Genomic DNA, 51,350 nt, shown 5'->3' on the forward strand with positions numbered 1-51,350 from the left:
CCCTTTTTGTGAATGAGGGGTTTTTTTTTCAACCAAAATAATGATCTAGTAGTTGGAGCCTGATTTTCCCCCATCACAGTTCCTCCCACTGAACTCGCTCACAAAGAGCATCTCATGGATCAATGAGCAGGTCAGCATTAAGTGAACAACATGACTGGTCCTGAACTCATGGTGGGAAAATAATCTCTTCTTGGAAAAGAGATTAGAAATTACACTTGAGAGCAGAAAGACCCAGAAATCAACAGAAAGGAGAGAAGGTGACACGATTTTCTTTCTGTTATTGAGGTTTCTTTCTGTTCAACCTGCTGTGAAACCAAATGTCTCCATTCAACACTTCAGTAAGTCCTTGAAGAATGAAGAAGGCTGGGATCATTCATTTTCTGGATCATGTTTCTATCTGGTTTCTTCTTTAGAGAGTTTTAACAGCATTTGTGGACGCAGCGATGAACTGTGTTCACAGACGATGGTTTTCACAAGTGTTCCTGAGCCCATGCAGTGATTTCCACTCCAGAATAATGTGTTTTTAATGCAGTGCTGCCTGAGGGCCCGAAGATCACCACCATCCAATATTGGTTTCCAGCCTTGTCCCTTGTGTTCAGAGATTTCTCCAGATTCTCTGAATCTTTTAATGATATTATGAACCGTAGACGATGAAATCCACTAATTCTTTGTAGTTTTACGTTGAGGAACATTATTCTTAGATTGTTGAACTATTTTCCCAAACAGTCTTTCACAGAGTGGTGAACCTCTCCCCATCTTCACTGCTGAGAGACTCTGCCTCTCTGAAATCATCGTTTATACCCAATAATGTTACTGATCTGTTGCCATGGTAACCTGATTAGTTGTCAGATGTCAACCAGGTCTTCTATTTTTGGTTACTTTTTTGTTGACCCTGTCCCAACTTTTTTGAGATGTGTTGCTGCCATCAAATTCATATATTTTACATAAAACAATTAAAATGTCTCCGTTTCAACATTTGATATGTTGTCTTTGTTCTATTTTCAGTTTAATATTGGTTTATGTGATTTCTAAATCATCACATTCTGCTGTTGCAACTTTTTTGAAACGGGGTTGTACAAGTTGTAGTTATGACAGTTGAATAAATACCAGCTATATTCGTGCATATACACGTCTGGTTGTGTTTTGCTGCAGGATTTTCAGGTTGACTGCACAACAACTTTTTAAAGCTGTAGCTGCCTTTTTCCAGGCTTTTGCTCCACATATAAGATCTGTGTGAATATACGGGTCTGGCTGTCCTCCACAGGGAATCGTTTCCAGTTGTTGCATCCTACTGGGCGCAGACCCGCAGCATCGAGCTCAACCTCTAATCTCCCAGAATGTAAAATGGAAGTATTTGTTTATTAATCATGACATCTTCTCCTCATCATGAACCACGAGGCTTCACACATCAAACTCTCGTACACGTTTAATTTTCTCACAAGAACAGTTGATACAAAATAAATACTACGCACACGCATTCAACAACATGCAGTATATATCAGTGACTCACACATGCACCATCGAGTCCTAAACATGGACACAAGACAGGCTCAGGATCATCTCCACCTGCTTTGTGACCATCTTCAAGCGAGGTTTTGGTCTTTGGGGAGCAGAAGTCCAAAATAATCTGGCAGACACACATGCTTGCAATATTATTACTTTCACAGTTGCTCTTCCTAATGTACTTGCGTGAATACAACATGTCCTCCTGCTGAAGGGTTTTCCCTGTTGGAGACGACACTGATGAGACGAGAGCCCCGAGAGTGAACCGTAGAAAATGTTCCATAAAACCACAACGATGAGCTCTACAAGGCCAACATGTTCAGAGGAGTTGAAGGGAACTACAGACTTGGAGGATAATTCATCACAGCAGGGAAACATTTCAGCCCGACAAACATTTATCTCCTCGATTCAGACTCAACTTCGATTTATTTCTTTACGTTACTGTCGAGTACTTTTAATGTTGTATTTTCTACCCTTTGCTGATCAGATGTATGAATATTTATACTTGCGATGTCCCTGGTGGAACTGCAGCCCTCGAAGTTCAGTCCAAAACGATGTGTAGTCAAACAAAGGAAGAGGCTTCCTTAATAAGTACTTTAAAAATACTGTTTTTTAACCAGAAAAGTTCTGTTTCTAGAACACCATCACTATAAAAATGGACTTGTTTTCTTTCTTGAAAAACCAAGCAAGATCCTTCTCATCCATTTTCTTCTGCTCATTCGTGATCGGGTCTCAGTGGTCCAGCAGGTCCAGCAGGTCCAGCAGGTTGGCCCAGACTTCCCTCTTCCCGGAACATTTCCCAGCTCATCCTCGGGGATCCCGAGTTGTTCCCAGGTCATCTGGGATATATCTGGGTTGGCCCAGGGTCTCCTGCCAGCTGCCAGGAGGATCCTGATCAGATGCTGAACCACCTCAGCTGACGAAGGAGTAATGTTTCTACTCCGAGCTTCCTCCTGATGTCCGAGCTCTTTACCCTTCAAGCACTCCGAGAATCGCCACCTCAACGTGGTGGAGGGGTTTGTGTGGCTCAGTGATCCGGGAGCTATGTTGTCCGGGGCATCAGCCCCTGGTCGGGTGTCCCAAGGCAAACTGGTCTCAGGGGAGAGTCCAGACTAAGAGCGGTTCAAAAGTCCCCGATGAACAGCAACACACAGAGTTCAGGGAAACCGGGGAACCCTACCGGAGCCAGACCCAGGAGGGGAGCTCGCCGGAGGGCGCCTGGTGGCCGGGCCCTCGCCCGTGGGGCCCGGTCGGGCTCAACTGAAGAAACAACATGGAGCAGCCACCCTGTGGACCCACCACCCTGTGGACAAGCATCGGGGTCGGGTGCAATGCGAGCCGATCGCCGGCGACAGACCAAGCAAGATGACAAAATAAAATAAATCTAAATTATGTTTAACAGAACAAAACAACTTTTCTCCATCTGATAACAGCTGCAGCTGTCAGATTGTCTTTGCATGTGAAACTCCTGTTTAGTTTTTGAACTTTCTAAAAATGAGTTTTGTAAGATTAAGGCTCTGAGTTGTGCTTTAGATGGACTGAACGGAGTGATATGACGTGAACAATATGAATGTTTAAATATAAAGAAATGATCCAGTGGTTAAGTGCTCCTTCTTCTGATAATGAACTGCTTCATGTCACAGTAGACTCCAACTAGCAGAGGTCATGGAGGTCAGGAACCTGACAGGTTCAGTTCACGTCCACGGACTGTGGGTCTCTACTTTTCAAACAGCTCTTGAGATAATGAAGGCAGGAATGAGGACTGAGAGAGTCAGAGTATGGCTTTGTGAAAGTGCCTCGGTGCTGCTGAGTGGTGAGGAGCTCGTAAAGATGGTGCCCGTTTGGTTCCAGGGCACTGACAAGTTACAGATGTTTCCCTCACAGCAGGCTGTGCACACCTGGATGGGAACAAAACAATGTTGAGTCCCCCGGCGAGGGGTTGGGGGGCAGCGTGACACCACAGCAGAGGAATAAAAGCACTTCAGTTTAATTTTAGTTCTTTCTGCACAACATTATTCTGCACCTACTGAGTCGATATGTAGCACAATGTAAGACATGATTTTACACACGAAGGTATTGATCCATAAATAAATAGTCTAAAATTACACTAAACTTCATTCATTAATATTTAAATGAACAATACAATACAGAATTATGAATATTAAGTCGGCCAGATTAAAAAGGGGTTATAAAAATAACATAAAACATCATTAATAAAAACCTAAATTAATTAAAAAAAATATAAAATCAGTTTGAGAATACAATTATATAAAAATATAAATAAATAAATGAATTCACAAATTAAATGTTTAAACGACAAATACTTTTTGTAATTGTTTTCAATCAGTTTTCAATTTTTAAAATGAGATAAAATGAGGAGAAATTAGGTGAAATGAGGTAAAAGGAGGTAAAATGACATAAAAGCAGGTAAAAGGAGGTTAAAACGGTGGTTATGCAGGCCGGTCATCTGCTGCAGCACTCTGCCACTCTGCTTCTTTATCAAACAGCCTGTGTGTCTTTGCATTCATTGGCTGGTTCAGATGAATCTGCTATTTGAGCTGTAAAGAGAACTGATGTGGGCCCTAATCTGACGGCATTTTCATTAGTGATTTCTGAAGCCGGTGACTCCAATAAAATATATTCTGCGGCAGGTACGTATCTCTTGAAAAAGATTTCTAACTTGTGGTGGATGTGTGTGATGATAAAAAAGAATGTAGCCCTGAGGTCGTATTCACAAAAACTCCTCAGACTAAAAGTTCCTCCGAGTGACGAAATTCTAAGAAAGTTCTTAAAATTGTGACGTTTTCTAAGAGTTTCCTCTTAAAGTTCAGAGTAGGTTCTTGTAAAGATGAAAGTTATTCATAAAGATGCTCAGTGAGCTGCTCAGGAGATCAGCTGTCTGGATCAGGGAGGAGGACTTTGAGAGGATGAAGAGTTTCTTCATCAGAGGAGAAAAGTGATGAAGTCCAGCGAGCTCAGAGAAATATTCTTCAAACACTGAATGACTTGATGAAAGTGTCCAGATTGTCTGCAGGAGGATGTTTGAGGTGGATCTCATCAGAGACGTCACTTCTCCCACCAACACAACAACAGACGTGGAAGTGATGAAGATGTTTGAGTGTAGAAATGACTGGAGTCTGTTCAACCTTCATCAGCAGTCATTACACAAACACGCATTTCATTATACAAAGATGTATCAATAAAAATGTAATAAAAATTGATCCTACCAAATTAATGGATCGAAAAAAATCAGACAATTAAAAGCAGACTATTAAATATCAGATCTCTCTGGTCTAAATCTCTGTTAGTAAATGACTTGATAACTGATCATCAGATTGATTTACTCTGTCTCACAGAGACCTGGCTGCAACAGGAAGAATATGTTAGGATTAATGAAGCAACTCCTCCCAGTCATATTAATTATCATATTCCTAGAGATTCAGGAGGAGGAGGAGGAAGAGGAGGAGGGGGAGGAGGAGTGGCAGCAATCTTCCACTCAAGTTTATCAATTAATCCAAAGCCGAAACTTAGTTATAAATCATTTGAGAGTCTGACTCTTAGTCTCTCACCCAAACTGGAAAGCAGAGAAACGGATTGTATTGTTGTTGTTTATCTCCCACCTGGTCCTTATTCAGAGTTTCTAACTGAATTCTGACTTTTGATCAGATTTAGTGCTGAGTTCAGATAAAGTGATGATAGTGGGAGACTTTAACATTCATGTTGACGTGGACAACGACAGCCTCAGTTCTACTTTCAGATCATTATTAGATTCTATTGGCTTTTATCAGGATGTAAATAAACCCCGTCACCGTGGTAACCACACCCTCCATCTGGTTCTGTCACATGGAAACTGAAAATGTAATAGTATTTCCTCCAAACCCTGTTTTGTCGAACCACTTCTCATTAACATCTGAAGTTACAATAATGGACGACACAGCATGTGGGAATAAATCCCACTACAGTAGATGTCTGTCAGATGATGCCGTGGCCAAGTTTAAGGAAGCAGTTACATGTTTATCCTCTTCGATGCCGTGTGTTAAAGCAGTGGAAGACATCTACGTTGATCTTAGTCCCACACAAGTGGATCATCTGGTAGAAAACACTGCAGTATCTCTGCTACAACTCTAGATGATGTCGCCCCTCTGAAGAAGAGAGTAATGAACCAGAGGAAGTTGTCTCCATGGTACAACTCAGAACTACGCTCTGCTAGGCAGCGACTAGAAAGATGGAAAGGAAATGGAGTTCCACTAATTTAGAAGAGTTTCACCTGTCTGGAAGGATAGTCTAATATTATATAAGAAAGCTCTTCGTAAGGCCAGGACTTTATATTATTCATCATTAATAGAGGACAACAAGAACAACCCCAGGTTTCTTTTCATCACTGTAGCAGGCTGACAAAGAGTCCCAGTTCTGTTGAGCCCTCTGTTCCTTCAGCTCTCAGCATTAATGACTTCATTAACTTCTTTACTAATACAATTCTTACTATTAGGGAGAGAATCGTGCCGACCCTTCCTGACACCATCACTGATGTGATGTTAAACACAGCAGCCCTGAAAGCAACTGTAGGACCAGATGTATACTTGGAACATTTCTCTCCTGTTGAGCTCTCTGAGTTAACTAGAATTATTTCTTCATCTGGATCCTCTAGCTGTCTGTTAGATCTCATCCCAACTAAACTTTTTAAGGAAGTCTTCCCTTTAATTAATACTTCCATATTAGATCAGATCAACCTATCTATTGTAACTGGTTATGTACCGCAGGCTTTTAAAGTGGCTGTAATTAAACCTTTACTTAAAAAGTTGACTCTTGAACAGCTGTTTTCAGAAACTACAGACCAATTTACAACCTGATGTTTATTTTTAAAATCCTTGAAAAAGTTGTTGCAAATCAACTTTGTGATCATTTACAAAGGAATGATCTGTTTGAAGATGTTCAGTCTTTAGAGTTCATCATAGCACAGAAACAGCTCTGGTGAAAGTTACTAAGGACCTTTTATTAGCCTCAGATAATGGACTCGTCTCTGTACTTGTTCTTCTGGACCTCAGTGCTGCTTTTGATACGATTGATCATACGATCTTATTACAGAGATTAGAAGATGTTACGAGGATTAAAGGAACTGCATTAGACTGGTTCAAATCCTACTTATCAGATAGATTCCAGTTTGTCCATGTCAACAATGAGTCTTCCAGACAAACAAGAGTTAGTTATGGAGTTCCACAAGGCTCAGTGTTAGGCCCAATACTTTTTACTTTGTACATGCTTCCATTAGGAGATGCCATCAGGAAGCACTGCATCAACTTCCATTGTTATGCAGATGACACTCAGCTATATCTTTCTATAAAACCAGATAAAACTAATCAGTTAGTAAAACTTGAAGCCTGTCTAAAAGACATAAAGGCCTGGATGACCAAAAACTTCCTGCTTCTAAATTCAGACAAAACAGAAGTTCTTGTACTTGGTCCTAAACACCTCAGAAACTCTTTCTGTAATCACTTAGTTACTCTAGATGACGTTGTCTTGGCCTCCAGCACCACTGTGAGGAACCTTGGAGTCATCTTTGATGAGGATTTGTCCTTTAGACACCATATAAAGCAAATCTCCAGAACTGCCTTCTTTCATCTACGTAAAATTAATAAAATCAGGAAAATCCTTCCTCAGCGTGACGCAGAAAAACTCATTCATGTGTTTGTTACTTCTAGACTAGATTATTGTAATTCCTTGTTGTCAGGATGTCCAAATTACTCATTAAAAACCTGCAGCTGATCCAAAATGCTGCAGCAAGAGTACTGACGGGATTTAGCAAGAGAGATCATATTTCTCCAGTTTTAGCTTCTCTTCACTGGCTTCCTGTTAAATCAAGAATAGAATTTAAAATGATCTTGATGACTTACAAAGCTCTACATGACCAGGCTCCATCATATCTTAGAGATCTTATAGAACCATATAATCCTAGCAGAGCACTTCTCTCTCAGTACGCTGGTCTACTTGTGGTTCCTAGAGTTTACAGAAGTAGAATGGGAGGCGGAGCTTCAGTTTTCAGGCTCCTCCCCTGTGGAACCAGCTCCCAGTTTGTGTTGGAGGGTCAGAAACCCTCTCTAGCTTTAAGATTAGACTCAAAACGTTCCTTCTTGATAAAGCCTATAGTTAGGGCTGGCTCAGGTAGACCTGAACCAACCCTTAGTTATGCTGTTATAGGCCGAGGCTGCTGGAGGACCTCGTTACATGCTGAGCTTCTTTTCTTTCCTCCTACTCTTTAACTGACTCATACCTCACCATCTTCTCTCCCATAGTTTCTTATTATTATCTGTTGTCTCCATTCAGTTCCTTCACTCGTGTAGTTTCTCTTCTTTCTTTTCCAGATGTCCCGTCATGGAGCTGCATGTCTCTGCTCTGTGATTGTCGTCTCCATCAACAATTCTTCTCTTCTATCTCTATGCTGTCCTTTTCTCTCTCTGCTCTCCTCTCACCCCAACCGGTCGAGGCAGATGGCCACCCACCTCTGAGCCTGGTTCTGTTAACAGATGTTCTCCACCTCTGAGCCTGGTTCTGTCGGAGGTTTCTTCCTGTTAAAGGGAGTTTTTCTTCCCTCTGTTGGAGGTTTTTCTCCCTTAAAGAGGAATTTTTTTCCCTCCTAGCTTATGTGGGAATTGTTCGATTGTTGGGTTTCTCTGTATAATATTGTAAAATCTTGCTGTAAAGACTTTAATGTGCTAAGTGCCATGAAATAACCTATGTTGTGATTTGGCGCTATATAAATGAAGTTGAGTTGAATTGAATTGAATTTAACTTCCACTGGAGGTTGCTGTCCGTTCTGTCCCTTTATCACCAAGAGGGCATTGTTTAGATCAGCCAATCACATCTTTTGAAATGATGTTGTCATCTTTCATCTGGAAAAACTTGTCCATGCATTTATCTTCATTAGACTCGACTACTGTAACGGCGTGTTTACAGTCTCTGTAAAAAGTCAGACAGATAGCTGCTGCTCGAGTCCTCAATGAGACCAAGAAACTGGACCACATCCCTCCAGTTCTGAGGTCTTTACACCGGCTTCCTGTCCAACACAGAATCCACTTCAACATCCTGCTGCTGGTTTATGAAGCACTGAACCGTTCATTTGTTATCTGCTGCGACCTTCTGAACCATCCCGACCCCTCAGGTCATCTGCTGCTCTCCTTCCTGTTCCCAGAGTCACAACTAAACATGGAGAAGTAGCGTTCAGTTTCTATGCTCCATATATCTGGAACAAACTCCCAGAAAGCTGCAGGTCTGCTGAGACTCTCAGATCCTTTAAATCAGGACTGAAGACTTCTCTGGTTGCTGCTTTGCACTCAACCAGATTTGAGGATCTTGATTAACTTCTGTATTTTATTTCTGTATTTTCTGTCTCACATTTTCTGTTTTAATCACAGTTTTTTTTAAATTGTATTTAAATGTCCTTTTCTTTTGCCTGATGTTTTGATGCTTTTAAAGGTTTTATGTGAAGCACATATATTATGTCCCAAAACCCTTAAATCTACCTTCAGATGATACTACCTAATAAAGGTTTTACTGAATTCACATTTCATTTATGACCAAAGATCAAATCTCAGTCCCATAAACCTTCTTTGTATTTAGGTGGAGGAACCTGAGCCTTGCAATAAGGAATGTTCCCTGGCAGTGCAGGTTTTCCTTGACGCCCACCTCGTGTCCTCCGTGATCCCCCTCGATGCATCCAGTGGAGCGGCAGTCCTCTGGGGCCACGCAGCGTTTGGTCACCGACACACTGCCTCCCTCCACGTCTATTGTGTGGCTCACGTAGCAGTATTTAGCCTCTGATGAAAAAAGAAAGATACATTCAAGCACAGTCACTGTTGGAAACAATCAGCAAGTGTAAATGTGGCTACAGTATCCATGGAAACCAAAGCTCTGCGATTATGTCTCCGCTTCACTGAAACCACAAACAACTGTGGGAAACAGCAAAGTGTTCCCACAAACAATGTTTAATGAGACCAGGAGATACTCAGGGGCCACCGGGGGTTACCGGGGGTTACCAGGGGCTACCAGGGGCCACCGGGGCTACCGGGGGTTACCGGGGGCTACCGGGGGCCACAACACACACACAGACCAACAAAGACGTGAAAAGACGTGTCATTCAGAGAGTTAAGCATGGCTTTATGGAGGTAAAACAACAAACAAACAAACAAACAAACAAAGACAAATTCTGAGTGGAAGAAAGAAAAGTTTTAGATTGGGCTGATTTTAATGAGCACAAACCGAAACTCCTCATTGAATTACAGTAATGAGACCGTAAAAAGCCTTTTGTGTCTCATAAGCTTGATTTTAGTTGTGTACAAGCTTTTAGTTCATGATCTTTTTTTTTTTTTTTTTTTTTTTTTGGTCTGTTAACCCTTTGAACCCCACAATCTCCCAGCCGGTCTGAAAAGCATGTTTTTTGTGTTTCTTTTCAATTGCTAAAATTAACATTTTTGTTTTAATTATGGTCAGGATGACACATTTCTGGAGGTTCTTGAACAAGTCCTTTTTGCTGGATCTGGATTTTGTGGAAAACTTCAAACTTCTGCGCTCTTCAGCCTCGAATGACTCCGACATGAGACCGACAGTCATGAGACAGAAATTAAAAAATGTGTCAGGAGCAGAGAAACTGCTGTGAGTTCAAAGGGTTAATCCGATGGGAGCTGTTTTTCATCTCAAATGAACCTTAGTGAACCCAACAGAATACACCACCACCCCCCGCTGATGCATTTCTCTCGGCACTCTGTCTTTTTTATCAACTATCTTTTATTTTTCAAGTTAATTTTTTTCATTTGTTTCTCATTCATTATCAGTACCTGTGGCGTTTGTGACTATTAGTGGTTGTAGATGTTTCTATGAGCAGTTTTATTTGTATCTTGCAGAAACACACGTACATATGACTCACACATTACTGCGAACAACTTCCCACCGACACATGCAGGAATGGAAGTAATGTGTCAGAAAAATGCAGCGAGAACGACGCCAGCTCGCCCTTAAACAATGCAGATTTTCAAAAGGGAAGAAATGCCTTCAGAGAATTTGTCCCTCAGTGCCAAGCTTGTGATAAAACACGATATTGCAGAAACTCACCTCGTGGGCAGAAGACGTCTGGTGCCCAGCGATTACACTCAAAGTTGTCTTGTGCGTTTTCACAGGTGAAGCACTTGAACCCTCCAGGAAATGGAGTCGCTGTGAAAAGACAAAAATCTATCCAATGAACAAAACCTGACACTCAGCACTCGCTGTTACTTCTCTGACCGCATCATGACAGTTCTGTAGAGTCACACGGTGACGCAGTGTTTGGCAACATCGTCTGTAACCTTCGGGGGAAGTCGTTTTAAGTTCAGAATAGGTCCCGATTCATGAAGTATTAGAAAATGAAGAACGCCTGGCAGTGAAGTTTCAGAGGATGCAGCGGCGGATCGTGTGTGTTCTGGACGTAATAATGTGTTTTGGACTCGACACTTGCTGTCTGAGTTATATCAGTAGTGCACTCGTCGGTCTGATGGAGCTGTTCACTGAACCTGCTGAGGTGATTGGACCTCGTCTCATCTTTCCTCTGACCTCTCACACATGTATTTTAGCTCTGTAAAATAGTTAAAAAGAGTTAAAACTCAGATGGCCCGCAAGTGGACCATCCAAGCAATCTCTGGATTCATGAGATTATTCAAGAGAAGATCGCTTTGAATTGGAAAAAAAGTTTTATGTGAACCCCCCTTTTGAAAACAAATGAAAATAGTTATTAGCCATGATAGTCTTGTCATCTATGAAGGTCCTTCTGATCCCACCTTATCTCAGAGTCTCTGGTGCACCTGGCCACGACATTAATACCACAAATACTGCCTTTAGAAAGCTTATTGGTGACATGTGTTCTTTTAACTGTGTGTACTTGTCTTGTTAAGTAGTAGAAAGGAAAAAAAACGCCTCCGTCGTCCCGTGTCAGCGTAGTAAGGTGGAACTAACAGACTATAATGCAGGGGTGGGCAAACTACGGCCCGCGGGCCACATCCGGCCCGTTGGTCTTTTTAATCCGGCCCGCCGAAGATTGGTACAGAATTGCCCAAATCAAATCATATCATAATTATGACCGCATTCATTTGACCTTGTCCTGTAATACCTGGCAGTCCACCAGGTGGCGCACTAGGCGCAGTGACACATTGACTTGATTTTGCAGAGGCCGGGCTGCTCTCTGTTGTTACTCTGCTGCTGCTCTGAACACATCTGCAACAATGAACGGGCCAAAGAAAAGAAAAGTCGACAGCGAGTCCCGAGTGTTTCATAAGGAACGGACGACTAAATACTTTTTCACTGAAGTCCGGTCGAAGGTTGTGTGTCTGATTTACCAAGAAACCATTACGGTTTTAAAGGAATACAACATCAGCCGTCACTTTTCCACCAAGCATGCTAATTGCTCTAACAACCAGTCAACGCAGGAACGGACGGCGACCGCTCGGAGGTCGGCAGATCGTTTGCAGCAAAACACCTTCATCTGACAAACTGCCATCCAAGAATCAAGCACGAAGGCAAGATGTTTGCTGGCATTCAAATGATCAAAGACCAGCAAGCCTTTCTCCGAAGGGGAGTTTGTCAAAGAGTGCTGGTAGAGACAGCAGGTATCTTGTGTCCTGAGAGAAAAACAAATTAGAAAACATGAGCTCATTACGCAGGACGGTGACTCGCCATGTTGAGATGATTGACGAAGACTTGGCTAGCAAGCTAAACAAAAAAGCGGAGTCATTTACATGATATTTCTTGGCACTGGACGAAAGTAACGACATAAAGGACACCGCTCAGCTTTTAATGTTTATCAGAGGGATTAATGACAAGTTTGAGATAACAGGAGTTTTTGGCCGTGGAATCCCTGAAGGAGAAAACACGGGGAGAGGACTCGTATGACGGCGTGTCGGGGTCATCGAGAGGCTCCAGCTACCTCGGAGTAGTTCGCCAACGTTACCACAGACGGATCGACAAATCTGACTGGAAAAAACGTCGGGTTGCTCAAAAGAATCCAGGAGAGGGTGAAAGAGGACAACCCTGAGCAGGAGGACATTTTCTTACACTGTGTAAATCCGTCCTGCAGCTCGACCACGTAGTGAAGCCGGTTGTAGAAGTGGTGAACTTTGTTGGAGCGAGAGGACTTCACCATCCTCAGTTTATTAAGTTTCTTGAAGAAACTGACTCTGATCACCAGGACTTGCTTCACCACTCCAACGTCCGCTGGTTGAGTTTGGGGAAAGTATGTCAACGAGTGTTGGAGCTCAAACAGGAGATTATCTCATTGTTGGAGCTACTTGAGAAAGCTGACGATGTTCCTGAGCTGAGTGACACAGATTGTCTTTGTGATTTATCTTTTGCTGTGGACGTACTGACACACATGAATGAGCTGAACGTGAAGCTACGAGGAAAAGACCAGTTTATTCATGAAATGTACACAAACGTCAGAGCCTTCAAAACCAAGCTAGCTTTATTCTCAAAGCAAATGTCAAACAAGTCATTTGCTCATTTAACCCACACGCTACGCTGAAAGACGTCCTGGACATGTGAAAAAATACAGGAAATCACTGGACAACCTGCACGGAGAATTCTGCCATCGGTTCTCTGATTTTGGAAAAATTTACAAGTCACTTCAGCTGGTGTCATGTCCCTTCAGCTGGTGTCGTGTCCCTTCAGCTGGTGTCGTGTACCTCCAGCTGGTGTCGTGTACCTCCAGCTGGTGTCATGTCCCTTCAGCTGGTGTCGTGTCCCTTCAGCTGGTCTCATGTCCCTTCACACGAGACCCTGAAACGGCGCCACAGGAGTTTCAGTGTGAACTGATTGATCTCCAATGTGACACCGTCTTCAAGGAGAAGTTCAACTCTCTTAAACTGGATGTTTATGCTTCATTAAGCGCAGCCAAATGTCCAAACATCCAGAAGATGTCCCAGAAGATGCTGGTGTTATTTGTCTCTACGTACGTGTGTGAACAGACTTTTAGTGTGATGAACACCAACAAAGCACCTCACAGATCCCAGTTGAGTGATGAACACCTCAGATCTGTTCTGAGAACACAACAAAACTAACAGCAGACTTCGATGCTCTGACAGAGAAGGTGATCAACAACACTGTTCCCACTAAAAGTGAATGTACGTATTAACACTGTGATGCCTTTTTTATGTTTATGTTTGATATGTATGCATCTGGTGCTGGCCCGGCCCGTCTGTCAAATTTTAAAAGTCAATGTGGCTCCTGAGCCAAAAAGTTTGCCCACCCCTGCTATAATGCTGTCTGAGAGTGAACACCTACTGGAGGGGTGGAGGCTGATGATGTCCTGATCAGTAAAGTCTCTGGACTGCAGGCTTTTCAGAAGATCCAGGATGATGGTGAGCAGTAAGAGCCAGGCCACTGCTGGCCAGGGCTCCATCACAGGTTACCGTGGTTACGCACATGCAGCTGTCTGGAAAACAAAGAGACAGAGGTCTTCAGCTTACAGCTGCATGAATGTGGGCTGAATGTACAGCATCAGTGTACCGATGCTCGTGTATAATTTCGTAATTTTCTACGTTGGTAGCTGGTGATTATTTACTGTGTTGACGTGTCTAACTGTACAGCGATGACTCCCAGACTCCGAGTACGTCAGTGTGAGCATACTGTGTGCTGTTGACCCGCTCTAACTTGTGTTGGGTCAGTCTGCTGCTGGGAGGAAACAGTATGTGCAGCTGGAACCTCGTCAGCTTCACCAAACTTATTTCTAATTGGATGTCATCGTGTTACACATGCGTAGCTCCCCTTCACAGAGTCACGTCTCTAACAATGCATTTGAAACGTCAGCGCACAGAGGGGTTAATGTCAAAAAATATAAATAATAGAAACCATTACAATGTGAAAATCGTGCTGTTATATATAAACAAAATTCAATGAAAATGAACAATGTCATGTTAACTGCCCTCCATGTAGTTTAATACATAGTGCTGTCGACTGTTTACAGTGGGAGAAGGTGTGTTTATGTGTGTGTGTGTGTGTGTGTGTGTGTGTGTGTGTGTGTGTGTGTGTGTGTGTGTGTGTGTGTGTGTGTGTGTGTGTGTGTGTGTGTGTGTGTACATCCAACTCAATTCAATAACATAATAAAGATGCTTCATAAGCAAAATTCTCAAGTCTATGACCAAAACCAACAGAGAAGTAAATGATCATTTATTTGCAACGCAAAAAACTTTATTCTCAGTTCTTTTACTTACAAACTTGATTGTTGATTAAAGTTTGAGAACACCTGTTTCTTGGCTAACGTTGGCACTTTCACAGCAATGTTTTAATAATGTTCACTGTCCCTATAAAATAGACTAATAAATGAAAGGAAGTTGATGTATTCCTGTGGAGAGTTGAGGTTGTTTTGTCATCTGTGCCGATGTTGTTCTGATTCACTTGCAAGACTGCAAAAATAATTCATGTCAGCCTCTTAGTTGCAATTGACTGACTGACGATGGCAGTTACAACCCTGTTTCCAAAGAAGTTTGGTGTTTAAAATGTAAATAAAAAAAACAGAACGCAATGATTTGCAAATCACGTAAACTCATATTTAACTGAAAATAGACCAAAGAAAACGTATCAAATGTTGAAACTGAGTAATTTTATTGTTTTATCAAAAATATCTGCTCTTTTTGAATTTGATGGCAGCAACACGTCTCAAAAAAGTTGTGATAGGTTCAACAAATGACTGGAAAAGTTGTGTAACGCAAAAAACCCCCACCTGACTGAACATCTGACAACTAAGCAGGTTACCATGGCAACAGATCAGTAACATGATTGGGTATAAACGATGATTTCAGAGAGGCAGAGTCTCTCAGCAGTGAAGACGGGGAGAGGTTCACCACTCTGTGAAAGACTGTTTGGGAAAATAGTTCAACAATCTAAGAATAATGTTCCTCAACGTAAAACTACAAAGAATTAGTGGATTTCATCGTCTACGGTTCATAATATCATTAAAAGATTCAGAGAATCTGGAGAAATCTCTGAACACAAGGGACAAGGCTGGAAACCAATATTGGATGGTGGTGATCTTCAGGCCCTCAGGCAGCACTGCATTAAAAACACACTATTCTGGAGTGGAAATCACTGCATGGGCTCAGGAACACTTGTGAAAACCATCGTCTGTGAACACAGTTCATCGCTGCGTCCACAAATGCAGTTTCAACATTTGTTGTCTTTGTTCTATTTTCAATTAAATACAGGTTTATATGATTTGAAAATCATTGCATTCTGTTTTTATTTACATTTTACACAGCTTTTAAACTTTTTGGGATCTAACATTATAATAAATATAATAGATTAAATCAAGTAAAAATACGTTACACAAAGTCAGTTTTTCTTTGGGTTCACTTGTTGGTAAAGTGGTGTCAATACAAAATACACAATAAACAGAGATTAGTTGTACAGTAAGCACAAAGCCAGCATTAGAGAGTACTTCATGAACTCTGTCTCAATAACAGGAGGTTTTCCTGTTCTTCCCCTTCTGCAGACATTGCATGAATGCACAGGATGATCGCAACGTAAAGACCAGCATTTAGTACACATGAAGTCATCACACTTTGTCGTGACAGGACATGATCTGATACATGCAGGAAATCATACATAATACACACAACCTAACTGTTACCAGATTAACATGGCAAAGAGTAGGGCCCCTATGAACCTCACTCCCCACTTCCTGTGTACTGGTCACCTGTTGGAGCACTACCCGGCCTGGGATTGTGGTGTTTGCTTAAATGCAAAATATAGTTATAAGTACAAAACTGACAAAAACAACACAAAGAACTGCAAAGGCCTCGATTCGGTTGCTCTCATTTCTCACACAAACAGTGGAGCTGCTGCTCGTGGTGTTCTGTGTTGAAATAATAAGAGAACGGAGGATGAATGAAGTAGTAAGGATGTTCCCAGGGTAGAAGGGGGCTTCGTGTTTAAAACTAAAGGATGATCGACTGTAGAGCCAACAGAGCAGCGACTGAGAGCATTTTCATCGATCATCCTGCAGGCAGGTTGAGTAAAGCAACACCATGAGCACTGGCTCATTCAACAACCGACAGAAAACACACGGAGGAAAGAAATGAGCATCTGAACATTTGTCACGTGCACGTGACTCTGGTTCTTTGTGCACTTTTGTGTGGCACAGCCGGACGCTTTGAATGCCCTGCTGAAGTCTGGACCGGCTCATTAACTACAGTTACCTCAGCGAGCGGTTCTCACAGGCTCGGTGGAAAGACCTCCCGCTCACAGCCAAACCGACACATTCATCTAAACACTGTGGAGAAGATGAGCTCCATATTCCTGCATGTTTCCACCTCAGGAACAGAACTGTCCAGATCTGCCCTGGTGACGAACACCTGTTTCCTCTTACGGCCCTCTTGTGCCGAAGAGGCTGATAAATCCACCGTTCCCTCGGTCTACGGAGACGACGTGGAAAGAGTGCAAGTCTTCAAGTTCCCGGAGGTTCCACGAAAAACGGGAAAACCTCTGAAGGAGCTGAAACAGGAACGACCTCATCAGCTGTTACCAACCAGAACCAGTTATACAGAACAACTGAGAGAGAGACCGAGCAGCAGGTCACCTGCTTGATCCGACAGCTCCACCTCTCCTCCACCACTGGACCCCACCTCTCCTCCACCTCTCCACCACTGGACCCCACCTCTCCTCCACCACTGGACCCCACCTCTCCTCAACCTCTCCTCCACCTCTCCACCACTGGACCCGCGTTGAGCGTCTTGTCATGAAACTAAAAGTTGCTGTAATTTTTATGTACATTGTCTGATTTTCCTCAAACTTGACATGTTTGATAAAAGTCCCCCCTGAAGACATCTGCATGGTGATATTCCGTTCTCGTTATAGCGCCACCTACTGGCAACAGAAAAAGTAATTTTTCATACTCTCACATGCTTCTTCAAGCTGGTTGATCACATAAATATTAAATCGGATCAGAATAGCGTCAAGACGTTGGTGATGATTGTGGTGGCGGGGTGTGGTTAGCTCAGCTGCAGGGGGTAGAGAGTGGGAGAACAGGACAGCGGCATGGGTCCGCTGCCACCGTCCGGTGACACTAGAGGCTGCCATGCCTTGCCGAGGACCACCTCGCGGTTCATCCCCACGGGCAGGGGGATGGCGGTCGGCTGCCGGCTACAGCCCGACCGATTCGTGCGCCGCGGAGGAGGACCCAGCAACCGGGGGTGGCTCGGGTCCTGCCAGCTCCGCGGGCACTAACAACCCCCAGGTTCACCGATCCCACAGGCACCCTTCCCAACCTGCAGGGGGTTCCTCAACCACCAGGGCAGGAGTGTTGGAGGTGTGGGCAGCCCGGACACTGCCGGAGGGAATGTCCATTAATGGAAGCGGGACAGACGGTTTGGGTTGCCGGCCCTCCAACATCCTCCCCCGGTCCAGGAGCGATGTATCGCGTTCCGTTAAGGATCCAGGGGGGTACACAGCAGGCGATGGTGGATTCGGGCTGTATGCAGTCGCTGATCCACCAGAGCCTGGTTCGGCCCGGGGCATTGGTGGAGGCATCGTGGGTGAGAATTAAGTGTGTGCATGGGGATGTTCACGATTATCCGGTGGTGGCTGTAGAAATTAGATATGGAGAAAAAAACATAAAGTGAAGGCTGCGGTTAGCTCCCGCCTTACGCACCCCCTAATCTTGGGGACAGATTGGCCCGGGTTTCATAAATTAATGGGGCGGTGTACGGGGGTGCGTTCACGACCGGCAGGGACATGTGGGATGTGTGCTGTGCTCAGCGGTGACGCGAGGTTGTCCAATGCTGCAGAGAGGGAGGGGGAACCGGCAGAGACTCCGGTGGAGACTCCGCCGGTTCCCGAATTATGCTCCATGGAGGATTTTCCACTTGAGCAGTCTCGGGACGATACTCTACGCTTCACCTTTGACCAAGTGATAAGAATTGATGGTCAGCTGGTGCGCCCTGACGCAGCGCCATCATACCCGCACTTTTCATTGATTAGGGACAGACTGTGAGTCGTGACACTCAAACAGGTCAAGAAAACACCCAGTTGTTGGTGCCGAAAAGCTGTCGGGAAATGATTTTCCAGGCGGCTCACTATAACCCGATGGCGGGCCACATGGGATATGAGAAAACTCTGGACCGGATAATGGCCCGGTTTTACTGGCCGGGCATCCGGAGGGATGTGCGCCGTTGGTGTGCATCTTGCCCGGAGTGTCAGCTGGTAAACCAGCCGGCCATTCCAAGGGCGCCTTTACATCCGCTACCCTTGATGGAGGTCCCATTTGACCGTATGGGCATGGACTTCATCGGGCCATTTCACCGGAGTGCACATGGATATTGCTTTGTGTTAGTCCTAGTGGATTACACAACATGATATCCCGAGGCAGTGCCATTGCGCAGCATTTCGGCAAAGAGTGTTGCGCAGGCTCTGTTTCAAGTCATCTCCCGAGTCGGAATCCTGAAAGAGATTCTGACTGACCAGGGCACCCAGTTCATGTCACGAACACTGAGGGAGCTTTATGGATTACTGGGCATAAAGTCTATTCGGACCAGTGTTTACCACCCACAGACTGACGGTCTTGTGGAGCGTCTGAATAAGACTTTAAAGTTGATGATCTGTAAATTTATTCACGAAGATGAACGCAATTGGGATAAATGGCTTGATCCTCTGTTGTTTCCAGTGCAGGAGGTTCCCCAGGCCTCGACGGGATTTTCTCCCTTTGAACTGCTGTTTGGCAGGAAACCACGGGGGGTGCTCGACCTGCTTAAGGAAAACTGGGAGGAAGGTCCGAGCCCCGGCAAAAGTGAAATTCAGTACGTCCTGGACTTGTGAGCAAAACTCCACACACTGGGTCGGCTGTCACGGGAGAATTTGCTCCAGGCCCAGGAACATCCACAACAGAGGGGCCAAGCTGAGGCAATTCACACCGGGAGAAAAGGTACTTGTATTGCTTCCATCTTCCAGCTCAAAACTCCTCGCCAAGTGGCAAGGGCCCTTTGTGGTCACACGGCGAGTAGGTGTCGTCGACTATGAGGTGGTGCATTCTGACAGGGGCGGAGCTACACAGCTCTACCATCTCAACCTCTTAAAAGCATGGAGAGAGGTGGAGTCTGTTTCTCTGGTGTCCGCAGTATCTGAGAGAGAGGAGCTGGGGCCAGAGGTTCCAAAATCTACCAATCCTGCCTCGCTCCCTTATGACGCCCAGAACAGACGTTGCCCAGTTGCAGAAGCAGTTTGCTGACGTGTTCTCCCTCCTGCCAGGACGCACAAACCTCTTGGCACACCACATTGAGACTTCTCCAGGTGTGACGGTGCAGTTGTGGCCCTACAGGTTACCTGAACACAAAAGAAAAGTGGTTCAGAGGGAATTGGCTGCTATGTTGGAGATGGGAGTAATAGAAGAGTCCAACAGTGTCTGGTGTAGCCCCATTGTCCTTATTGTCAAGAAGGATGGATCTATACGGTTCTGTGTGGACTATTGCAGGGTGAATGATGTGTCACGATTTGATGCGTACCCAATGCCTCGGGTCGACAAACTCCTGGACCGACTGGGCACTGCGCGTTTCTTCATGACACTGGATTTAACCAAGAGCTACTGGTAGATTCCTCTCTCGCCAGAGTCCAAGGAAAAAACGGCCTTCTCCACTCCGTTTGGACTGTACCAATACACCACACTTCCCTCTGGGTTGTTCGGTGCCCCGGCCACTTTCCAACGCCTCATGGACCGGGTGCTGCGGCCGCATGCTGCATATGCTGCCGCCTGCCTGGATGATGTCATCATCCACAGCACCACCTGGGCGGAGCATGTGCAGCGGGTGGGCGCAGTGCTGGAGTCCCTGAGGCAGGCTGGGCTCACCGCCAACCCAGGGAAGTGTGCAGTTGGACGGAGGGAGGTACGATATCTGGGGTACCACTTGGGCGGCGGGCAGGTGAGCCCTCAGGTGGACAAGACTGCTGCTATCGCGGCCTGTCCGCAGCACAAGATAAAAAAAGAGGTGAGGCGGTTTTTGGGGCTGACGGGGTATTACAGACGGTTCATCCCAGGCTTCGCGGAGCTGACCAGTCCCTTGACCGACCTGACCCGGAAAGGTGCCTCAGATCCGGTCCAGTGGACGGAGCAGTGCCAGCGGGCGGTTGAGAGGGTAAAACAGGCTCTCTGTGGGGAACCACTTCTCTACACCCCTAACTTCTCTCTCCTCTTTACTCTGCAGACTGATGCGTTGAACAGAGGGCTGGGGGCCGTTTTGTCCCAGCAGGTGCAGGGGGTGGACCGCCCTGTTCTGTACATCAGCCGGAAGTTATCGGAGAGGGAGGCCAGGTACAGCACAGTGGAGAAAGAGTGCCTGGCCATCCGGTGGGCGGTCGACTCCCTGCGGTACTACCTGCTGGGACGCTCATTCACCCTCTGTTCGGACCACGCTCCGCTCCAGTGGCTCCACCGCATGAAGGATACCAACGCCCGCCCGGATCACTCGGTGGTATCTGGTGTTACAGCCTTTCAACTTTAAGGTGGTCCATAGGCTGGGGGCGCAGATGACTGTGGCCGACTTCCTCTCCTGCTCTCAGGTGGGGAAGGGGAGTGGGTTAGGCCGGATGGCTCCCCGCCCTAAGTCGGGCGGTGGGGGTATGTGGTGGCGGGGTGTGGTTAGCTCGGCTGCAGGGGGTAGAGAGTGGGAGGAGTGGTTCAGGGAACGGTGCCGGGCAGGTGTAATGAGCACAGCTGAGCCAAATAGGGACTGATGAGTTCTCCCCTATAAAGGGAGCAGGGAGAAGGAGGAAGGAGAGAAGCGGTTGCACAGAGACATTGGTGTATGGACCGGGCAAATAAAAACATTTTACACCCGAAGGTACGACTGAGCGTGTCATCTGTGTCCAGGAGAGACCCCGGTAGCACCAACCTTGCTACAATGATATATTGAGAAGGCTGTGTTTTTGTCAAAGATGTTTCGCCACGACACAGGAAGTTGATGCTTAAAACCTGTCGAAGCGTGGCACATACATGAAGCATGGTAAACTCCACGGCTGCATCAACCCCCGTCACGCCTGCTTCCCGACGGCCACAGGTGCTCGAGCCCACATATCACTGCTTACAGTTTTACTTTCTATTTGTGACATTGAAATTTCATTGTATCACTAACAATGAAACTACTGTCTGACATACGTCCAACTTCACACAGCTTCCCCTGAGGACACCGTAACACCTTTGAAACACACGGTGTATCGCACTGAGCTCTACACACCACAGACTGCTTTATTTCTCCTTTCAGAAGTTAAAGAGACTCACTTTAAGACAGTAAATGTGTCTGCTCATGAGGACAGGATGCTGAGATGAGACCTGAAGTGAATTCCCGCTGCAGCTGGGTCTTCACTGGTTTCTAATCAGAGACAGCATGTTGTCAGACAGGAGGAGTCGTGTTGCACTCTCACCTGTGTAGAACCATCTTGTCTTTGGCTTCCAACCTCTTCAGGCAGTTTCTGCCCTCTGCTGATGAGACACACTGCTCACTGACACAATGTCACGAACGTTGATGCCAAAATCCGATTGTAGTGAAAGGCGATGTCACAAAAACAGAGTAACAAAGCTCTGAGCTGCAGAGTCACAGCCTCTTGTAACACGCAACCTTTTGACCTCTACACAAAGCAGCTGGACTCTCCGCAGCTACTCTGGACCGCATCGAGTTTCCTCCCTCAGATTCTTATCACACCTGAGCTCTACACCTCACTCCAAGACCAGGAGTCCAGGGATCCATAGCAACGGCTCCGAGTGACTGATTGAAAGAGAGAGTGAGTTGGCTTTCACTTTATGACACTGTAATTAACAAATGCTGTAACATGCTGAAACAAGACGAACAAGCTTTAATACAACGTTTTTAATCAGTGGATTAATCCAGTCGAGTGCACTTTTTTTTTTTATGAATCACAAAACCATTTTCCCAAAATCATATGAAAATTTTAGCTGTGATTGTTCAGTCAATACATAAAAGTGAATGAAATAGAACCTGTTTCCAAAACAGTTGGGACACTGCGTAAAATGTACATAAAAACTAAATACAATGATTGGCAAATTGCATGAACCCATATTTAAATAAAAATAGACCAAATACAACATATAAAATGTTGAAATGGAGAAATGTTATTGTTTTATAAAAATGTTTGCTCATTTTGAATTTGATGGCAGCAACACGCCTCTAATAAGTTGTTCCAGGTTCATGTTCACCACTGAGCTGCATCACCTCTTCTTGTAACAACACTCTGTAAACTTTTGGGAACTGAGGAGACCAGTTGGCTTTTTAACTGAGCTGATAACAAGCTGGATGGTCCCTCTCCTCTTTAACCTGGAGGATGCAACGTCCATGATTTCCAAAAAGAATTTCAGATTTTGATTCATCAGACCACAGGACAGTTTTCCACTTCACCTCAGTCCATCTTAAATGAGCTTAAATTAGATGTTATACCAGGTTTGTTTTTTTTCATTTTTACACAACTTTTCCAGTCTTTTGTTGATCCTGTTCCAACTTTTTTGAGACATGTTGCTGCCATCAAATTCAAAATGAGCACATCTTTTTATACAACAATAAAATGTGATATGCAAATCATCGCATTCTGTTGTTATTTACATTTTACACAGCGTCCCAACTCTTTTGGAAACGGTGTTGAATGACACAGACAGTGTGGGTTGTTATCTTAAGATGTAAATGATCATGTGTCTTTGTGATGGCTGATTTCACACTCCACCTTCCAGTGAGGTCATGCGGATGTACTGAGCATTAACTACTTCTCTCCAAGTATAACTCAACTCTCACTTTCCAGGCGTGGCTACACAAGAGCCCCAAGCCCTAGCGGCACAATGTGAACACAATAGTAATGTACCGCAATGCAAAAAAGTGAACGATAACTGCACTGTGGGGAATTATAAGGGTTAACAACACTACATCTCAGCATCATCAATCAATTACATCAAACTTTACTTATTTAATGCTCCACATGGCAAGCACACTAAATCAAACACACCCACAGCCAATACACAACTAATGGGTGCATTCTGGGTCTGGTGACGATATTCATGTAGAATCACCAGCGGTGACCTGCACCTTTAATGAGGTATACACTTCTGCTGTTTCTCACAGTCTGTCATGTTTGAGAATGCAGAGTGCTCAAATAGAAGAAAATGCCATTCATCAACTGCAAAAACAATGATGGCTCTATTTTTGCTATTTTTGATGGTGTTTGTGGGCTTTAGCTGTGTTGTTTGTTGTATATTGTTTATGTGATGGTAAATAGTCAGTACTTATATCAGGCTTTATCACCTTAGCGATCTCAAAGTGCCATGAACTGCCATGTAAGGTGATCAGCTGCCATCAGGAGCAGCTTGGGGTTCAGTGTCTTCCCCAAAGACATTTCTGTTATGAAGTCACAAGGTTTGGACCACAGACTGGATATAAAAGTGTTCGTAGCTTCAGGTCTGAAAAATGGTTCCAATGCAGAAGTGTCTTCAGCTGCAATACCACCGAGTGCCACTAGAGGTCGGCTCCAAAAAGCCTCCGGCTCCATAGACTCCCATTCAACTTCTCTCATCAAATCCAAAGTGAATAAAATGTGTCCATCAGTTATCTCGGTGTTGTTAGCTAAAGTCACTCCTTCTTATTAGTTTTCTGGAGGTCCATCTGAAAATAATCCCTCATTCATTAGAAAAGAAGATTCAAGAAGACCTGTTTTTGGGGGCGTGTCTGTTTGATTGACAGGTGGAGTCAGGTTACAGCTATCGGTGGGCGGGATGTAGTATCATCAGGTTTCCAATCAGATCGGTCAGATCCACCGCTGGCTCCTCCCCCAGCTCGTCCAAATATGGTCACTTCCTGCTCCAAACCGCTCCGAACTAGCAAGATGGTGACGGACAGAATCTGAACTGGAGGATTCATAACGTTCACAAACCAACAATGACCTCACTGATGGTTGATGACATCACTGATGGTTGATGATTGGTCTAGACCGAAAAGCACAACTAGAAACATAGGTGTAAAAGTTCAAGTACTTCACTCGAGATCACAGGTGTAAAACAAAGCAAACATACCATCACGGAAATCCAGAGCCAAAGCACAGAAATCCAGTCTGAAGGGCAAAATACCAGGTGAAGCGGCAAAATCAGTGGCAGTACAAAAGGGTAAAGCAAAAAGACTTGGTCACAAAGAAACCTAGACAGGACACAAAATCACTCACAAACACGAGGAAAACGCTGGCACGAAGGACAATAACGATGCGGCACAGGAGGTAAGGCAGCTGGTGACTTTACAGACACGAGGATGGGGAAGACAATTATAACAGTGGGACAACACGGGGAAGTGAAAAGACAAGGTGAGTTTCAAAATAAAAGAATGAAATGAACACGAAAACTCAAAATAACAGAAATACAGACTTTACTACAATTTCAGCTTGTGAACAGGAAGCAGCGGTGATCGAACCACCAACCACTCGACCATCCGAGCCGTCTGTCACTGAGTTATTCGCTCAGGGCATCGTGCACGTTTCACCCTACACACTGTCTTCATGCCGGTAGTCTTTGAGCGGGGGGGGTTCGTGCTGTTGATGTTGTCATCATGTTACTTCAGACTATAGTTTCACACTGAGGCCACATGATGACGTTTGACAAAAGTCCTATAAGCTGAATAAGGTCATGAAATACGGTCAAAAAGTCTGCTAACTTTGATTCATTCATGTTTACATGCGTTAACTGTGTGACACTATGTTTTGAGAGTTATATATCAAACACGTTCTCCTCTATAGTTAACGACATGAAATTGTTGTGAGCTACAGCGCAAGGATCTACAGAGAGAAGCAGCTCTGACAGCTGTTGAAGCTCTCTGTAAGAGAAGAAAAAGAGACACAGACATCCCATTGATGTGGCCACAGATCAGGTTTCACTGCTACAGGTGTCCAAACACAGGACGACCGACCCGACTGGACTCTACAGGAACACTTCTGATGCTAATTTCTTTTAGCACATTTAACCACGCCGCAAACTTCAAAGCTCTGTTTTGGAACATTTCATGTATTTTTCTCTCATAATTGACAGCAATCATTTGATTTCTATTTATCACCATTCTTTCCATTACACAACAGCCATTTGTGGACATCGCAGCACAAATATCTCAACACATCCTTTTTGTGTCTTGTCAGCAAACCTCCACTGGACACATGTTGTTCCTGCGCTCTCAAATCCAAACACCCTGAACAGCACTAAAAGTGCTGCTTGAAGGTTGGGAACTCCAGAATTTTCTATATTTCTGCATAAATATCACCTAAAACATCAATATATGTTTACACAAGTCATGAAAGCAGAGAAAGAGAACCCAATTAAACAAATAAGATAACAAAAATATGACTTCGTTGTTTATTTATTGAAGGGAAATGATCCAATTTCAGATATGAGTGGCATGCAAGCCTCTATGATCAGCAGCAAATCTGAAGGTGAAATTATCTCTGAACTTTTTGATCCACCCTCGTATGCAGAAATGTTAAAGGGTTCACAAACTTTCAAGCACCACTGTAGTACAATCATTATGAGCTATTTATGTTTTCTAAGGAAAAAAGAAAGTGAGAAAGTGTGATGTTTAATGAAAAGAGCGTTGAGTTTGAGGAAACATGGTTGATGCAAAGACAGAAAAAAAGAGCGGCACGTTTGTTCTGAGAAGGAGAAATCAGGCTGACGGCACAAGAAACAGCTGAGTTTGACTTGTTCTGGGTTTAAACACCTGACCGTCACTGTGTTGGGACGAAAGTGCATAAAAAACAGTTTCCAAAAAAGTTGAGATGCCGTGAATTGTCGAGGGAGATTGTAAAACTGAATTGCCCTTTTGGCATAAATAAAGTTGTCTGACTCTGAATCTAAAATGTAAATAAAACCATAATATGATGATTTGTAAATCACATAAACACATATTTAATTGAAAATAGACCAAAAACAACACATCAGATGTTGAAACTGAGAAATATTATTGTTATTTGAAAAATATATGCTTATTTTAAATTTGATGGCAGCAACACATTTCCAAACAGAATCTCAGATTGTGATCCATCAGACCTCAGGACAGTTGTCCACTTCACCTCAGTCCATCTTCAATGATCTCGGTCCAGAGAAGGTTTCTGGATCATGTTTCTATCTGGTTTCTTCTTTGGAGAGTTTTAACATCATTTGTGGACGCAGCGATGAACTGTGTTCACAGACGATGGTTTTCACAAGTGTTCCTGAGCCCATGCAGTGATTTCCACTCCAGAATAGTGTGTTTTTAATGCAGTGCTGCCTGAGGGCCCGAAGATCACCACCATCCAATATTGGTTTCCATCCTTGTTCCTTGTGTTCAGAGATTTCTCCAGATTCTCTGAATCTTTTAATGATATTATGAACCGTAGACGATGAAATCCACTAATTCTTTGTAGTTTTACGTTGAGGAACATTATTCTTAGATTGTTGAACTATTTTCCAGCACAGTCTTTCACAGAGTGGTGAACCTCTCCCCATCTTCACTGCTGAGAGACTCTGCCTCTCTGAAATCATCTTTTTATACCCAAACATGTTACTGATCTGTCGCTATGGTAACCTGATTAGTTGTCAGATGTTCCACCAGCTGTTTATTGTAGCTTTACACAAGCATATATTTTTCAAAACAAAAAACAATTTCTGAGTTTCAACCTTTGACATATTGTCTTTGCAATGATTTGCAAATCATGTTGAAAACAGAACATTATGTTTTTATTTACATTTCGTTCTATTTACATTTTTATTTACAGAGCATCCCAACTTATTTTGAAAACAGGGTTGTAATTTTATTTACCTTACAGACAGTTAACCAATTTTTGCACGTTTCCATTTTAGCATTTTGACCACACTGAAATATTTGTACTTATACATTTTCCATTCATCTAATGTGTTATTATTATAATCATTATTATTGTTATTATTATGTTCCTGTTGTTCTTGTATTTACTATTATTACATGTCTGGCTTTGTTTTTAGTCATATTTCCTCTTGTCCTAACTGCCTGGTGAGAAATTGTAATAAAGTAATAACCCTAAAGATTGAGATGTATTTTTTAATCATCTCGTCTCACTACATCCACTTCCCTCTAAATCTGCATGCTGATTACCTTAATGTTGCAGCAGTGATGGATTCGGCCGTCTGCCTGCTGAGTGATGGATGAAGTCTGGAGCTGTTCCACTGACGGGACTGAAAAATGGGTCTGTGAAGAAAAGACCCAGCAGTACACACACACACACACACACACACACACACAAACACACAAACACACACGCGCACGCGCACGCGCACACACACACACACACACACACACACACACACACACACACACAAACAAACACGCGCACACGCACACACACACACACACACACACACACACACACAGATACACCTATATAGGCCGACATGATAGATAGATAAATAAATAGATAGACAGACAGACAGATAGATAGGTAGATAATATATATATATAACACATAACCCCCTAAACATGGAGCTGAGGCTGCGGGGCCTGCTAGGTTGTGGAGTTATGAGTTATGATAATAATTCCTGACTACTAATCATGAACCTAATGAAGATGAAGAGTGATATATGGCAAAGTGAGGGATTTATTCATAAGAAATATTCATCACAGCAGAGCCCTCTTTGTCTTTAAAGCCTTGTTAACAACAATAGACACATTCTATTTTACTGGAGTTGAAATAAAAGGATCAATTCAACTTTACTGTTTCCACTGAATCATGTCTTCATTGTTGAGCTCCATATTGAACCAATGGAGCCGACGAGGAGGTCAGGGTGAAGAAGGCTGTCCCACTCAACCCACTTTAATATATATAATATATATATAATATATAACATCCCCTCATCCCTCCCAGAGACTGAACCCACTTTAATATGTCCTCATCCATAGATATAGAGATAGATATAGCTATAGAGATAGATAGATAGATAGATAGATAGATAGATAGATAGATAGATAGATAGATAGATAGATAGATAGATAGATAGATAGATAGATAGATAGATAGATAGATAGATAGATAGATAGATAGATAGATAGATAGATAGATAGATAGATAGATAGATAGATAGATAGATAGATAGATAGATAGATAGATAGATACCAGGCTGTTCTCAGACTTTATTTTGTGACTGCTGTCCACAGAGCTGCAGAATCACAGAACTCACCTGAACAGGTTGCAGGTTCCGGTCCGACCCGGTCAATGTTCGTCTCCTCCAGCGTGGAAGAACTACTCCACTCCTCCGGTTAGTTAACTCCCGGGATTATTGTCCCGCTGTCGGATAGGCTCGGTCACACGGAGTCGGCGTCCGGTGTCGGAACAGAGGAGCAGCTTGTCCGTTTGACGGCAGGGGACGGTGGTGTAGTGCAGCTCTGCTCCTACCGGAGGTCGCTGCCCAATGAGAAGCAGGCTGCTTCTGCTTCTCATTGGCAGGGGAGATCCGGGGGGAGACCCGGGGGAGGTCCGGGAGAGACCCGGGTGGAGACCCGGGGGAGGTCCGGGGGTCAGCGACTCTGGTTGTAACTAAGATATCTGATGAAAAAAGATATACATGGACTCGTGTTTTTAAGATTGGAGTGATATTTCTAGTGGTGTGATGTCATGATGATTTGACCAATCAGATTTCTGGGTCGGGAACAGCTGTTTGTATAATACAAAACATGAAACATCAACATTCATTCATGTTTTTATGAGCAATATTTGAACATATTTTCAAACACATCTATTTAACTATAAAACGTTTTATTCTGAATGTTTTGAAATGCCAGAGAACTCATCTACCTTCCTCAACTAGACTCAGTTTTGTGCTTTCATTGATACCAACTGTGTCAGAGAGATTTGAAGTGTTGAATCCTGATAAAAGTTCATTTAAACTGAATAAATTGAAACAGCTGAAGCTTCTCCTGAGGCTGAAGAGCTGAAACTTACAGACCCAACACAAGAACATTTCACAGATCCATTCAGCATCAGCTGAGTTTGCTGAATTGTATTTAAAAATACTGGAAATAAAGAGTGTGTGAGTGAAAGCCGTTGTATCCTTCACTCCAGCGCTGTGACGGGGAAGACTCCCTGCCGTGATGAACAGGTGTATCCAGGGCAGATATAACACGGCCCGACACCCTGATCTCATACTTTGTGTTTTTTGTGCATTAATGTAACTACATTTGCATTAAATGGTGTATTATTCTTCAGTGTGTGATTATATCAGATGGAGTACGTGCACATTGCAGTCGGTTATATGACAACTATGTAAATGTTACTGTATTGAGTGCATAAATGCTGTATTTTATAGTAATGTCTCTGTTTGTGTCTTTTTCCTGTCTGTCTCTGCAGGTGTCTCTGGCTCTGGAGGTGGATGTTTCTGAATCTCAATGAGATCTGAAAATTGTGAAAATTGTTCCACATTTTGTCAGAAGAGTTTGTGATTCAATAAATGGGTTCAGGCTGCTGAGTATTTGGTTTAGAGCAGGGGTGTCCAAACTTTTTTCACTGAGGGCCAAATACAGAAAAATATACGAAAGGCTGGGCCACTATTAAAGTTAACAAAATCAATCAAATGTAGGTAATTTATGCTTGATAATTGAATATGCTTAAATAAAAAAACAGCCTCCATCACAACTTTCCATTAACGGGTTTTCATTCATTTTGTTACAAAAAAGGGTTAACGGCTCGTTCTCAAAACAGCTGCCTCAGATTGCTTTTTAGTCAGGATGGTGATTCCCCTTCACAGCCCTGTATAAAGAGGGAACAAGGGGATGGGTCTATTTACAAGTTAGTTATGCAAATAAGTTATTAGGGTTGTTAACACATCAACTAACGTTTGTTAGAAAATGTTATCAACTTTAATTGGCTGAATTTATTCAGTAATTGGGCTTTTCAACACATGAATACTGTGTGATATATTTTTAACTCTCATATAAGGGAGTCAACAACAGCTTGATTTCTTTCTCAATGACAGAAAAGTCTCGGAAGCGTTGACTGAATTCTGTCATAAGAGATGTGATCACAGACACATACTTCCCCCTTTTAGCAGAAAGTTTGGCCTTCGGAAAAACACATCTGATTTCGGAAAACGTGGGGAAGTGCGCAACATTGAAGATGCGTAGCTGTGTCTCAAAGAGACGAAGTTTCACACGTGCATTTTAACGGCCTCGCCTCCACTCTCCCACCTTGGTGCACACCATTGAGGCCATTCCTTTGTTATCACATGCAATCCAGTAGAAATCAAGTAAGAAGTACAATACAGTCAAGTGCAAATTTCATGTGTGGACCATATTCCATTATATTTTTAGAATTTGCTGTGGGCCAATTAAAAATGGACCACGGGCCGCAGCTGGCCCGCGGCCCGTAGTTTGGACACCCCTGGTTGAGAGAAAGGTGTTTAGTGTCACCTGCTTTGAGAAATTGTAGTGCGATGTTACATTTTTCCAGCAGATGGCGGTGTAGTCAACTGGATCTCCGTGACTGCCGCTGTACTCCTTCACGACATGACGTGAGACAACGCTGATGCTCCTCCAGGCTGTTCTCCTTGGGTGGAGTTCATCTTCTATTGAGGCGTCATTACAACATAAAGAGCTTCCTGTCAAACAAATCTGACTTGTAACTTGTTTATTTTCTGTTCTTTGCCTTTTAATGTCTTTTTTTGTGTTTCCCTTTTTCCTCTTATTGTCCACCTGGAGCAGTCGCTCCACTCATTGAAATGATGAACCCTTTGTATTTTGGAATTTGTAAATAAAGTTTATATATATAAAAAGTACAAGGCTGTTCTTGTTGTGTTTGTAGTTGCAGTAAAAGTTGGATGACCCTGCAGTGAAGTAGTCGGTCCCCAGTGTGTCACATCTGCTTGGCTGAATCCCAGCAGTACTCTCGCTGTCAGAGATTTACTGGGACGTCCTGATAACAAAGAATTAAAATAGGTAACAAACGCATTGACTCGTCTGTCAGCGTCCCTCTGAGACAGGACGGTTGCTTTCATCCCAATGACATGCTGCAGTCTCTTTTTAGTAAACGCCATCATTGGTGTCAAATGCAGCACTGAGATGAGTCTCAGGCAACGGACAGACCACTGGGACATGGGACACTGGACACGGGACAAGGGACGTGTTTGATGCTCTGTGTGTGTGAGTGAGTGTGTGTGTTTGTGTGAGTGTGTGTGTGTGTGTGTGGTGTGAGTGAGTGAGTGAGTGAGTGTGTGTGTGTGTGTGTGTGTGTGTGTGTGTGTGTGTGTGTGTGTGTGTGTGTGTGTGTGTGTGTGTGTGTGTGTGTGTGTGTGTGTGTGTGTGTGTGTGTGTGTGTGTGTGTGTGTGTGTGTGTGTGTGTGTGTGTGTGTGTGTGTGTGTGTGTGTGTGTGTGTGTGTGTGTGTGTGTGTGTGTCTCATGGAGGGTGAAGCTCTGATGTTGCTGAAAAGTCACTGAGTAAAATAATATTCAACTCTTTGGGTTCCTCCTAAAATATGAATGAGAGGAAATGTTCAAAGTTGTGTGAGGAAAGACAAACGTGTTGTGACAGAAAAGTAAATCATAATGAACTAGAATGTAAAAGTTCAGATGAGACTCCTGCAACGAGCTTTTCTCTGACTCAACACCAACATCCTGTTTTGTAGCTTTTGCCTCATAACACGTGTGATGCTTCCAGCATCAGTTCTCTGTACGACTCCTCTCTGCCTGGAACCACATGAAGGAGGAGGACGTCCACCTGTCGTGGTCGGTGACGGGACGGACGACACCGACATCAGATGCGGTTACAGGTTTGGTGTCGTCAAAATAGAGTCCGGTACGCAGCATCCAGAGAGACTTCTCACGCAGCTAAAGAAACTTGTGGAGCTCTGGAGTGAACATATAGAAAACAATTATTAAATCGTTTCCACGAGATACTAAATGGATAGTAAATCATTGGCACATTTTAATTAATATGTGCGCACGAGATAAGTTTATATAAAGAGACATCACAGCTCAACAGGCTTTCTCCTCTCAGTTAGCAGAGGTGTAGTTAGCCTTGTTGCTAACGTAGCCAGTCTGACTAATCGATGCCAGATATGGATATGATCGGTATAAAACTTCACGTGCAGCTGAATTGTAAAAAACGATCGGTTCCTTTTCCTCAGTTCATACATACATTGTCCTTTCAGACCATCTGAAGACAGACGACAGCGACAAAACACCCCGACGTCTTTCAGTAATATCAACGCTGTGAGAAAACGTCTGATGCTACGATAACAGTTTACTCACTGACTGTATTCTGGTTTGTATTTTGCTTGTAAAGTCCAAACAGGATCTGTGGAACAACAGTTGAACTCTGAGAGCTCACCGGTCTGAGGGGAAGAAAGGTGACTTCATTGGGATGTGCTGTGACGTCCTGATCTTCACTCTAACAATGTTACGGCCTCCTGACTAAATAACAAATAGACAAATAAAGGCTGGAGATGGAAACATAGAGGAGGTAGGAGAAGGGGAGGGAGAGAAGGAAACCAAGGAGAGAGCAGGGAGGAGTGCAGCCCTGCACGGACCACAGGAACTCATGGAGTTGCTACTGTTGTGTTTCCTGTGGAAACGTGTGCATCCGTCAGTTCGGAGACGCTCCTACGGATCCCGCTGCTGTGTGAAGATGCAGGTATTTAATAAACTGGGAGGAAGGACTCCTCCACACAGCTGAGAGCATCCAGGTAACGTCTTGCTGTTGTTTGTTGTTGTTGTTTTGGATGACATCCATCACTGGTGAGTCGGATTATTGGAGCCTGTTATAGACTTACTTTTTACCAACATTTCACTTTGTAATCGAGATGACAAGTGTTTTAGGATTTTGGTCATAAACTGCACCGTTTGTTCTCTGTGATGTTTCTGGACCGCTGTTGCCGCTGAAATGAGGGAAAAGCCTGAAGTTCAGAGTTTGATGAAGGAGAGGCTCGGAGTGAGGTTAGTGTGGGCAGCCTGAGAGCCGGAGACAGAGTCTGAAACAACCCAAAATACCTGCAGTGAAAGTTCTGCCTCCAAACTGTTGCTTCATATCGCTGCACAGTGAAGCAGGTTGGCTTTACAGAAAACCTGGAGCCGTCTCGGTGGGCTCACAGTGCACACCTGCCTATCACCTGGACGACACCCCCACTTTCAGCCAGGCTGCTGAGCACCATCAGGTGGAGTCTCTCAGTTTGGGAATCACTGGTTTACTCCAAACTGTCCAATATGAGCACAGGGGAACAAGATGCACTCAGATCTCAGCAGCACCTTCTTCAATGTGCAGGACACTGTCTGTTTGGACTAAATGAAAAGAAAAATCTACCGCAGTTCATTATCAGCCATTTCTACCATGTGCTTCTCCAAGTCTCATGTAGGAACTGGAGGAAACCTCTGAGGTCATGTGATCCAGACACATGGCTGTTCAGGCTGGACCTTCCTCTCATCAGGCGTCGGTCCAGTTTGGAACGAAGAGAGTGAACTTTAAGGAAGCGCACAATGAACTGCAGTGTGTTCTGGTGATCTGAGCGATGGGGAAGGAACAAACCTGATGGACCATCACGGAGATTAAAGGAATGGTGTGCAACCACAACCAGCATGAGCCATCTACAATGTTTGAAAGTGTTTCCTCTACCTGGTCCCTGATCAGTAGTTGACAGCAGAAAATAACGTGGATCCTGGATCAATATGCAGCATGTGGCTCATTCTTGGTCATTGAAACTGAAGCATTTCATATAAATCCGACCTTTCCCCTTTATTTATTCACTTATTTTGTATGAGACACCTTTGGACTGCAGTGCAGTGAACTGGAACAGGACCTGCGGCTATGATCTCACATTAATCTGCATTGTCAAACAGCAGCCGGTGGTCAAATGTCTCTGAAGGTGAGCGGGGCTCGAAGCTCGTGGTCCACTGAACCACTGCTACTGTCTGATGACGTTTAAATGAGGGTGAGGCAGCATGCTGCTAACTCAGAACAGCCCATGTTCCTCAGAGTCGTTGTGATCTAGACTCAGAGACAACGTCACTGTACGATAGTGTGTCCTGGTGATGTGGAACATGCTGACACTTGGTGCGTGTTGGTTCAGTATTTCAGAGCATCGCCTGTCTAAGAGCTCAGATTACACTCATTTCTCTTTTCTTAACACAATCTTTTAAATGAGACATTTCACACTGAAAATGTAGAAATCTGCTCTGATGTGAGACCGAAAGTGAAAAGAAAGAAAAATAAGAACAACTTCTGCCAAATTGTAGTTTCTTGATGAAAATATTTCTCGATTGATCAGCCTTAAATGATGCAAGTGCAGAGGGGCAGCTAATACAGGACAGGAGAGTATAGGATGTCCTCCACTGTGTGATACTCAACTCAGACACTGACCTGCCCTGACATGGTCTGAGACCGAAAGCTGTTTCGTCACAGCAGTAATTCCCAGGAGGGTTTGTTTAATTCCAGTGATTACGTGAGTGACAGTGATGCGAGTAGCATCTGTATCTCTGGTGTAATCTCTCAGAGCATCCTCCTGTCCTCAAGTACCTCCCAAAAGGAACTGTTGCTGTCGTTGAGTTTCTGAAATCATGTCAACGTACAACTATTTCCCTCTGTATGAACACACAGATACAAAACTGCAGGAAAATGAATAATCCTCAGACCATGTTAGCTTTGCCTGTTTTGTCAGTGTGAGCAGCTGTTAATCTTTGACTGTGAAGCTGCTACATGATCAAATACTGTCCCCCACATCAACAGAGCCATTTGAACAGCACACCAACCTTGAATGTACCCCAATGAAGTAGAAAGTAATGATGGGCTGAAACAGGTAGATAATATAATTTAAGAGGCCACTTTTTCCCCAATTCAACAATTGTTTGAAGATCTGGTGGTAAAAAACAAATCATAGCACGCAATAACTCTTTTGATGGACATAAGACGAGCGTGAGGGGGGCTGTCCAGCTGAAGAAGGCCTTTCGGGTCTGGCTGGCCCAGGGTCTCCTGGCTATGGAGAAAGGAGTCAAGGACATTCTGACAAACCATCCGCCGCCTCAGGAAGGGACAGCAGGACTCACCTCAGGCTGTTCTCAGCAGGCCTGGCGGAGGTCTCTGAGGTAGTCAAGCAGCTCCTCTGCGGCAAGGCGCCGAGGGTCCATGAGATCCGCCCTGAGATGCTGAGGGCTCCAGACATTATTGGGTTGTCTTGACTGACACGCCTCTTCAATGTAGCGTGCAGGTTGGGATCAATGCCTGTGGACCAGCAGACGGGGTGCTGCAGGAGTACAAGGTGCCGGAGCCGTTGCCACGGGCCATCCGGTCTCTGTACGACCGCAGTAGGAGCTGTGTTCGTATTCTCGGCAATAAGTTGGACTCGTTTCCAATGGGTGTTGGCCTCCGGTGGGTGTTGGCCTCTGCCAGGGCTGTCCTTTGTCACCCATCCTGTTTGTGACCTTCATGGACAGGATATCTGGGAGGAGCCGGGGGGAGGAGAACTTCGGGTTTGGAGGTGTCGGGATCGCTTCTCTGCTGTTTGCAGATGATGTAGTGCCGCTGGCCTCATCGGACCGTGACCTTCAGCATTCACTGGGGCGGTTTGCAGCTGAGTGTGAAGTGGCGGGGATGAGGGTTAGCACCTCCAAATCTGAGGCCACGGTGCTCTGACGGAAACCAGTGGACTGCTTCAAGCGAAGGAGTTGAAGTATCGGGGTCTTGTTCTGGAGTGAAGGGAGGATGGAGCGGGAGCTGAACAGGTTGATCGGGGCGGTGTCAGCAGGAAAGCACGAGCTGTACTGGACCATTCCCTTCTAGTGGTGAAGAGGGAGCTGAGTCGAAAGGAGGAGCTTTCAATTTACCGGTCAGTCTACGTTATGAACCTCACCTATAGTCACGAGGTGTAAGAAAGAAAGAAAGAAAGAAAGAAAGAAAGAAAGAAAGAAAGAAAGAAAGAAAGAAAGAAAGAAAGAAAGAAAGAAAGAAAGAAAGAAAGAAAGAAAGAAAGAAAGAAAGAAAAAAAGAAAGAAAGAAAGAAAGGAAAGAAAAGATTGTGGTTACAAGCCGCTGAAATAAGTTTCCTCCTAATTTGGGTTGAAAGGAGTCAGCTGAGGTGGCTCGGGCATTTGATCAGGATCCTCCCGGGGGCCTCCTTCTGGAGGTTAGAGACTCGGGCAGAACCAGAACATGCTGGAGGGATTACATATCTCATCTGGCCTGGGAACGCCTCAGGATCCCCAAAGATGATTGCAAAGATTGCCATCAGCTGTTGCTGTGAGGTCACTCACACAACAGGAAGTTGAATGTGTTGGACCTGACAGCAGTCTTTTTATACTCCACCCCCTGCAGTCGCCGGCAGACAGTCAACAACCAACGCATCCAGTGTTTTGATTGTAATCATAATGTCTCCAAATGAATGTGCTAATTGGTACATTTACACTTTAACACTGTTGGCTGAGACTGTGGAAAATGTTTTAATTAATAACAGCATGGCGAGCCACATAGAGAAACTATGTTGAGACATTATTATCTGTCCTTCACACTGTCACTTGATGAAGGATTTGGAGAGAAACTATGGAAGCTGTTGAAGCAGGATTGAACCGAGCCTGGAGGGAGGTAACTATCATGTTTACCGGAATATTTCATCTGTTCTCAGCTATCTTTGTTTCTTCGTCTCTAGCGGGAAACAGGAAACATCATTTTACCAAAAATTCATTTGAAAAAACAAATCATGGAGTTAGCCTCCGTCTGGAGCAGAGAGTCAGTCTGTGATCTGGCTGAAGGCAAACATAATGAGCCTCTGTCTCTCTGTGTGTCTCCACTCTTTTCTTGAGGCACAAGCATGAAGACACACAAACAGAAACGCACACAAACACTGATGTTTACTTTTGTCTTGATATTTTCTTAATTCTCATAACCAGGAGATTTCTCCTCCTGGTCTTACTTGTCTTTTCAGATGTACCAAAATGCATTTACATGCACTATTAAAGAGGAAGCTTAAGTTGACTGAGGCAGCTTTTTATTTATGTTCTTCAACCTTCCTCCCAGTCAGAAGCAAAGTTAAACCCCACTGCAGGTGGAGCCTCGCTGCTGGGGAGAGAGGAGCACTGTTTTGGCTGGAGATAAGTGGAGTTCAGCTGACCACAGCTAACTCTGAAACTCAAGACACGGTGAGGAGGGCATACTCACTTCTTCAAACTGACATCGGATTTCAACTTACATGAGAAAGATGACTTTCCCCAGAGCAACAAAAAAAAAAAAACTTCCAAAAAATATGACTGAGAAGTCAAGGAAAACAGGCTAAAGATAAACAGGAGCCCCAAAACAAACAGTAGCAACAAAATCTGAAAATGTTCTGCACTTACAGAAAGTTTGCCAGTGATTTGCTGATGAAAAAACACAAGCTGCAAATAATTAAATCCCAACGTGGATTGTTGTAGTTAAACTTTTCCAACCCCTTGAGCCTGCAGGACATTTACTGAGCTTAATGAAAACGTATTAACTTCAGTAGAAAACATCATTTCAAGCTTATTGTCCTAAAGAGAAAGAGTTTTATTTGAAATGCTCACAAGCAACATTATTGACCGTCTAAAGTCAGTATTAAATAATGAATACTCTCCTTTATAACATCCACCTAACATTTCTGATGCCTCTCTTTTTATGTTGCTGTTTGTCTCTCACGTTCAAAAGCTTCAGACAGCAACTTCACTCCTGAATCCTTCCGCTGGTTGTTGGTCAGGTCCAGATGTGTTAGGTGGGAGGGGTTGGACTTCAGAGCTGAGGCCACGACTTCACAGTGAGTCTCTGAGAGTTCTTTACATCCTGTTAATCTGTGATGAGAGAATAAATAATATGTTATTATAAAAGCAGAAATCAGCGTTATAAACAATTCAGTTTGATTTATTTAACACTAAATCAAAACTTTATTAATTTCAGGGCTCTTTAACACACTAAAGTTCTTCCTACAGAACTGCAGAACATCCCAGAGAGGAACCCAACAGTTCAACATGAGCGACAGCTGGAAGGAAAAAAAAAAAACTTTAACAGGAAGAACCAGAACCAAAGGTGCAGAACATCTGTTAACAGAACCTGAACCAGAGGTGGAGAACATCTGTTAACAAAACCAGACTCAGACATGGAGAACATCTGTTAACAGAACCAGAACCAGAGGAGGAGAACATCTGTTAGCAGAACCAGACTCAGAGGTGGAGAACATCTGTTAACAGAACCAGAGGTGGAGAACATCTGTTAACAGAACCAGACTCAGAGGTGGAGAACATATGTTAACAGAACCAGAACCAGAGGAGAAGAACATCTGTTAACATTGAACATTGAACTGCTAGCCGTGGGGATGCGCCCCTATTATTTACCTAGGGAGTTCACGTCCGCCATTGTTATCGCTGTGTAAATTCCTCCATCAGCTGATGCAGAGGCAGCAGTGGACACCATCTACTCCACTGTGTCCAAACTACAGACTCAGCATCCCGGTGCATTTTTGTTAGTTACTGGAGACTTTAACCAGTCTGGATAAAGTACTGCCAACTGTTCACCAGTATGTGAACTGCCCCACAAGGAACAATAAAACTCTGGACCTACTGTATGCTAATGCCATGGATGCATACAGTACTACTGCCCTTCCCCCCTTGGTAGATCAGACCACAACCTGGTCCTGCTGACTCCCAGGTATGTCCCCCTGGTGCAGAGGCAGCCTGTGACCACCAGGACTGTGAGGAGGTGGACACAGGAGGCTAAAGAAGCCCTGCAGGACTGCTTTGAGTCCATGGACTGGGACGTGCTGTGTGGACCACATGGGGAGGACATCAACAGCAGGACGGACTGTATCACAGAATACATTAAATTCTGTGAACACACCACCGTACCATCCTGGACTGTAAAATGCTTCCCCAACAATAAACCGTGGATCACCAGTGACCTGAAAGTTCTTCTTAATAAGAAGAAAGCAGCCTTCAGGTCTGGGGACAGGGAGGAGCTCAGGAGAGTGCAGCGCCACCTGAAGGAGAAGATGAGGGAGTGCAAGGACTCCTACAGGAGGAAGCTGGAGGCCAAACTCCAGCAGAACAACGTGAGGGAGGTGTGGACCAGTATGAAGGAGATTACTGGGTTCAAGGGGAGAGAGAGACAACCAGGGGGAACCTGGAGAGGAACAACCAGGGGGAACCTGGAGAGGAACAACCAGAGGGAACCTGGAGAGGAACAACCAGGGGAAACCTGGAGAGGAACAACCAGGGGAAACCTGGAGAGGAACAACCAGAGGGAACCTGGAGAGGAACAACCAGAGGGAACCTGGAGAGGAACAACCAGAGGGAACCTGGAGAGGAACAACCAGGGGAAACCTGGAGAGGAACAACCAGAGGGAACCTGGAGAGGAACAACCAGAGGGAACCTGGAGAGGAACAACCAGGCGGAACCTGGAGAGGAACAACCAGAGGGAACCTGGAGAGGAACAACCAGGGGGAACCTGGAGAGGTCAAATGAACTAAACTGTTTCTTCAACAGGTTTAGTTCACCACCCTCATCTGTCTCCTCCACACCTCACATCTCCCAAACACCTCTGCTGACTCCCCCCGCCCCCGTCTGTCCCCCTGGTGAACTGCATAGAGCCCTCAATCTCAAAGGGCTCTTCCTCCATCCATCCCCCCTCACCCCTCACTCCCCTCTCTGTGACGACTGGCCAGGTTAGGAGACAGCTGGAGAGACTCCACCAGCGCAAGGCTGCAGGACCTGACGGCATCAGCCCCGTGGTCCTGAAGACCTGCGCCGTCCAGCTGGCTGAGGTCCTACAACACCTCTTCAACCTGAGCCTGAAGCAAGAGGAGGTCCCGGTGCTGTGGAAGACGTCCTGCCTGGTTCCAGTCCCCAAGAAGACGACTCCATCTGGCCTCAACGACTACCGACCGGTTGCCCTCACATCTCATGTGATGAAGGTTGAGAGGCTGGTCTTGGCCCACCTCAGGCCGCTGGTGAAATCTTCTCTGGACCCTCTGTAATTTGCATACCAGCCTCATGTGGGAGTGGACGACGCCATCATCTACCTGCTGCAACGAGCTCAGTCTCACCTGGATGGAACCGGTGACTCTGTGAGAATCACCTTCTTTGATTTCTCCAGTGCATTTAACACCATCCAACCACTGCTGCTGAGTGAGAAGCTGCGGGTGGTGGTGGTGGACACGTCCACCGTCTCCTGGATCACTGACTACTTGACAGGCAGACCACAGTTTGTCCGTCTGGGCGGTGTGCTGTCTGATACGGTGGTCAGTGGTACTGGAGCTCCTAAGGGAACTGTTCTGTCTCCTTCCTGTTCACCTTCTACACCACTGACTTCCAGAACAACTCAGAGTCAAGACATCTGCAGAAGTTCTCTGATGACTCTGCAGTGGTAGGGTGTATAAGGGATGGACGGGAGGACGAGTACAGGGCAGTAGTGGAGGACTTTGTGGAGTGGGCGGGAAGAAATCACCTGCTCCTGAAAGTAGCCAAGACCAGAGAGATGGTGGTCGACTTCAGGAGGAAGACGACGGCTCCACAACCGCTGAGAGTTCTGGGAGAGGAGGTGGACATGGTGGAGGAGTACAAGTACCTGGTGTCTCCATGACAACAGACTGAACTGGAAGACCAACATCAACGCTGTCTACAAGAAGGGGATGAGTCGACTCTTTTTCTTGAGGAAACTTCGATCCTTCAATGTGTGCAGTGAGATGTTGGAGATGTTCTACCAGTCTGTTGTGGCCAGTGAACTGTACTTCACTGTGGTCTGCTGGGGGGGAGAGAAAAAAAGGGGGGGGGCAGCATTGGAGCCGGAGACACCAACAGACTTAACAAACTGGTTAAGAAGGCCGGCTCCATCATCGGCTGCAAACTGGACAGTCTGGAAAAGGTGGTGGAGAGGAGGACGCTGAACAAACTATTATCCATATTAGATAATCCTGACCACCCTCTCCACCTGCTGCAGGAACAGAGGAGGACGTTCTCCTAAAGACTCCTCCAGCTCCGCTGTCACAAGGACAGATACAGGAGATCATTCCAGATACAGGAGATCATTCCTGATACAGGAGATCATTCCTGCCGACCGCAATAAGACTGTACAATAAAACATCTCTGGCAAAATCCATCACAGTACAATAACACTGTTGACTGTGTTTCTTGGTTTGTTTGAATATAATATATATAGATATATACTGTTCTGTATATATCTATATATATATATATATATATATGTTGACTGTGTTTCTTGGTTTGTTTGAATATAATATATATAGATATATACTGTTCCGTATATATCTATATATATATATATATATATGTTGACTGTGTTTCTTGGTTTGTTTGAATATAATATATATAGATATATACTGTTCTGTATATATCTATATATATATGTTGACTGTGTTTCTTGGTTTGTTTGTATATAATATATATATAGATATATAATGTACTGTATATACTGTGCATTTTATATTTTATATTTTTTACTGCTATTTACTTTATTTGATTGCTTTTCTATTATTCTATTCTATTCTACTCTATTCTTTTATTCTATTATTTCTATTATTATCTTATTGCTTCTGTATGCTGCTGTAGCGAAAAAAAAACTTCCCCTGGGGGATTAATAAAGTAAATACCTACCTACCTACCTTAACAGAACCAGAGGTGGAGAACATCTGTTAACAGAACCAGAACCAGAGGAGGAGAACATCTGTTAACAGAACCAGACTCAGAGGTGGAGAACATCTGTTAACAGAACCAGGCTCAGAGGTGGAGAACATCTGTTAACAGAAGCAGACTCAGAGGTGGAGAACATCTGTTAACAGAACCAGAACCAGAGTTGGAGAACATCTGTTAACAGAACCAGACTCAGAGGGAGAGAACATCTGTCAACAGAACCCGAACCAGAAGTGGAGAACATCTGCCTCGACCGGTTCTTCTGTTCTTATTTACATCTTAAACAGCGTCCCAACGTTTTATGAAATGGGTTTGTATCTGGAGATCCGGCTGTTCCTGAAGAGTTCTTTCTTATTGTTGAATTGGAGTTGAAACGTGAGAATAAAAGAATCTGTTATTTCTTCCAGCAGCAGTGAAGAAGTGAAGAAGTGAAACCAGGTTGTACAAACACTCCCTGAGATTCTTCATCTCCAAACTGTCTCTGAAGTGGCCGAGGCCTCTTAACGTCCTGCTGGATCAGATCCACTGACAGCTGGGAGCTTCTCTGGGCCTCAGACACAGTTTGACTGACAGCACATTGGATTGAGCAACACAAAGTACCATGAAAACGTTCAAGCAGATTCCCCTCGATGAGGTTGGTCAGCAGCACGTCGACAGAGGACTCGTGAGTGACATCAACCAGCTTCCTGCTGCTGAAGTCCAGAGAGAGTCTGCTTTCATCCAGGCCGTCCAAGATGAACAGAAGCTTCCAGACAGCGAGCTGCTCTGCTGAGACCTTCTGTAATGTTGGATGGAAAACACGGAGCAGCGTGAGAAGACTGTACCGCTCATCTCGGATTAAGTTCAGCTCCCTGAACGACAGCAGAATCACCACGCTGACGTCCTGGTTCTCCGAGCCCTCGGCCCAGTCCAGAGAGAACTTCTGCACCGAGAAGGTTTTTCCAACACCGGCGACGCCGTTGGTCAGAACCACTCTGATGGATCTCTGCTGGTCGGGGAAGGCTTTAAAGATGTCGTGGCACTTGATTGGAGCGTCATGGAGGAACGTTTTGAGTCTAATCTTAACACTAGAGAGAGTTTCTGCCCTTCGAACACAAACTGGGAGCTGGTTCCACAGGGGAGGAGCCTGAAAACTGAAGCTCCGCCTCCCATTCTACTTCTGGAAACTCCTAGGAACCACAAGTAGACCAGCGTACTGAGAGAGAAGTGCTCTGCTAGGATTATATGGTTCTATAAGATCTCTAAGATATGATGGAGCCTGGTCATGTAGAGATTTGTAAGTCATCAAGGGAATTTTAAATTCTATTCTTGACAGGAAGCCAGTGAAGAGAAGATAAAACTGGAGAAATATGATCTCTCTTGCTAAATCCCGTCAGTACTCTTGCTGCAACATTTTGGATCAGCTGCAGGTTTTTTAAAGAGTAATTTGGACATCCTAACAACAAGGAATTACAATAATCTAGTCTAGAAGTAACAAATGCATGAATGAGTTATCAAAGATGACTCCAAGGTTCCTCACAGTTTTGCTGGAGGCCAAGACATCTATACATACATCTATATATTACTATAAATCTATACATCCATCGTATATATCACCCTATACATCTATGTATCCATCTAAACATTTATACATCCATCCATTTATACATCCATCTATAAATACATCTATACATCCAGCTATACATCCTTCCATCCATCATCCATCCATCTGTACATACATCTATAGATCCATCTGTACATTTATATATCCATTTATACATCCATCCATTTGTCCATCTATACATCCATCTATATATATACACAGGAATCCATCCAGCTATACATCCGTACATCCATCCATCCATCCATCCATACATACATACATCTATACATCCACCTATACATCCATCCATCATCCATTTATACGTTGATCTACACATCCATCCATCCATTCATCCATCCAGCCATCCATCCATCCATCCATCCATCCATCCATCCATCCATCCATCCATCCATCCATCCATCCATCCATCCATCCATCCATCCATCCATCCATCCATCCATCCATCCATCCATCCATCCATCCATCCATCCATCCATCCATCCATACATACATACATCTATACATCCACCTATACATCCATCCATCATCCATGTATACGTTGATCTACACATCCATCCATCCATTCATCCATCCATCCATCCATCCATCCATCCATCCATCCATCCATCCATCCATCCATCCATCCATCCATCCATCCATCCATCCATCCATCCATCCATCCATCCATCCATCCATCCATCCATCCATCCATCCATCCATCCATCTATATGTCCACCTATACATCCATGTGTACATCTATACATCCATCTATACATATATCTCTTCATCTATACATCTATTTCTTCATCTATACATCCATCTATACATATATCTCTTCATCTATACATCTATTTCTTCATCTATACATCCATCTATACATATATCTCTTCATCTATACATCTATTTCTTCATCTATACATCCATCTATACATACATCTCTTCATCTATACATCTATTTCTTCATCTATACATCCATCTATACATACATCTCTTCATCTATACATCTATTTCTTCATCTATACATCCATCTATACAGCCATCTATACATCCACCTATACATCCATCCATCGATCCACCCATCTATACATCTATACGTACATCCTCAGTGCTCCGTCCCTCATTCTCCTTCTGCTCTGTCGACTCCAAACGTCCCAACAGGTTCACTGACACTTTCACTTCTCCATTTACAAGAAGTCATGTGAGTATCTCTGTCTGTGTGTGCAGTGCTCCCACAGATCAGATCTGTTTTACATGATGTGTTCATGGACATGCCTCCCAGCTGAACAAACTAGGTTTCAGTAGAGATGCTTTATGTCATCTTGATGATGAAATCCTGTCATTCAATGTATTTTGTTAACAGCTGATATTTTCTGCTGAGCATCAGCTGCTGCTTCTTTCACTGGGTCTAGATGTTTCTGTGGGACAGGTGACTCCACCTTTCAGCTCAGGATCAACTCTTCTCCCTTCACATCCCCACAGTTCAGTCACCATCCTGAGGTGCACTGATGTACCTGAACTTGTCTCACATCCAGTACAGCTGAGGACCTGTCAAAGTTCCTACAATACAAGACTGCCACCTGCAGGTCACACAGAAAACAACTACAGCACCTTTCACATCAATAGATCCATCCATCCATCCATCCATCCATCCATCCATCCATCCATCCATCCATCCATCCATCCATCCATCCATCCATCCATCCATCCATCCATCCATCCATCCATCCATCCATCCATCCATCCATCCATCCATCTATACATCCATCCATATCCTATATCATCTTCTCTTTATTGGCCTCCCATAGAATCAAGAATTGAATTCTTCTGTTGACTTACAAAGCTCTTCATGACCAGGCTCCATCTTGTCCCAGAGAGCTTGTAGTACCATATTATTCGAACAGAATGCTTCCTTTTCATGATCCCTGCCTTTCCTGTGGTTGGTGGAATTTCTAAAAGTAGAATAGGAGGCAGAGAATTCATCTTCCAGGCCGCTCTCCTGTGGAACCAGCTCCCAGTTTGAGTTCAGGAGGCAGAAACCCTCTCTACCTTTAACATCACGCTTCAAACTATCCTATTTGAACAAACTTATCTTTGGGCCGAATCAGTTGACCTTTAGTCATCCTTCAGTTATGCTGCTGTAAGCTGAAGCTACTGAGGCACCAAATATGAAACTCTGAACCCTTCTCCTGTCTGTCGTTCACTGTCCATGCTTTTGTACGACACCACCACATCTCACCAAATACCTTCTCTCCCATTGTTATGTAATGGTGAGTAAACGGATCCAAACACAGCACACAGCAGTTGACTTCAACAAATAAAATGTTTTATTGTAGACACAAACAGGTAATCAGTCCAGGGAATCGTGCGTGAGCACAGAACCAAGTCTAGAATGGCTGAAAGCTGACAAGCAGTCACCGGGATACTCCCGGGTTTGGACTAGAACACGGACAGAGTCCGGAGAGGGAGAATGTCAGAGGGTTTGTGAGAGTTTGTGCTGGTGAGCGTTTCCCTGTAATTCTCACCGGAGGTGCTCAGGCCAGAGCAGGACGGGCTGGCGACCGCAGCCAACTGGAGGATTTCCAGTGGATCACAGCCTGCTTCTGTCGGAGGTATGCTCCTGTTTAAAAGGCAGTTTTATAATGTTGTATGGTTATTTTAAGATACCTTAGGTTTTGATTTGAACGTATATGAACGGAAATTGAATTGAAGTAGATATTGTTCTGCAAGATCAGATATTTTATATAGAAATTAATAATATGTCCTCATTAAAGGATGCAATCCAGTCAGCATTTCATTTCCCTCGATTAACTAATGGTTATTGTCTCATTTCTAGCAACTAGGGTTGCCTATAAAGGAAGATAAAGGGGAAGTGTCTGGTTTTTTGACTGCGTGCATGTAATGTAATGTGATGTTGTCAACACAGTGACAAAAATGAGGAACTTGGGTTTCAGGATGTGATGTTTCCTGGTTGCATATTTCATCCTCCCTCAGCTCCAGTCCACGAAAGTTTGTGTGGTCTAAATGTGGAAGATCTGTCAAAACAAACACACACACACACACACACACACACACACACACACACACACACACACACACACACACACACACACACACACACACACACACACACACACACACACACACACACACACACACACACACACACGAATATGCATTATTCAGTTTTACATAATCAAGTTGAGAGTGAATCTGTTTTACTCAACTTTTTTCTCAAATCCATAATGATGCTAATCACCAACAGAAAGATTTCATTCGTTCCCATCAGGGGGTGCTGTCATGCTGCCGGGGCTCTGCGGCTTCCTGTTTGTGTGACACTTGTCTACTTAGATTGTGTTTGTGGATCTGCTTGTGTTATTGAGCAGCATGTGAATTCTCGTGTGTGTGTGTGTGTGTGTGGTGGGGGGGGGTCCTGGGAATTGACACTGGTGCTTTTTTAGCTGCTAATTTAGCCTGCTGAGACAAGGGGATATGAACGGAAGTTAAATTCCGGATCTGTGGAGAGAAGGATTAGCTAATCCTGACAACAGAAGGCAAACCGTGGCTCTGTGATGGATTAGACAAACAGAAAATGGCCATTAGCCAACTTTAGATTGCTAAAACTATGGAGGCTCTTTGTCATCCAGAAGGTACGGGGCGCTTCAGCGCAGGAGGGCACTTCCAGGGGCCTGTGTGCCCTCTAGAGGGGGACCCCCGAGCTTGTATTTATTTGTAAGATCTGTCAGGAATCAAGCCAATGTATGACAAGCACACAAAGGGATTCCTCCGTGTGTGGGCCAGCTCCCAGCATGCATTTGGCTTCACATCAGCCTGAACAAGGGAACATTTTCAGCAGTTTTTATTCTGTAGATGTTACAAGGAAAAGAAGGACATATTTCTCACTCTGGTGCAACACACATTTATTTTCTGTTGGAAATATGAAAGTACGATTTTGGCCAGAAGTTCTCTGTCATGTGCATTAATCCACTCATCATATCCTGGTGACTATTATTGTACTGGTTAAAACATTACACTTACTCCTCTTATTCTTAGTTAACATGACCATGATGATAAAACCCTGTTTCCAAAACAGTGGGGACGCTGTGTAAAATGTAAATAAAAACAGAATACAATGATTAGCAAATCACGTAAATTCTTGAAAAAAGAACAAAGACAACCTCAAATGTTGAAACTGAGAACTTTGATTGTTTTATGAAAATGATCTGCTTATTTTGAATTTGTTGGCAGCAACATGTCTTAAAAAACTTGTGACAGGATCACCACTGTGTTGCATTACCTCTTCTTTTAACAACACTCTGTAAACATTTGGGAATGGAGGAGACCAGTTTCTGGAGTTTTGAAAGTGAAATGTGGTCCCATTCTTGCCTGATAGAGGATTTTAGCTGCTCAACAGTTCAGGGTCTCCTTTGTTGTATTGTTCATGTCCTGATGCTCCAGATGTTTTCAATGATTGACAGGTCTGGACTGCATGAGGCCAGTTTATCAGCGGACTCTTCTACTAGAGAGCCATGCTGTTGGAATACGTGCAAAATGTGGTTGGACGTTGTTCTGCTGAAATAAACAAGACCTTCCCTGAAATAGATGTTGTCTGGATGGCAGCATATGTTGCTCCAAAACCTGAATATATCATTCAGCATTAATGCTTCCTTCCAGATGTTCAAGCTACCCATGCCATGTGCACTAATGCATCCTGTACCATCACAGATGCTGGCTTTAGAACTGAGCTGATAACAAGCTGGATGGTCCCTCTCCTCTTTAACCTGGAGGATGCAGCGTCCATGATTTCCAAACAGAATCTCAGATTGTGATCCATCAGACCTCAGGACAGTTTTCCACTTCACCTCAGTCCATCTTCAATGATCTCGGTCCAGAGAAGGCGGCGGTGTTTCTGGATCATGTTTCTATCTGGTTTCTTCTTTGGAGAGTTTTAACATCATTTGTGGACGCAGCGATGAACTGTGTTCACAGACGATGGTTTTCACAAGTGTTCCTGAGCCCATGCAGTGATTTCCACTCCAGAATAGTGTGTTTTTAATGCAGTGCTGCCTGAGGGCCCGAAGATCACCACCATCCAATATTGGTTTCCATCCTTGTCCCTTGTGTTCAGAGATTTCTCCAGATTCTCTGAATCTTTTAATGATATTATGAACCGTAGACGATGAAATCCACTAATTCTTTGTAGTTTTACGTTGAGGAACATTATTCTTAGATTGTTGAACTATTTTCCAGCACAGTCTTTCACAGAGTGGTGAACCTCTCCCCATCTTCACTGCTGAGAGACTCTGCCTCTCTGAAATCATCTTTTTATCCCCAATCATGTTACTGATCTGTTGCCATGGCATGCCATGGTTGTGAGATGTTACAACATGTGTTTTCTCTAGTGTTACACTATTAGTCTTTTGTTGCTCATTTATCAACTATTTTGAGACATTTTGCTGTTATCAAATGAAAAAGGGAAAATATTTTTCTTACACACAATAAAATGTATTTTTCAACGTTTGATATGTTGTCTTTGGTCACCTATAAATTAAATATGGGTTTATGGGACTTATAAATCATCACATTTTATTTTATTTACATTTTACAGTCCCAATTTTTGGGGAAAATGAGTCGTACACAGGTAGAGGATAAACTAAATATCTGAGACACTGAGCCAGAGGCAGAGATAGAAGCCATTACTGACTGATGAGCCAGCAAAATATAACCAGATGAATCTGTGATGTGCAGTACACTTGATAGAAAGTGATTAACTATGACACTTACGAAGACGTTTTAAATGTTGGACTTTCACTAGACTATTTTCACAGTTTGGTTTTATGATTTTCTCCAGATCTGGCCAAATGTAATCCTCTTCTGCTCCTGAGTCGTGAACAATGGACAGGAAGACTGAAGCCTTCAGTTAAAGCCACAAACGTGTCTTGTGATGTCTCAGTGACCTTTGACCTTTGACCATAAACGTGTTGTCAGTTGATCCTCGAATCCAAGTGAACGTTTGAGTCAGATTTGAATAAATTCCCTCAATATCCTATCTATCTATCTATCTATCTATCTATCTATCTATCTATCTATCTATCTATCTATCTATCTATCTATCTATCTATCTATCTATCTATCTATCTATCTATCTATCTATCTATCTATCTATCTATCTATCTATCTATCTATCTATCTATCTATCTATCTATCTATCTATCTATCTATCTATCTATCTATCATCTATCATCTATCTATCTATCTATCTATCTATCTATCTATCTATCTATCTATCTATCTATCTATCTATCTATCTATCTATCTATCATCTATCTATCTATCTATCTATCTATCTATCTATCTATCTATCTATCTATCATCTATCTATCTATCTATCTATCTATCTATCTATCTATCTATCTATCTATCTATCTATCTATCATCTATCTATCTATCTATCTATCTATCTATCTATCATCTATCTATCATCTATCTATCTATCTATCTATCTATCTATCTATCTATCTATCTATCTATCTATCTATCTATCATCTATCTATCTATCTATCTATCTATCTATCTATCTATCTATCTATCTATCTATCTATCTATCTATCTATCTATCTATCTATCATCTATCTATCTATCTATTATCTATCTATCTATCTATCTATCTATCTATCTATCTATCTATCTATCTGTCTGTCTGTCTGTCTGTCTGTCTGTCTGTCTGTCTGTCTGTCTGTCTGTCTTTCTGTCTTTCTGTCTGTCTGTCTGTCTGTCTGTCTGTCTGTCTGTCTATCTATCTATCTATCTATCTATCTATCTATCTATCTATTATCTATCTATCTATCTATCTATCTATCTATCTATCTATCTATCTATCTATCTATCTATCTATCTATCTATCTATCTATCTATCTATCTATCTGTCTGTCTGTCTGTCTGTCTGTCTGTCTGTCTGTCTATCTATCTATCTATCTATCTATCTATCTATCTATCTATCTATCTATCTATCTATCTGTCTGTCTGTCTGTCTGTCTGTCTGTCTGTCTGTCTGTCTATCTATCTATCTATCTATCTATCTATCTATTATCTATCTATCTATCTATCTATCTATCTATCTATCTATCTATTATTATCTATCTATCTATCTATCTATCTATCTATCTATCTATCTATCTATCTATTATCTATCTATCTATCTATCTATCTATCTATCTATCTATCTATCTATCTATCTATCTATCTATCTATCTATCTATCTATCTATCTATCTATCTATCTATCTATCTATCTGTCTGTCTGTCTGTCTGTCTGTCTGTCTGTCTGTCTGTCTGTCTGTCTATCTATCTATCTATCTATCTATCTATCTATCTATTATCTATCTATCTATCTATCTATCTATCTATCTATCTATCTATCTATCTATCTATCTATCTATCTATCTATCTATCTATCTATCTATCTATCTATCTGTCTGTCTGTCTGTCTGTCTGTCTGTCTGTCTGTCTGTCTGTCTGTCTTTCTATCTATCTATCTATCTATCTATCTATCTATCTATCTATCTATCTATTATCTATCTATCTATCTATCTATCTATCTATCTATCTATCTATCTATCTA

General features: G+C 43.5%; 1 protein-coding gene and 1 pseudogene across 1 annotated transcript; one reads left to right on the forward strand and one right to left on the reverse strand.

The window, feature by feature from the left end:
• Positions 1-1,417: 1,417 nt before the first annotated feature.
• lypd6 (LY6/PLAUR domain containing 6) lies at positions 1,418-28,911 on the reverse strand. Its single transcript, XM_069724858.1, has 5 exons — positions 28,712-28,911; positions 13,798-13,948; positions 10,606-10,704; positions 9,184-9,314; positions 1,418-3,401 (listed from the first exon to the last, which is right to left on the reverse strand). The coding sequence occupies exons 2-5, from the start codon at positions 13,913-13,915 to the stop codon at positions 3,228-3,230; spliced, it is 522 nt and encodes a 173-aa protein (XP_069580959.1). The 5' UTR covers positions 13,916-13,948; positions 28,712-28,911; the 3' UTR covers positions 1,418-3,227.
• On the forward strand, positions 12,044-13,039 carry LOC138636711 (general transcription factor II-I repeat domain-containing protein 2B-like; annotated as a pseudogene).
• Positions 28,912-51,350: the final 22,439 nt, after the last annotated feature.

The sequence above is a fragment of the Brachyistius frenatus genome, unplaced genomic scaffold (assembly GCF_029030835.1).
Source record: "Brachyistius frenatus isolate BFR_SWC_R1_liver_20210118 unplaced genomic scaffold, ASM2903083v1 Contig_400, whole genome shotgun sequence".
NCBI lineage: Eukaryota > Metazoa > Chordata > Actinopteri > Embiotocidae > Brachyistius > Brachyistius frenatus.

Bases quoted from the DNA above. Each gene is read 5' to 3' on its own strand.
- lypd6 (XM_069724858.1), bottom strand. From the start codon at position 13,915: ATGGAGCCCTGGCCAGCAGTGGCCTGGCTCTTACTGCTCACCATCATC. The intron at 10,705-13,797 runs GTAGGTGTTCAC...GTCTTTTCACAG, and splicing joins CATCAGCCTCCACCCCTCCA to CGACTCCATTTCCTGGAGGG. The intron at 9,315-10,605 runs GTGAGTTTCTGC...TTTTTTCATCAG, and splicing joins AGACGTCTTCTGCCCACGAG to AGGCTAAATACTGCTACGTG.